This window comes from Bos javanicus, chromosome 7, assembly GCF_032452875.1.
Source record: "Bos javanicus breed banteng chromosome 7, ARS-OSU_banteng_1.0, whole genome shotgun sequence".
Lineage (NCBI taxonomy): Eukaryota > Metazoa > Chordata > Mammalia > Artiodactyla > Bovidae > Bos > Bos javanicus.
In genome coordinates this window covers 74,752,337-74,824,425 of record NC_083874.1, presented here as the reverse complement: position 1 = coordinate 74,824,425, position 72,089 = coordinate 74,752,337, and the positions used below count along the sequence as shown (strand labels likewise).

The 72,089-nt window shown below is 39.5% G+C and overlaps 2 protein-coding genes across 4 annotated transcripts in view; both read right to left on the bottom strand.

Moving 5' to 3' along the window:
- Window positions 1-28,691: 28,691 nt before the first annotated feature.
- On the bottom strand, window positions 28,692-46,833 carry MAT2B (methionine adenosyltransferase 2 non-catalytic beta subunit). 2 transcript variants are annotated; one of them, XM_061424268.1, is made up of 7 exons: window positions 46,462-46,833; window positions 38,889-39,083; window positions 36,169-36,283; window positions 35,816-35,968; window positions 32,781-32,974; window positions 31,812-31,925; window positions 28,692-29,643 (listed from the first exon to the last, which is right to left on the bottom strand). In XM_061424268.1, the coding sequence occupies exons 1-7, from the start codon at window positions 46,489-46,491 to the stop codon at window positions 29,473-29,475; spliced, it is 972 nt and encodes a 323-aa protein (XP_061280252.1). In that variant the 5' UTR covers window positions 46,492-46,833; the 3' UTR covers window positions 28,692-29,472. The 2 variants fall into 2 exon arrangements, with proteins under 2 accessions (XP_061280252.1, XP_061280251.1); XM_061424267.1 differs by lacking the exon at window positions 46,462-46,833 and adding an exon at window positions 43,854-44,032.
- Window positions 46,834-61,194: 14,361 nt separating this feature from the next.
- LOC133251605 (hyaluronan mediated motility receptor-like) overlaps window positions 61,195-72,089 on the bottom strand; it is a 33,432-nt gene continuing 22,537 nt past the window's right edge. For both annotated transcript variants that reach the window (XM_061424259.1, XM_061424258.1), the window contains exons 13-18: window positions 67,980-68,126; window positions 67,568-67,720; window positions 67,381-67,480; window positions 66,377-66,553; window positions 63,068-63,230; window positions 61,195-62,127 (exon numbers count right to left, since the gene is read on the bottom strand). In XM_061424259.1, the coding sequence (XP_061280243.1) occupies window positions 62,108-62,127; window positions 63,068-63,230; window positions 66,377-66,553; window positions 67,381-67,480; window positions 67,568-67,720; window positions 67,980-68,126 (760 nt within the window). In that variant the 3' untranslated portion in view covers window positions 61,195-62,107. The remainder of the gene's footprint in view (window positions 62,128-63,067; window positions 63,231-66,376; window positions 66,554-67,380; window positions 67,481-67,567; window positions 67,721-67,979; window positions 68,127-72,089) is intronic.

Sequence of the window (72,089 nt, the reverse complement as noted above, 5' to 3'; positions counted from 1 at the left end):
GCTGGAGAAGACTCTTGAGAATTCCTTGGACTGCAAGGAAGTCCGACCAGTCCATGCTAAAGGAGATCAGTCCTGGGTGTTCACTCAAAGGACTGATGCTGAGGCTGAAACTCCAATACTTTGGCCACCTCATGCTAAGAGTTGACTCATTGGAAAAGACCCTGATGCTGGGAGGGATTGGGGGCAGGAGGAGAAGGGGACGAAAGAGGATGAGATGGCTGGATGGCATCACCGACCCAATGGACATGAGTTTGAGTAGACTCCAGGAGTTGGTGATGGACAGGGAGGCCTGGCGTGCTGCGATTCATGGGGTCGCAAAGAGTTGGACATGACTGAGTGACTAAACTGAACTGAACTGAATGAAATAGCCAGTGAAGTCACCTTACAGTGAAGCTCACAGTTGACAACCTCTATTCTCACTGCAGCTATTGGAGCCCTCTTCTTAAAAGTGATCAGACTTGTATGACTTCAATTATATGACGTTCTGGAAAAGACAAAAACCATAGAGAGAGTGAAAAAAAGAATTTGTGGTTGCCAGGGGTTGGACAGCAGGGAGGAAATGAAGAGGCAGAGCACAGAGGATTTCTAGAGCAGTGAAAGTACTCTTGTGATACTGCAATGATAACAGTCTATACATCTGCTCAAACCCATAGAATATACAACACCAAGAGGGAACTCCAAATAAGCCGTGATATTGGGTGACTATGTAGGTTCATCAATTGTAACAAGTGCACCTCTCTGGTGAGAGACGCTGACAGAGGAAGCTGTAACGTGAGGGGATGGGATATATGGGAACTCCGTATCTTCCCTTCAATTTTGCTGTGAACCTTAAACATCTCAAAAAAAATTTATTTTTGGTAAATAAAGTTTTATTAGATCACAGCTGCAGTCACCAGTTAGTTATTGGTGGTTTTCATGCTACAGTGACAGAGTTGAGTACTTACAACAGAAACCATTCAGCATGAAAAGCTTAAAATACTTACTGTATTTACTACCTTTTAGGAAAACAGTCACCCCACTCCAGTACTCTTGCCTGGAAAATCCCATGGACGGAGGAGCCTGGTAGGCCGCAGTTCATGGGGTCACTAAGAGTCGGACAAGACTGAGCGACTTCACTTTCACTTTTCACTTTCATGCATTGGAGAAGGAAATGGCAACCCACTCCAGTGTTCTTGCCTGGAGAATCCCAGGGATGGCGGAGCCTGGTGGGCTGCCGTCTATTGGGTCACACAGAGTCGGACACGACTGAAGCAACTTAGCAGGAAAACAGTTTGTCAACTTCTGACATAGGCTTGGAAATCATACACCATTACTTCTATGGTATCTTGGTATTATTCTTACAAGTATTTTGAAAGTTTATAATTTCATCGAAATAAAAAGTTACCCATCTCATAGCCCCCCTCAAAAAAAGATGTATATGAAATGGATGAAAGGGGTCAGGAGATAGAAGGTGTGGTGGAATAATAGGACTGAAAATTCTGAGATGTGCTTTCAAGTTTTCAGAGTTGTTTGAAAGCCTCTTTCCCCTTTCTGGAAATACTCATATTCAAAGTTGGCTTGCTTTGCTTATTACCCCACATAAGAAAATTTCCAAATAGCAAAAACAACAACAACAACAACAACAACAACAAAATCGCCCCAAACCCATTATGAATCCCCAAGTCTCAGAAAACAGACATTTTGGTAGAACACACAAGTGTACAGAAAATAACATCAAAAAGGGGGAGCAATAGCATAAAAAGCCAACAGCAGGGAAGTGATTAAATATACTGTTACATTCACAGCTTACAATAGTATGACATAGATATATTTAAAGATTGCTTGTTGTCATGGTTAAATGTTTATGATAGCACGCTGAACAAGACAAGGTATGGAGAAACACACACAGAGAAATCCATGCAAAGGAGTGTGTGGATGGGGGAGCAGCCCTCTTGTATGTGACATAATGGTTTCTAAGAATTTGGGATAATAAGATCTATCTGTTAAAGAATGCAAAATATTTAGCATATGGCAAATGTTCTGTCAATATTATTAAACACACACACACACACACAACTGGATGAAAACAAGCCAAAACAATTGACAACGACAATTTCTGTGTGGTAAGAGTGTGAGCTATCTTATTTGTATGTGTGGCTTGCTTACCTCTCCCCCCTCCCCCGTTTTCTATAATGAACATCCATGATATCTCTGTTTTTTTCAGTCAGGAAAAAAAACTTGTCTTCTGCCAGCCATGCTAATTTCACCTGGAAATTAAAGGACCCATAACTGACCAGGCATAATGTTCGATTGCAGGCAGCCAGAGACAGTCCTGTAATTGAACAAACAGACCTGCTTTCACTGGCAGCAAGAGTATTTATGTCCAAAGAGAGCACAGTGGTTCCCTTATGAAGGCTGAGAGCTTGACATACATAGAGTGAAACAGGTTTTTAAAAAGTGTGCACACTGGCCCAAGTTTCTCAAAAAGCCTAAGGGAGACCACATATTCCTTGACAAAAGTTATTATTAGATACACATTAAATCCAGAGTCCTGAAGTATGTGTTTAGCTTGGTATTAACACTGAAAGAAAAGGAGGCTTGATTATTAATAAACATATTTCTTACTTCATCTGCTGAGGGATGCTTTGGGAAACTAAAGCATTACACTACCCTGTGGACATTCTCCAGGCTTGAGGGTGGGTGCCTTACGTACGTAAGGTGAAAAGCATCAACAAGTTCCTAACAAGGGCCCCGTGATGGCTAGGTCTGAGGTTCTGTCACCGCTTCTGAAAGGTCTCATTTCACATTATCATTCCCCTCCCTACCCTTTTCAATGATAGAACTTACAAGGGTTTTCTTGTAAGTTCTTGAGAAGACTTCTTTCAGAAAGATCCCACACAAAGTCCCTTGGAATGGATCCATCTGTATGGACTGAATTGTAGTCCCCCCAATTCATCTGTTGAAGCTTTGACCCATGATATGACTATTTTAGAAGATACGGCTTTTAAGAAGATAATTAAACAAAGTCACAAGTGTGGGGCCCTAATTTTATGACTGGTGTCTTTCTAAGAGGAGGAAGAGATATCAGAGCACGATCTCTGTGCACAGAAAGGAAAGGCCACTTAAGCACACAGTTAAGAAAGCACCCACTGTCTGCCAGCCAGGAAGAGATCTCACCAAAAACCCACCCTAATGTATGGAGAGAGTAACACGGAAACACTACCATATGGAAAATAGATAGCCAATAGGAATTTGCTGTATGACTCAGGGAACTCAAACCGAGGCTCTGTGACAACCTACAGGGGTGAGATGGGCAGGGAGGTGGGAGGGAGGTTCAAGAGGAGGGGACATAGGCTGATTCATGATGATGTTTGGCAAAAACCAACACAATACTGTAAAGCAATGATCCTTCAATTAAAAATAACTAAATTTAAAAAAAAAAAGAAAGAAATCCACCCTAACAGCACCTTGATGTGGACTGCCCAGCATCCGGAAGTTTCTTTAAGCCACGGAGTCTGTGATATCTTGTTATGGTGGCCTGAGTCAATTAACTCATCATTCTTCTTTTTTTTTTTCAGGAAAAAGTTTTATTACACATATGAAGTAAATCATGTGTCCATTATTAATTTTTTTTTTCTTGGTTGCAAATAAGTGGTAATCTTTTTGCCTTTGCTCATGCTCAGCTGTGTCTAACTCTTTGTGACCCCATGAAATATAGCCAGGCAGGCTCCTCTGTCCATGGGATTTTTCAGGCAAGAATACTGGAGTGGGTTGCCATTCTCTTCTGGGGATCTTCCCAAACCAGGGATCAAACCTATCCTGTGTCTCCTGTGTCACCTGCATTGCAAGTGGATTCTTTACCTGCTGAGCCATCACGGAAGCCCAATAAGCAGTAGGTATGCACCAAACACCATATGACATGAGTTGAAGGTTTACAACCACACAACATGATAACCTATGTCTGTGTAACCAATTAATAAGAGTATCTTGAGTATAAACATTTTAAAATGTAAGGTTTTAAAATGAAAAATATGACTTAGGGAAAAATTCTTAAAATAATTTCAAACTATTATTTAGTATTTACATGGACTAATAAATATGAATGTGACTATTTCCTTTTCCTTTTCATTAGTAATTATTTCTATTTCTTTCCAGGCTAGTAGTATATCTGAATATCTTTAATCCACAGCTTACACAAAAATTTAACCACTCCACATTCAAGAATCTAAGGAAACAGATTCTACAATGGTTAGATTGACCAAGTTTTAAACTCCTCCATTTTAATTCCCTTTTCATAAAGATCAGGCTAAAGGGGTATTTGCCTCTTATATGGATCTATTCCTATTACTTGATGGTTCACTTTATTCTGGCTTGACTATTTGTCTGAAGAACTAGATACATAAGAATCAAAATAGCTTCCTCTGATTACCAAATAAATGAATAATGAAAAATATGCAAAAGCCATCTGGGTCTACACAAGCCAATCCTAGATATCATGATTGTTTCCTTTAAGGCTGCTGAGATTTGAATTATAGAAAACTGATGGGAAAATTCTTTTGAGTTGTTCAGCTAAGTTACTGAGAAGCACAGAAGGGATCATGGAGATTTTATCTTTGACATTAACTGAAAGGAAGTTCCATGGAAAGCAAAATGCATTTATGCTTCAATGCTCTCCAAAATGACCAGCAAGTCACTCTAAAATTTACTTCTGAAAAGGAGTCAGCTTTGTATTGACTTTATGGGAGCCAGATTTTGTTAATTGGAAGCTCATCTATGAACAGACATCTAAAAGTTCAATGAAGAACCGTAACACGCTTTTAGAACAGGTTTCTCTTCATCTGTTGTCTAACAGAGCAGTCAGTACTGGGACCTGTCCCTTTTTCTTAAGATATAAAAGTCCAGTTATTGCCGCAACATACGTTCGGTGAGCTGGTGACTTCTGGAGGGCAGGGTTTGGGTGGCTTCTTTTATTGATTTGCTTGACCTCAGAAATACACAGTAAATAGCATTCTGGTCAAATTGAAAAGAGAAACTAGACTCCCAACACTGCCCATACCAATCTCAACCCTTCATTGATTTAAAAAAAAGAAAAAGGAAAGGCAACAACAAAAGAAAAAACACCCACAAAAACAACAGGCACCAAGCCACAGCAAGCCCATTATAAATAAAGTGATCTGCTTTAGCAAAGAGGCCTGGTGTTCTCCAGCTAATTTAAAAATTACCATGCATTAAGCTAAAAAATCAGAGTCTCTTTATATGGTAGACAAAAGGGGGAACCAGGAAGACCATCTGTGATTGAGCAAGAATTGTGTTATGTTAGAGGAAGGGATCCTTGTTATGTTAGAGGAGGTGTCCTAGGCCTACCACGACTTCATCCTAACTTTTCTGACAATAGTGTCTGTAATACAACAGAAGACCTTCCAATGAAGAGTAATAAATCCAGACCTATTTAGTGATTCTTCTCACTACCTGGTATTAAAGTACACATTTATTTTCACTTGTATATTGCCCTTGAGCACCACCAGAATCAAACCCATAAAGGCAGTCACCTCCATTTCCTCAATATTCAATGAATAAATGAATTGATGGATGAAACATAATGGACTGAGATTGTTGCATTTGCTTTCAGCATGCTCCTGAAGATGAAATTCAAGTGATTTGGAGGGAGGGAAATGGAACTATTAATACTATAACCAGAACATTATCCCTTGATTGTTAGGCAAAAACTGGGAAAAGTCACCTGATATAAAATAGAGAAATCATGGTCCATTGGTTAAGATCCCCAGTGCAGGGGGCTCAGGTTCCACCCTTTTTCAGGGCACTAGATTCTGCATGCTGTAACTAAGACCCAGTGCAGCCAAATTAAGAAAAAAAAAGAGAGAGAGAAATCTTATTGGGAACTATCAAAGAATACTACATCCTACCATCAATGACGACATATAAAAACCATAATATAAGTACAATGCAAAACTATACAGTCATTTAAAAAAAATCAAATCACAGAATATATTTCAAGGGGAAAATGTGACTGCATGTATATTAGGCGAAAATGGCAGGTAGCAAAGGCATCTACTTAATAATTTAATCCCACACCACTAGATACTCAGTAATCATCATTAGATTAATTCAGTGTAAGATTTCCTTTGCACTTATTGCTGCTTTTTGGAGGTGTCTGTATAGACATGTATTCATATATAATTAGAAACGGTTCCATGGAGTTCAGAAAGACTTTGCTTCAGCCTGAAGCTCACAACTGGATCATAGGACTACAATTACTTCCCTCATATTCATATCATCTACCCTTTGGAGACAGTATGGGTGAATGAAAGCAATTATCTTTAAAGAAATAGGACTCTTGGAACTTTTCCTAGTGGTCCAGTGGTCCAGACTTTGCCTTCCAATGCAGGGGGTGGAGGTTCGATTCCTGGTCGGGAAGCTGAGATCCCACATGCCTCAAGGCCAAAAAACCAAAACATAAAACAAAAGCAGTATTGTAACAAGTTCAATAAAGACTTGAAAAATGGTCCACATCAAAATGATCTTAAAAATTGGGGTAAGAATGGATACATGTATTAATATATGTATGGCTAAGTCCCTTTGCTGCTCACCTGAAACTATCACAACATTGTTAATCAGCTATGCTGCTAAGTAGCTTCAGTCGTGTCCAACTCTGTGCAACCCCACAGATGGCAGCCCACTAGGCTCCGCCGTCCCTGGGATTCTCCAGGCAAGAACACTGGAGTGGGTTGCCATTTCCTTCTCCAATGCATGAAAGTGAAAAGTGAAAGTGAAGTCGCTCAGTTGTCTCCAACTCTTCGAAACCCCATGGACTGCAGCCTACCAGGCTCCTCCGTCCATGGGAGTTTCCAGGCAACAGTACTGGAGTGGGGTGCCAGGGCCTTCTACCCCAATTCAAAATAAAAAGTTTTTTTAAAATCTTTAAGGAAAAGAAATAGCTTGAAGAAAACAAACAAAAACAAATCTGCCTCTTAACCTGGTCTGTCAAGCTCTCTGGACCCAACCAGTATCAACGTGGCTTCTCTGACTATCCTCAGAACCTGATCCTTTCCTCTCCCTTTAGATATCTTTCTTAATGTATAGATTAGAGTCTTGCCTCCCTTGCCTTTTGTCCATCACAGATCTCTTGCAAGGAGGCGGCTCCTGTTACAGGCAGGATCAAGTGCCCTCTAGGATGTAATATTAACCCACAAACTGTCTCAAACTGAAACAAAATCTCCTTACAGCTGCAGGTTTACTTAATGCCTACCACATAGGGTCATTTCAAGAACATGTGGTAATCCCAAAGTTAGATTCCCAGGGTGGGGTTGGGGAGAAGTTTCTGGAGCATGTCCTCTCAAAGTAAACAAATATATACGAGATTCACCGGAGGAGCTAGCTAAATGAGATGTTTCCATGACCTCTCTTCCAAGATTCCCTTTTAATAGGTCATTTTTATTGTGTATGTTGAATAGATTTCTAAGGCAATTCTGCAGCAGATAACCCACAGATCACACCTAGAAACAGTGCTTCCAGACTTTAATGACACAGGGAAGACAGTGAGGCGAATGGAAGTGCCTCAAAATTTTACCCCAACTCTGAGTGCAAGTCAAAAGATTTGCCTCTAGCTAGCTATAAAAAAAAAAAAAAACTGAAGTAATAAAAAAGATTTTCAGAGCATTTGACATTTATATCTCAATTCCTTCCTTTAGGAATGTGATGGCATTCTTACCTGGGAACTTTAGGCAATACTGTTTTGCATTTATAGTTTATTTTGCTCAGTAATTATTTGCAAAACGTTTTGCAGGGTATATTTGGTCTCCCCAGATTGACCATAAACTCCTGGGGTAGTTTGAAGGCTTTAAAAAAAACTTTTTAAATGACATGTTAAGAAAGAAAATGTGCTTGGCTCAGCTCTGTTGATGCAAGTGATGAGAGGTCACGAGGTGTGTATTTTATACTGCCTCTCATTTAGCTCTAGGTCTGGAGTCAGATCCCTTTTAAACTAGAGATAAATATTAGGTGGAGATACTAACGTTTTAAATTAAAGAAAGCTTTTATTTTGTAATGAGGGCAAGTTTCATTTTAATGCAACAGTCCTCAAAATGCAGTCCACAACCAGCCAAATTAAAATGACCTTATTAAAAATGCATGTTCTCAGGCCCCTCCCAGACCCCTTGAATCAGAACTCAGGCAGTGCACCCAGATATCTGGTTTCAATGAGTTCTCCAGGGACTGCTTCTGTCTTAGCCCAGGCCGCTACAACAAAATACCAAGACTAGTGGGGGCAGGAGGGAGGATCTAAACAGCAAACTTCCGTTGCTCACAGTTTTGGAGGCTGGGAAGTCCCAAGATCAAGGTGCTGGGAAATTCAGTCCTCAGTGAGAGCCTTCTTCCTGGTTTGTAGATGGCCGCCTTGGATCTCCATTAGGGCGTGCAGGCTCCTCCTCCTGGGGCCTGGGGGGTCTCTAGTTGCAAAGCACAGAACTTCTCTACCTGTGGAGCACGAGCTCTCAAGCATACAGACTCAGTAGCTGCCATGCTCAGGCTTCTCTGCTGCTGCTAAGTCACTTCAGTCATGTCCAACTCTGTGTGACCCCATAGACGGCAGCCTACCAGGCTCCCCCGTCTCTCGGATTCTCCAGGCAAGAACACTGGAGTGGGTTGCCATTTCCTTCTCCAATGCATGAAAGTGAAAAGTGAAAGGGAAGTCGCTCAGCTGTGTCCGACTCTTAGCGACCCCATGGACTGCAGCCTACCAGGCTCCTCCGTCCATGGGATTTTCCAGGCAAGAGTACTGGAGTGGGGTGCCATTGCCTTCTCCGCAGGCTTCTCTAGTTGGGCTTAATTGCCTGGGAGGCAAGTGGGATCTTAGTTCCAGACCAGGGATAGAACCTTCAGCCCCTGCATTGCAAGACAGATGCTTAACCACCGGATCGCCAGGGAAGTCCCAGCTGCCTTCCTGATGTATACTGACATGGCCTTTCCTAGATGCGCTCTCTTCCTCTTAAAATGGCCTTAGATTCCATTATTGAAGGCCCTACCCTCAAGACATAGTTTAAATTGAATTACCTCCCAAAGCCTTGCCTCCAAATATCATCACACTAAGGGGCTAGGGTTTCAACATGTGGATCTGAGGACACATTTTATCTGTAACGTGTTCAAATGCACACTTAATTTTAAGACTGGGGTTGAAAGGGATGGTGGAATCTGTTTTATTATTTAAAACAAACAAAAAAACTTGAAGTCAATAAAATAGTAAAGCTAGCATGTAATCAAAGTGTACAATCTGCTTGATAGAAAACACTATTCATAAAGTATTAGATGTGCATGGAAAGATTCCTCCATATACACATATAAAATAAATGCACAGAAACAAACGGGAATATTTCTGTTGCATTTTACAAACTACTTTGTCTCACTCGATCTCAGTGGACTCTCCTAACTTCCCTGAGATGAAAATTAAGTCCTATTACTTCCCTATTTAACAGGCAAAGGTACGAAGCTCAGAGATGACCTGGGACGAGTCACGTGGTCCCCAAGCCGCCTAAATTCTGTATTCACTTCCCTCCACCAAACTGCATTTCCTTATTATAACAAATGAATTCCCGTCTTTCACCTTGTTTCTCAAGGATTGGGGTAAATGTTATCTTCTGAAGCTCCTTGCTCGTTGGTTTGTTGTCTGCAGACCTTTTCTTCATTCACAAATTAACAGCTTGTCCTCCTATTAGCCAGATGGATGGCTGCACCTGGTTAATTGGAGTTGTAAGATGGATAAGTGGATTAAAGAGCACAGCAGCTGGAGTGCTCACTGCTGGCCAGACATAATTAAGAAAGGAGGAGTGAGCAAGTTCTACTGGGGCTTTGGTGAGGAAAGGGCTCAGTGGACTGATTTCCTGGAACTGCTTCAGTTGCTAAATTATGAGAGGCACTCGCTGCCGCATTGGGAGAACACTGCAATTCTGCTGCTGAGAGGGCACAAAATTCTGCTCTCTCCCTAAGATGTTCAGCATTTAAATCAATGTTTCTCAGAGTTTGTCTATCGACCGTCTATCTCAGAATCATCTGGATGTTTATTAAAAATACAGATTTCTTGACCTCATCCAAGGCCCACTAATTTAGGGGGTGGGGGTTCGTGGTAGGGACCACGATAATAAAAGGGGAAAAGTGCATTGATAATAAAAGGGGAAAAGTGAAAGTGTTAGTCGACAGTCGTATTTGACTCTACGATCCCATGGACTGTAGCCTGCCAGGCTCCTCTGTCCATAGAATTCTCCAGGCAACAATGCTGGAGTAGGTAGCCATTTCCTTCTCCAGGGGATGTTCCCAACCCAGGGATCGATCCCATGTCTTCTGCAATGCTGGCAGGCTCTTTACCATCTGAGCCACCAGGGAGGTCCATCTTCCTCTAAAGATGGGAACCACTGACCCAGCACATCCTCAAACATGTAGAATTCTAGAATCACCTAAAAAAGACTTCACAACCAACACTTTGGGAAAAATAACTCTGGTAGAGCCCTTGGCTACCAAAACCTATAGCAACAGAATATCCAAATCCCCAAAGTCCTTGACCAATCAGAGTCTATTGTCAGAATACAAGAAGGTTTTGGATGTCTCAGAAGCCTCCTGAGACATCCGTTAGAAACACACTTTCTCAGCCTCAGCCCAGAAGTTGTGAATCAGGAAGTCTGGGGATGAGGTACCCTCAGGACGAGTCTGGGGTATGCTGAAACTGGAGGACCATTGCTCTAGACCCATACTGCTCACCCTTCAGTGCATGTATGAATTACCTGGAGATCTTGTTAAAACGCAGATTGTTTCAGTAGGTTTGGGAGTGAAAAATCTCCCAAGTGATGTTGATGCTGCTGGCTCATAGACTCTGAGTAGCAAAACTCCAGGCTATTTTTTAATCTAATGGCGTTAAGAGAAAATTCATGTTTAAAAAAAAAAAAAAAGAGCAGGTCCCCAGGCCTAGGTTGAAATGGTTGGTTAATCAGCACATTCCAAGCAAAGAAAGTAAAGCTGCTCACTGCTATGCACAAACCAACAGAACACTGTAAATCAACTATACCCCAAGAAAAATTAAAAACAAAAAAGAAGTGATGCTGCTAAAATACCATCAGTTGGCTTTGAGCTCTGATACTAGGGATGCATTTGCACTGACTGTCCCACAGGCCATCCTCTGAAACTGTGATAACTGTTAATAAGATCACAGGTTTTTACGTGGCTAGGAAAGGAAGCTAAAAATGGCTTTCCAAGGATCAGACTCTGACCCAATTTATAAACATTGTCATCAATCAGCTAATAAGCTCTGACAAATTATCCCAGTTCTCTCTACGGTGACACTGTGTCATGTAAACAGCTCCAGTCAGGGGCGTGGGGACTCCTAGTGCTCACTCATGTCACTTTACTGGGCCCTCACACATGGAGAGATGTTTTAGGGTGTTTGTTTCCCAGGTGGCTCAATGGTAAAGAATTCTCCTGCCAATGCAGGAGATGCAGATTCAATCCCTGGATCAGAAAGATTCCTTGGAGGAGGAAATGGCAATCCACACTAGTATTCTTGCAGGGAGAATCCCTTGGACAGAGGAGCCTGGCAGGTCGCAGTCCATGGGGCCAGAGAGTCAGACATAATTTACCGACTGAGCATACACACACACTACCCTTGAAAGTCTGTATTCTCTGACCCCTTCAGCCCAATTATTATACTTGCTGTATTGCTTCTGCAGCTGCACACTACCGCTGCCTACCCTTTTGCACCTGAGTTCAGTGAAAGCAGTTTGGTTTCCCTGAGTCAGCCTCTATTGCTGGTTCAGGGATCACAAACTTGAGCAACACGTGGAGGATTCAGACGCTCTGTACTTCTTGTGCTTGTACTTTTCACCTTTACCTTGGTACATTTTCAATTATTCAGCCTTGACATTCCATCACACTCAAATTCCTAATCTGGAATATCGTCACATACAAGATTAGTTTGCCTAGCTGACAGCGGTTAACCAAGTAGCCCGCGTCCTCTGAGATGAGGTATATATAAATTAGAGTGAGAATCTGCTTCTAATAGGGACCTTCCAGAATAATTTGCTCAATAAAGACTTTGAATAGCTAGTAGGTTTATGGAATTTCTCTAGTGTAATTAGGAGAGGCATTGTTGTGTAATGAAGAAAATTAATTAGAACTGTTTAGGGATTGTCTGGTTAGGTAACCAAAGGCATATTTGCAGCCTAATTGTTTTTTGGCAGCTGGAGGCATTTTATACCCTTTCAGAGTGTTTAGTTAATGGATATTTTAACATGCCCCACTGTTTGCTTTTCCTTAAACTACTCCCATATTTTAAAAAAATAACAAAAAAACAGTTCATCAAAGGTTTGAATCAAGTATTTATCCCAATGGACAAATGCCTCAGTTATCTGATTTATTTGATCATACTGTCTGCCAAATGCAAATTATTTTCAAAGGAAGTCCATTTTGAGACTAATTTGCATGCCCTCCTGCACCATATAAATTACAGAGTTCTGCTGTGTGCTTACAAAACACAAACACCAAAACATTTTCTAATATCTTTCCAATATTTCTTCTAATCTGCCCCCAAGTCACAAGCATTCTGTCTCAAGTCTCCTCTGGAACAAGACAGAGTTTTGAAAACAGTCTGTTTTAAAATAAGATGGATTACTTATTCAGTTGGTTGATTAGTTTTCTCATATGCATAAGATTTTGAGGTCAAGCAGACACAGATTCAAATGCTGGCTCTGTCACTAACTATGTGATCTTCAGAAAATTATTTAAACTTCCTAAGGCTTAGTTTCATGATCTGCAAATGAAGATAATAAGCCTGGCATTACAGGGTTGAAGTGAAAATCAGACAAAAATAAATATATTTTATTAAGATATTTTTGGTTTCAGATGAGAGAAAACTGACATAAAATAACTTCAAATGACAACAAAGAGGAGAATGCTAAGTGCTAATTATTTTCAGAGGAAGTCCATATTGAGACTAATTCTAAATAACATTTATCTAGAATAATTTTATATTTCCAAATGAAATTACAAAAATATTAGTTTCCATATATTCTTCAGCCAGCTTCACCAAATATAAAATTAGCTGTCATAAAATTATCAAAACCAGAAAATTAGTATTGACAAAAATATACCTTAGTTTACAAACCTGATTCAAATTTTGGTAATCATCTCTTCTGGTTCAGGATCTCTCATTGTATTTAAGCTTCAAATCTTCTTGGTCTCCACCATCTGGGAAAACTCCTCAACTTTATTCTCTTAACCTTGACAAGCTTGAAGAATATTAACCAATTATTATGTAGAGGCCTGCTTTTATTTTGTTTTATTGCTAAATTTGCCCCAGACGTGGCCATTGGGTGATCCTTCAAGTTGATTCCTGTGTCATTTTCACATACCTCTGTTATTTTGGGGGGCCCTTCCTTGCTTTCTGACATATCTGTGCATCTCATTATTTCAGCCCTGGAATGAGTCATTTCTCCACAGAAACTTAATGGAAAGTTCAAGGCAATGAAGCTGGCTCCAAGCACAGCCAAATCAAAGGGTTCAAGGAATTTCATAAGGTATTCAAATCTGTTGTTCAAACTTTTGGCTCTGTTTTTCTCAGTTTCATTCTTAGGTTATATTAACACAACTTAGGTCATATGTCCATCTCTGATCCAATCTCTTTGGCCAGGTATGTATCATATGACCACAGGCAGGGAGGAGTTCAGCACAATAATAAGTGCACTAGAAAAATTTTAAATAAAATATAGGTATAAATAAAGGCAATATATGTGTGTGCTCAGTTGAGTCTGCCTCTTTGCAACCCCATCAGGCTCCTGTCCATGGGATTCTCCAAGCAAGAATACTGGAATGCGTTGCCATTTCCTTCTCCAGGGAATCTTTCCCGACCCAGGGATCGAACCTGCATCTCTTGTGTCTCCTGCACTGGCAGGGAGTTTCTGTAGAACAAAACAAACATCTGCTTTCTTCTGACAGTCACAGTGCAAGTCCCATGGAGAAGGCATATTAGCACAACTTAGGTCATACAAGGCACTTCAGAATGTCCAAAACATTGAGCATCAGCTACTGTTGTATTAAAAATATTAAAGTTACAGTTAACAAAATTTGCTGAGCATCTCTTTTTTTGTTGCCTTAAAACAAGCAAACAAAAAAACAAGACCAGAAACTAGAGTGAGGAAAATGAAACGAGAATGGAAAGCCAGAGTGAAAAGGCAATCCACAGAATGGTAGAAAATATTTGTAGAAAATATTTCTACCATAGAAAATAATGGTAGAAAAGCTCGATGAGTTAAGAAGACATACGAATGGCTAACAGGTATATGAAAAGATGTTCAATGTCACTAATTATCAGGGAAATGCAAATCAAAACCACCATGAGACCATCTCACACCTGTTACAATGTCCATTAGCAGAAAAGTAGAAGATAACAAGTGGTGAGGATGTGCAAAAATTAAAACACTGTTGATAGGAATGTAAAAGGGTATAATTACTATGGAAAACAGTACGGAGGTTTCTCAAAAAATTAAAAATATAATTATTGTATGATCCAGTAATCCCACTTTGGGGTATTTAGCAAAAAAAAAAAAAAATAGAAATCAGAATCTCAAAAAAAATCTGCACTCCTATGTTCATTGAATCATTATTCACAACAGCCAAGACATGGAAACAACCCAAATATCCATCAACAGGTAATGGATAAAGAAAATGAGGTATATCATACAATGGAATATTATTCGGTCTTTAAAAAGAAGGGAATCCTGGGGCTTCCCTGGCGGTCCAGTGGTTAAGATTTCGACTTCCAATGCAGGGGGTGCAGAGTTGATCCCTGATCAGGGAACTAAGATCCCACATGCCTTGTGGCCGAAAAACCAAAACATAAAACAGAAGCAATATTGTAACAAATTCAATAAACTTTAAAAATAGTGCACATTAAAAAAAAAAATCTTAAAAAAAAAGAAGGAAATCCTGCAGTATGATACAGAAGAATCTTAAGAATAGCTAGGTTAAAATATGCCAGTCATAGGACAACTACTGCACAGTTTCACTTAAATGAGGTTAACTAAAATAGTCGAGCTCATGCGAGCAGAGAGTATTAATAGAATGGTAGTGGCCAGGGGTTAAGGAGAGAGGGAAATGGGGAACTGTTAATCAATGCACACAAAGTCTCAGTTGTACAAGATGAGTAAGTTGCAGAGATCTGCTGTAGAGTAATTAATGTGACCATATTGTATAGTTCAAAATCTACTAAGAGAGTAGCTGCCATCCTAAGCATTCTTTCCAAAAAAAATAAATAAATAAAAACCACACACACACACAAACAAGAAAACCTAAAATGAGAAAGCCAAAGCCTCAGTTTCAAATGTGGGAAGAGAAGTGGGGTGGGAATTGATTATATCCATTATTGGGGCCATGACAAATGAGGGTACCACTTTATTAAATGTAACAGTCTCTCCGTATTCAGAAGACCTTTAATACTTTCTTAGCATTTGTTTGTTATGTTTATATGATGGTGATTTAATGAGAGGCTGCTTTTTTAAACAAGCCAGAATACAAATTCAAGTAAGTATGTCATCCCCTTCAAGAGTCTTGAGAAATAATCTAAGACATTTGTTTCAGCGATGTTCCAAACTGCTGTCTAAAGTACTCCCCCCAAGAGAATATTTTCAAAAATCAATTAAAATTCATTTAAATTCAAGATTAAGGAGAGTGATCAAGTTTGATGTACCTATTTGGCATTAAAACAGTAAGGCGATTATAGAAAATCACTGGTTTCCATTTAATGGAACCCTATGAAGCTCTTAAAAATAATGGAGTACATATATATGTACAGCTATGAAATGACCTACAAAACACACCATCCAGGGGAAACAAGCAAGGAATGTACCAGTAGGTATGTGCTCACTCAGTCGTGGCCAATTCTTTGGGATCCCATGGACTGGAACCCACCAGGTTCCTCTGTCCATTTGATTTTACAGGCAACAACAGTGGAGTGGGTTGCCATTTTCTCCTCCAGGGGATTTTTGTGATCTGAGGACTGAACAACAAATAGCATGCTTTTAACTGTTTGTTACTTGTAAGAAAGGAGTACATGTATGACTATATGCTCAATCTAGGCACAGCCTATCTCTGGAAGGATATCTGAATAATTGGTAGTTTTCGAGTAGCTGTTCTAAAAATTTTAATATGTTTGTGGCATTTTCACGTTTGTTTCTTAGCTCTTACTAGGTTTCACGATCCCTTAGGACAAGGCTCATGCTCTGTTCTCCCTTATATTCCCATGTGCACAGGAAGTTACACTTACAAGACACTCAATAAAAGGCTGTGTGTTAACATGCTCAGATTTACATCTGGTGAAGCTAAGTTAAGATGGAGGACAGAGGCAAAGATTCATCAAAAGGAAGATGAAAGTAATGTGAGGGCTTCTTTGAGGAGGTACTCAAATACAATACAATCAAGTTTTCATATTCTTATCTCGTATAAATAACTAAAACTTGGTAAGAGCTGTGCATTCTACTGACTATAGTTATCCATGTAATAGAAAAGATAACTTTCCATTTCATCCCCAGAAACTGGGATAAGCTTATCCTGCTTATCCTGGTTGCTTATCCTGCAACCCAGTCTTGCACACAGACATCTGCAGTTCTGTTTGTCATTATAAAATTAATAGCCCGTGTGGTTCCCAGGAAAGGAACTTGGAAAGGGAACTTCCCACCACACAGTGTGTGGTTAGAAACAGCTGGCCCTGTGGCCAGGGAATATGCTGATGGCCACTGAAGCATTTTCCATGGGTCATTGCCATTCTTGGAGCACCGGACCAGCCCACCAGCTCTTCATGAAATGATACAAACACACAAGCAGGTGGTTGCTGCTCCACTTCATTTCTTCATTCAAAACATTGCCTGAAGATCACAGCCATGAGTACATGTAAAGTGAAATATAAAAGTTCCAGATTGAGAGCAAGTACATCTGAGACTATGTGACTTGATACAAGTTCAGAGAAGACTTAGTCCATGCTTACGTGGATTGAAGTGTTGAAAAGTCTGCCAATCTGAAAAGTCACAATGCTTGACATTACTTCAAGAGGCAATGTGATAAACCACTTTGCCGATGAAAGGTTGTTGTTGAATCACGCAAAGACGCTGGGATTCTTGGCCCCCGGAGGAGAAGAATTCAATCTGGGGCCAGAGACGAGGCTTGATCACTCAGAGTTTTGTGTAATAAAGTTTTATTAAAGTATAAAGGAGATAGAGAAAGCTTCTGACATAGGCATCAGAAGGAGGCAGAAAGAGTACCTCCCTGCTAGTCTTCAGCTGGATGTTATACAGTCATTAGCAGTCTGTTAATGAAAGAAAGGAATGTCTTAAAACTCAGAATGGCACCAGGCCCCTCACCCGTAAGATGCATTTTGGGATAATCTTGGCACCAAATGGTTCATCCTGGGCCATAAAAAGATTAACTTGAATCTTGAAGAAGGGCAGATCACCATACAAATAGTTTCGTTTACAAAGAGTAGGGGAACAATATCTGAATATAACATACTGGTTTGTCAAGTAGGTTCTGAGCCAAGAGGCAGAACCAATTTGAAGACAGAGTTTGGAGTAAATGCATAGTACATTAGCATGGCTTAAGACAAACATTTCCATAAGAGAAATGCATTGGTTATCTCTAGGTTTGAGAATAGTTAACTTCAGGGAAACCAGGTGTCATTATGGCAACACAGTATTTTAAGAGAAACCTCCTTTTAAATTTGTATAGAGAAGGAAAAAATATCGACAGTTTCTTTCTTCCTGCCACTTAAGAGAGATAAAAATGTCTGACACTTGCAGGCTATTTTCTCCCTTTGGAGACCCCTGGCCTTCCTGTCTGTTACCCTCTCACCCATCAACGTCAGAAATCAGCTGATTTCATCTGCAAATTACAGCATTAAGAAGAGAACATTAAGGAAGACAAAAGGGTTAGCTAACACTTTAAATTTCTCCAAGGACCTACCAGAGCTATGAACGTTTATAGGAGTTATTTCTGTTTCCTTTACACAAATATCCCTATTTTACTGCTGTGGAAACTAAAGTTCAGAGAAGTTAGTTAACTTGTGCCAGATGAAACAGCCATTGCAATGTCAGACTCTACATTCAGGAACTGACCTAAAGTGACAATTAGCTTCCCGAAATCTGATGGCCAATCAAAAGTAAAGATGAACAGCATGATCTCTGGGACCAGATCACTTGGACATGAATCCTGATGCCGTCACTCACCATCTGTGAGACTTAACATGCCTATCACTTAGTTTTCATTCCAATCCTAAAGAGGGGCAATGCCAAAGAATGTTCAAACTACCGCACAACTGCACTCATTTCACACGCAAGCCAAGTAATGCTCAAAATCCTTCAAGCTAGGCTTTAACAGTATGTGAACCAAGAATTTCCAGATATACAAGTTAGATTTACAAAAGGCAGAGGAACCAGAGATCAAAATGCCAACATCTGTTAGATCACAGAAAAAGCTAGAGAATTCCAGAAAAACATCTGGTTCATTGACTACACTAAAGACTTTGACTGTGTGGATCACAACAAACTGTGGAATATTCTTAAAGAGATGGAAATACCAGATCATCTTACCCACCTCCTGAGAAGCCTTTATGCAGGTCAAGAAGCAACAGTGAGAACTGGACATGGAACAAAGGACTGATTCAAAATTGGGAAAGGAGTATGTCAAGGTTGTATATTGTCACCCTGCTTATTTAACTTATATGCAGAGTACATCATATGAAATGCCAGGCTGGATGAATCACAAGCTGGAATCAAGACTGTGGGGAGAAATATCAATATCTTCACATATGCAGAAGACATCACACTTAAGGGAGAAAGTGAAAAGGAATTATTAGCCTCTTGATGAAAGAGAAGAGTGAAAAAGTTGGCTTAAAACTCAACATTCAAAAGACGAAGATCAAGACATCCAGTCCCATCACTTCATGGCAAATAGATGGGGAAACAATGGAAAAAGTGACAGACTTTATTTTGGGGGCTCCAAAATCACTGAAGATGGTAACTGCAGCCATGAAATTAAAAGACATTTGCTCCTTGGAAGAAAAGCGATGACCAACCTAGACAGCATATTAAAAAGCAGAGTCACTACTTTGCCTACAAAGGTTTGTATAGTCAAAACTATGGTTTTTCCAGTAGTCACATAAAGATGTGAGAGCTGGACAATAAAAAAAAAGATGAGCACCAAAGAATTAATGCCTTCAAACTGTGGTGCTGGAGAAGACTCTTGAGAGTCCCTTGGACTACAAGGAAATCAAACTAGTCAATCCTAAAGGAAATCAGTCCTGAATATTCATTGGAAGGACTGATGCTGAAGCTGAAACTCCAATACTTTGGCCACCTGATGTGAAGAACTGACTCATTAGAAAAGACCCTGATGCTGGGAAAGATTGAAGGCAGGAGGAGAAGGTGATGACAGAGGACAAGATGGTTGGATGGCATCATCCACTCAATGGACATGAGTTTCTGCAAACTCCTGGATATGGTACAGGACAGGGAAGCCTGAAGTGTTGCAGTCCAAGGGGTCTCAAAGAGTCAGACATGACTGAGCGACTGAACAACACTTATCTTCACTGTCTCCCTTACCTCCATTTGTAAAATGTGCACAGGAATAGTAACTACCCATGAGGGTCATTTTGAGGGTAGGTGGATTTATGTAAGTAAAACACTTAGAAAATGTACTTTGTGTATTTATTATGTTAGCTTCTGACTTGAGAGAATCAGGACAAACATACTTTAATGGGAAATAGAAAGGAGTATGATAAAGCTATAAATCAGAGGAGGGTAGATCAAGGCAAGACAAATAGTGCAGAGATCTCAGTTATGACCTGCAACTGTATCTGAGGGTGAGAGTGGGGAGCAGCTCACCAAGAGCGAACATGGATGGATGACAATGGATAGAACGAACATTAATGAAGACGAACTGGGAAATCAGACTTGTCCTGTGGATAGGAATATTCTGCAGTTTTTCATCGGCTTTGCTCTTATTATTTTCTAGTCTTTCAACAGAAAAAGCATCACTTTGTTGAACTATCTCAAAAGCAATCGTGTAAAACAGTCAACTCTATATAATTTGCACTCCTGTGAGAGGTTTAGTCTACCTTCCTCAGCTCAGGCAAAGCCTTCTGGAAACAAAGCACCAACTTGGATTTCTAAATGAGCTTCAGTCCCCATGGTTCAGCTACGCAAAGCTTCCAGCAGCACAGAACCTAATAGTTCATGCTCCACAGCTGGGTTCTGAGCCTGGGGCTTCCAATGACTTTTTGCAGAGCTTCATGATTGGTTTGCTTCCATGGGATTTGGATCAAGAAGATGAAAAATGAGCCCAAGATTATTTGGAAACAGCTCATATTTAAGAAATCTTCAAATGCTTTTGCAAATAAAAGTGGTCTATGAATATTGTATAACAACCCTCTAATAACTTCCCACTTGCTAATGTTTATCACAGAAGGAAAATTAGCAGTGGGTACACCCATACTTCAAAAGTTAGGGAAGGGGAGATAAAATCCAAGTAGTCTGGAAGAAAAGCACTTTACTCAGTGGGGAAGAGCAGTTCATGAGGGAAGGAAATTGTATTTGAATTTCCCAGCATTGTGATAATAAAGTGTTCTATCTGGATGATTCCTATTTTTGACAGAGTATCCCCAGCCTCCAGGACCCAACCTACCAACCTCTGTCCCCACCAACTCATGATGAGCCATCCCAGGAGCATGTACTATTCTGTAGCCACAGGGATGGGGTTATGCAGATTGAAGATCACCTATCTTTAATGCATAAAGTTGAAACCAAATACAATAATCTCATGAACAGTCAAACAAATCAATGTCTTGAGTCAACATCCACCCCCATTCTCTTGCGGCATCGATGCTGACCCTCACACTTCATTCTGGAGCCGAGCCTCAAGGGCCCGCACCACATTAGTGAGTCCAATTGGCCATTTTTTTGTCGCAGAGCTGCTGGTTTAAAAATCAGCATTTATAAAGCAGCTTATTGATGGAGTAAAAAGCCAGGACAAAGATGTAATAAATAATGTTTTGAATTACAGTCTGGACATTTAAAAATGCTCTGGGCTCATTTTCATGAGGTATTTGCATTTTTAATAGGAAAAACAAAACAAAACAAAACAAAACATCTCTGAGCTTCCAGTCTCAGGTTAACAGCCTCATTCAAGTTGTAAATTTTCTGTAGGAGCAATTACAAACTGTACAAAGATTCATTATTTCTCGAGTACTTTATCAGGACATTTCCCCATACATCTAATTTGTCCTGTCTGAAATGTAACTTGACATAAGGGATTTTCTTAATTGCTTTTGAAGCCCTTCCAAGATAATCACCAGCTTTTTGGAGGATGATAAAAGACAGTAGGCAGTATTGCCAGTCTGCCTAAGGATTGCACACTGAAGTTTATGTGTAAGAGATAGCAAAGAAAGGCAACAATTGCCTCTTACGCTATTCAGTATCTCTATTTTAACTTGGTTTCCATTTAAACAGCAATGTCTAAGAATAGTAGGAAGAAGATGCCCCATTTTTATCTGCTCCATTCCAATGTCTTGTCACCTTGGGGGTGGGGGTAGATGTAGTCCTTATTTACAAATGGACCAAAGTATAGTCTTTTTTTTTTTTTTTTTAAGAGATTCTGAAAGAACTTTATTAACCAATATTAAACGATCCAAACAATACAAATACACTGAAATTTAGTATATTTGCTTCAACTCTGTATCTTACTCTTCTCGTAAGTCACCATATATATGTGTGGGTGTATACATATATATAAATAAAGGTTATTAATGACTTTGAAAACTCAAAATTTTAAATAATTTTTTGGAAATTAGTAAAACATTCCTTGGTTTTATAAAATTAGTTTACAAGTTTTAGAACAAGACAATTTAAGAAAATCTGAGAATTTACCCCAATAGGAAAATTGTCTTCCTTATAGTAATACATGAAGACAACAACAAAAGCTGCTGCTGCTGCTAAGTTGCTTCAGTCATGTCCGACTCTGTGCGACCCCATAGACGGCAACCCACCAGGCTCCCCAGTCCCTGGGATTCTCCACGCAAGAATACTGGAGTGGGTTGCCATTTCCTTCTCCAAAGCATGAAAGTGAAAAGTGAAACAAGTCGCTCAGTCATGTCCGACTCCTACCGACTCCATGGACTGCAGCCTACCAGGCCCCTCTGTCCATAGGATTTTCCAGGCAAGTGTACTGGAGTGGGGTGCCATTGCCTTCTCCAATTCTGAAGAATCCTAAGTAAAGATTAAATAAAATATAACCAAATTTGGGGAGGAGAAGAAACTGTGTCAAAAGCTGGTTGTGTTTCTGCAAACCATCACTTAATAATTAAAGCAAATGATGGAACACTCTTTTAGAACCATTTTACCTTGAGTTTTCAAGCTGCCAATTCTAAATAATTCCATTTTTTAGTTACAGAACTATTATCTAATATACATTTGGCAGATTATGGTTCCTAAAGATGTCCACACCTTGACAGCTGGAACCTTATAAGGCATTATAGACTTTGTAGATGTGATGAAGGCTACTGACCTTGAGATGGGGAGATTGTATATGGATCACTGAGAGATACCTCATCTACTCAGATGCATCCTTAAAACTGGAGAACTTTTCCCAACTGTGGTTCAAGAGATGAGACAGAAGGGTTAGAAAGATTTGACCTGAGGACTCAACCCACTGCTGCTGGCTTTGAAGACAGAAGGAGGGGGCAGGAGCCAAGGAAAGTGGTGGCCTCTGTAAGTTGGAAACAGCCTTCAGTTCATAACTAGCAACAAAATGGGGACTTCATTCCCACAGATGCCAGAAACTGAATTTACAAGCAACCCAAATGAGCAGGAAAACTTATTCACGGAGCCTCTGGAAAGGAATGAAGTCTGGAGACATTTTGATTTCAACCCAGTAAGACCTGTGTCAGAGTTAACTATACAATTATGAAATAATACATTTGAGTTGTTTAAGGCACTATATTGGTAGTCATTTGTTAAAAGCACCCAGAAAAACAATATGCTGTCTAAAGCACGGTACTCTATTTTGGTAACCAGATCATTTTTGTAACATGAGATTAATATGATTTGTATTATCGTATTATCATTTAGTGAGTACCACCCTGTGCAATGGAAATACCGCTGGCTTAGGTAAAATTAAATTATATCTCACAAATGGAAAATATAAAAGACTCTAGTGTCCTTTAAGAAAGCTGACATTACTAACTTAAGAACATCAGGGTATTGGATAAAAATATTAGCTTTGTTTTAGATCAACAATGTTAATATACCGTGCTGACCCTTTATCATCTCTCAAGAACTGCACTTGGCAGGAATCACAGAATTGATTGTTCTCAATTTTAAAGCTTAGCCTTGGCAGTCTATAATATAAGAAGTTCACAGGAGCTCAAGGAATATTTAAATCTTTTCAAATAAAAGATACTCCAAAAAAATAAAAGATACTCCAAAATGATAGGAAAATAAAAATTACTTTTTCCAGGTGAGTGCAGGCAATATTAATAGCCAAAATTAAAAGGTTACTTTGGTGCTTTCACTTGTATTAACCAATGGATGTCCTTTTCTAAGACAGTATGTTCCAGTGTATTAACTTTCCCAAAGAAATAAAAGAACAGCAATTCACATGAGCCAAAAGATCACAAGAACTGTTATGGAAGGCACAGAATTAAAGAAAACCAGGAGCCTTCAGCTCATAAAGATGGTCAGGAGGAGATTCACCATCTAAGTCTACAAAATCAACAAAAGTAGGATGTTCCATTTTAAAATGGTAGATAGAATACAGGTATGAAATTTTGTTTCCTCCCAAAACCCTAGTTAAATATATAAAGACACAAAATAACAAGGACAGGAAGAACCAAAATGAAACAAAAGTAACAAAATTTTGGAAGCTGGAAACCAAGGAAACTATGATAAAGGATTCAACCAACCCCACTCCCACCCCCACCACCCCCCAGAGCTGAAATGTAGCCAATAGTTGCAAGAGCTGAGAACCAAAGCAATTTATTCTGAAAACCCTCCAAAGACTCAGAACCGGAGTTCCCAATCTTGGGTGAAAGGCACGGAAGACGGTAGAGAAAAATGCAAAACTAGATTCCCAGATCCCCTTCCCAACACCTCGATTTCAGCACGTCTGTCCTCTGGATAGTCTTAACACAGGTGACTTCTGGAGTGGAGTACTGGAGGTGAGATGGGAGGGGTGAAGAGGGAGGCACCCACCTTAAGTCCAAAGTGAATATAATGAAAGCGGAATGCTAACTTCAGGACTTTGAGCTGTGTGGAAACTCTAACATAATCTAGCAAGGAGTTCAACATCTTGGGTCTAGGTCTCTACTGGATGAACTGCACACTGTTAAGAAAGACTGTTACATAAAAGGCAAACTTGGCTCTAACAGCAGTTCTCTATGCTACTAATTATGGAATCTCTAAGCTGTATTAAATCCAGCAGGAAGAGGATGGTATGGGAATCCCTGGATGCGGTGGGTACCACCCGCCCCAGACAGATCACCTTCTGACCCTTTCTATCTTCAGCATCTCAAGGGAGGTTAAAGGCATCACAGTGATGTATGTCAGGAAGCATTTAACAGAATCTGTTAAATCCTGTGTGCTGTTTTGGATCTGTCAGGAATTCTCTGTTCCTTATTAATTCCTGAATACTCAGGAATTAAGAGGAGAGGCAAGCCTCTCCCGGGGGCTGAGGAATCCAGGCATTTCCTTCATTAGTGTTTCTATATGGTGGTAAGTACCCTCTTCCTTCTTGTGAACCATACAGTAAAAGTGATTGTTTACAACTCTCTAATATGGATCGCCTATGTTTTGTAAGTCTGGAATTTTAATCTTTACCTCTGCTGAAAATAACTACTTTGTAAGACAGTATATATGCCCACACCATGTTGATTAAAACACCTTTGCTCTATCAGAGCTCTGGTCCCCGTGTCTTTCTCTCTCCCTCTCTCTTTTTCAGGCTGATCCCCTGGAGTGCAGAGGCTCTCTGAGTTCACTTTCCTGCCCGGGTTTCTAAGACCCTCTCGAGAAGGTGCTCTGCACCTTCACCCCATGGAGAGGGTGCCTGAGGCCTTCGTGAACAGAGCAAGCCTGGTGCCAGGGGCTTTACTGGCTTTCTTCGTAAACCAAGGAATACAGCCTCTCTCTCTCCTTTACTTTCTAGTCGGTCGACTCTGGACCACCAGGTTCCCGTCCATTAAAGGACCTCAACAGATGTGTGTAGTGCTCTGCTCCTTCTGGCAACATATGTTTTGTGATGAAACTTTCACTTTGATACACTCCCCCTGAAATGGTTTAATAGTACAGATCTCAGGCTTCTCTCTTACTAGTCACCAGACCACTGGCAGCCAGGCCTTCGCCCTCCAAGTAGGGGACTGAAAGACCCTTTTCTGAGGAATTTGACCTGCCCAAGAGAAAAAACTTGAAAATAATGACAATGGGAGCCACACCCCCACCCCCATCTACCAGTGGAAGCACTCACATGGCCCTAGAATAGTTGTTCTCCTTTGGGATGACCTTGCTCCCAAAGAATACCCGGTGATGTCTGGAAGCATTTTTGATCACACCTGTGTGGCTGGTGTCTAGTGAGTAGAGGTCAAAGGTACTATCAATCATCCTACAATGCACATGACAGTCCTCCTACACAGATATTCAGCAGTTCCAATTGTCCTTTCAGTGTCTCACTCTCAATCATGATCAGACAGCTTAACAAAGCTAAGCTTCTCTAATAGAGAAGAAAACAGATCGAGCACATGACTATCCCTCATGCTGCTGAGAGACATGTAAATACATCAGATAGACAAAGGTGCCATCTCATGCAGTCTTAGCTCATACAGCAGTTTTTTTTCTCCAATCATCCATCCTTGCCCACGGGATTCCTTGATAGCTCAGTTGGTAAAGAATTTGCCTGCAATGCAAAAGACCCCGGTTCAATTCCTGGGTCAGGAAGATCTGCTGGAGAAGGGACAGTCTACCCACTCCAGTATTCTTGGGCTTCCCTTGTGGCTCAGCGGGTAAAGAATCTGCCTGCAATGTGGAAGACCTGGGTTTGATCCCTGGGTTGGGAAGATCCCCTAGAGAAGGGAAAGGCTATCCATTCCAGTATTCTGACTCAGAGAATTCCAAGGACTGTATAGTCCATGGGGGTCACAAAGAGTCGGACACAACTGAGCGACTTGCACTATCCTATCCTCTTGTTTCAACGAAAATTATAACTACAGAAGATGAGTTCTGCAGTCAATAACCCTCATTATTCGTTCCAACTATCCAACAATTTACTACATACTCAGCACGTAAAGTCTGGGGCTGATACAGTATAAGAAGAAAAAGAAACTACTTCCTGCTCTTCAACAAGTCCAAATCTTCCTAGATAAGTTTTAGCATCTCATATTAAATTTGAAGCCTCCAAGTCCAGTTTACATTTCAAAAGGTAATGTTTTGTGAGTTCTGTAACAAACTAGGGAACTGGAATTGTAGGCACTGGGCTCATGAAAGCCTGCTATAACGTTCCATACAAACAACTAAGTCACCCTGCTGTGCAGCAGAGACTGACACAACACTGTAAATCAAACACATTTCAATTAAAAAAAAAAAAAAGGGCAGAAGACTATAAAGTCCCCACACACTCAAAAGCACATCAGTAAGAAACTGATTAAATAAACTGATTCAGTCACTGATAAAAGGGAATAAATGCAGCCATAAAAGACTACCTGGCTCCTTCTTTGGTAGTCTGGTACACACTGAATTGTGGGGGGCTGCTGATAGTGCCTCTTGGGCTGGGATGAGGTCCTTGACCAGGTGCAGTGGCCCACATGGTCACTGGCATCAAGGTCATGGCCCAGGGGTCAGGGATACTCAACCGGCTCACAGAGATCTGTGTGGTGAGGGGAACAGGAGGGGACTCGGTGTGATCCAAGAATGGCTCTTATAAATGACTTGAGCGAATGTTGAAACTAATGGGAGCTATGTTTCTCATTGTCAAAAAAGTACCTATGAGAAGACAGAAGCTAAATAAACCCTGTGGAGCAACACTAGAACTGGAGGCACTGATGTGAGTCATTGATTTCTTTATGTAGAGATGTCAAAAATGTCAAGTCTTTATGAACAGGAAAAAAGACTAAGGAACTATTCCAGACTAAAGCTAAAGCAAGTAAGAAATGCCACATGTAATCCTAGATTGGATAGACTTAGAAAGGACATCACTAGGACAACTGATGAAATGTGAATAGGGTCTATGGATTAGAGGAGATCATCGTACTGATGTTATCTTCTTGACTTCGATGCTTCTATTATAGTTATGTGGACATGTATTCTTATCTTTAAAAAACACACTTAAGTTTAGATCCTAAGTAGGTGATTAGGCACCATGACTCCAACTTACTCTTAAATGGCCCAGGAAAAAGACATATACATCATGTGTGCATGTGTTAAAAAAAAAAAAAAAAGAAAGAATAAATGACAGGAAAAATATGGCTAAATGCTGAGAGTTGGGGAATATAGGAAGGGAACTGCAGGCATTCTGTGTGGCATTATGGCAACTTTTCTGAGACTGAAATTTCAAACTGAATAGGGGAAAAAAAGGATTCTTTGTAACTATATAAATCCCAAGGCATTTTAAATGAAAAAAGCAACACACAAAAAAACTTAGTAAAATATGTATTTTGCTATCTAAATAAAAAAGGGATGCTGAGAGTATGAACATATATAGAGAGTAACATGCCAGATCTGAACTACGTTGATTTCTTCCACTGATAAAAAATTTGGGGTTTAAAGGGTATCAGGTCCAGCTAGAGAAGAAAACTTTTTTTTAATGTGAAAATCTGAATTGATTACTATGTGAAGTGAAGTGTAACTAAGGAAAAAAAAACAAACCCAGAGTACTTCAGTGGTTGCCAAATACAAGTCCCAGGCTGGTTACTTCAGAAGCACCTGAAGAACATTTATAACTACATCAGCAGGTCATCAGTTTCAGAAACTCTATTTCAGTGGGTACATCATAGCACTCGTTGCAGTAAAATTTCCCTAGTTCCTAATATAACATAACATCGTTTGGGAACTGAGGCTTTAACCAAATCACCCAGACCTGATCCCCTCTAAACCCCAAATTCTAAGTAAATTAGAAATAAATAGTTTTTGTCCAGTGAAATAAGACTATAATCTAGGGAAAGAATACTTCACAAGTGAAATCAGAAAATCTGAAAACTGGATTTGTACTGAACTCTGAATAGAAGCCAAGGCTCACTTGTTATTCTTTCTTTCTGCTTCCTTATTAAGGACTAAAAACACTGTTGAGGTCAAAGTAACCTGACTATTACCTGGTACAGAAAACACATTCACATACTCTGCATTCTTCAAAAGGAACACTCTTTGTAAATATATTACAAGAGTATAGTTATTTACTTTTCATTATGAAAAATCAGTGGGTACAAGTAAATACAGTGTCTGTAACATTTAGATTTCACGTGGTAGATTCACCAGGGCTCATTTTATTACTGTGCTTTGTATTTTAATGTACATTAACTATATTCTGCATCAGATAAGGTAATTTTACATGATAAGAAGGAAATTTTAAAAATTACAGCAACAAAACAGTTTAGATATCTGGTCCCCACATTTCAAAAACGAGAAATAAATACGAGAAAATTAAGCATTACCATGCCAGCAGTACATATTTATTATTATTCATGAATGTCAAAAGACTTACAAGGCCCATTACTATTAGTATAACTGCACATATGAAATATCACTTAGTGACATGGAGTGAAAAGGACAGTTTCATATATATTTAAAAAATACATTCACATACACACCTTCTCTCTCTCTCAAACATTCACTGTTCACTGCTACAAAAGCAGGAGGTATCAAGCTGCAGGAGTTTCAATATACATAACATGTTGAAATATCTCAAGCATAAAAACTACACTTAGGTTGCAAAAATAAAGTTTCTTTCTTCAAACATTTTGATCTGAACTCAAGCAAAGCAAACAATGAACACCAATGATTTGTATGCCATTTAACACAATTTAAAACATTAAAGGATCAACAGTTGTAAAAGTCCTGAAAATGTAGAGGTTATTTATAGGAATGAACAATGCATTTCTTCCCCCTGCCCCCCCAAAAAAAGTCTACAGCAGATGTGTTTCATCCTGGCTCTCAAATACTTGAAAATCATAATTTACTATATTCACACAGCAAATTGAGGCAGAACAAAATGAGAAAATCATTACTTCAAACGAGGCATTATTGCCCTTAAATTTCCCTAGACAATTTCACTTGTGCAAGAGCATCATTTACCTGAAAGATAATGAGTCACAATCGAAGAGCACTCATACAAAACTATTTCCTTTTTTCTTTAAAAAGTGCCATGACTTCTTGACTTCTCGTTTTAAAAAACACTACCACCACCCCCACCACCACACATACACTAATGAAAGACCGTCTGTCTCCATCTCTTGTCAATCAGGAAAGGCCAGAGTGACTCTTTGATTCCAATTCGAAATGGTGTTCGCTGGCCAATGCCCAAGGTCTCCAATCTAGAGCAATCAAGCTGAGCATTTCTCGGACGTTGTGCTCCTACGACAGGACTGTCAGTTATCTTTAAAATAAACACACAAAATAAAAAATAAATGAGAAGCTCATTGATGAGGTTTTACATTCTCTATTTCCCTTTGCCCTCAGTGCAAGGAATATGATTTGATCCCTAGAAAAATAAATAAAGCATCTGCCACAATCAAGAAAGCACTTTTTCTATAAACTTCACCAATACACATGGGCTCCTTTACACATGGCAATTTAGAGAAATTTAACAATGGAAGCTGCCAACATACAAGCAAAGTTCACTTTGATTAGATTTCATGCAAAGATGGGCTCGATAAAGGACAGAGATGGTATGGACCTAATAGAAGCAGAAGATATTAAGAAGAGGTGGCAAGAATACACAGAAGAACTGTACAAAAAAGATCTTCACGACTCAGATACTCATGATGGTGTGATCACTCACTTAGAGCCAGACATCCTGGAATGTGAAGTTAAGTGGGCCTTAGAAAGCATCATTACGAACAAAGCTAGTGGAGGTGATGGAATTCCAGTTGAGCTATTTCAGATCCTGAAAGATGATGCTGTGAAAGTGCTGCACTCAATATGCCAGCACATTTGGAAAATTCAGCAGTGGCCACAGGACTGGAAAAGGTCAGTTTTCACTCCAATCCCAAAGAAAGGCAATGCCAAAGAATGCTCAAACTACCGCACAATTGCACTCATCTTACACGCTAGTAAAGTAATGCTCAAAATTCTCCAAGCCAGGCTTCAGCAGTACGTGAACCGTAAACTTCCAGATGTTCAAGCTGGTTTTAGAAAAGGCAGAGGAACCAGAGATCAAATTGCCAACATCCGCTGGCTCATCCAAAAAGCCAGCGAGTTCCAGAAAAACATCTATTTCTGCTTTATTGACTCTGCCAAAGCCTTTGACTGTGTGGGTGACAATAAACTGTGGAAAATTCTTCAAGAGATGGGAATACCAGACCATCTGACCTGCCTCTTGAGAAACCTATATGCAGGTCAGGAAGCAACAGTTAGAACGGGAAATGGAACAACAGACTGGTTCCAAATAGGAAAAGGAGTATGTCAAGGCTGTATATTGTCACCCTGCTTATTTAACTTCTATGCAGAGTACATCATGAGAAACGCTGGGCTGGAAGAAGCACAAGCTGGAATCAAGATTGCGGGGAGAAATATCAATAACCTCAGATATGCAGATGACACCACCCTTATGGCAAAAAGTGAAGAGGAACTAAAAAGCCTCTTGATCAAAGTGAAAGAGGAGAGTGAAAAAGTTGGCTTAAAGCTCAACATTCAGTAAACGAAGATCATGGCATCTGGTCCCATCACTTCATGGCAAATAGACGGGGAAACAGTGGAAACAGTGTCAGACTTTATTTTGGGGGGCTCCAAAACCACTGCAGATGGTGACTGCAGCCATGAAATTAAAAGACACTTACTCCTTGGAAGGAAAGTTATGACCAACCTAGATAGCATATTCAAAAGCTTTACTTTACACATTACTTTGCCAAGAAAGGTCCGTCTAGTCAAGGCTATGGTTTTTCCAGTGGTCATGTATGGATGTGAGAGTTGGCCTGTGAAGAAAGCTGAGTGCCGAAAAATTGATGCTTTTGAACTGTGGTGTTGGAGAAGACTCTTGAGAGTCCCTTGGACTGCAAGGAGATCCAACCAGTCCATTCTGAAGGAGATCAGCCCTGGGATTTCTTTGAAAGGAATGATGCTAAAGCTGAAACTCCAGTACTTTGGCCACCTCATGTGAAGAGTTGACTCATTGGAAAAGACTTTGATGCTGGGAGGGATTGGGGGCAGGAGGAGAAGGGGACGAAAGAGGATGAGATGGCTGGATGGCATCACCGACTCAATGGACATGAGTTTGACTGAACTGCAGAAGTTGGTGATGGACAGGGAGGCCTGGCCTGCTGCGATTCATGGGGTCGCAAAGAGTCGGACACAACAGAGAACTGAACTGAACTGAATACTTTTAAACAACAAGAAAAATGTTATCCATAGAACACAACAGTGATGGACCTGGACTTCCAAGAAGTAAGAAGGTTACCTGTTTGTTTGTTTCGGCTGAGTACCGCTTGAGGGATCTTAGTTACCTGGCCGAGGATTGAATCTGGGCCTCAGCAGTGAAAGTGCCAAGTCTCAACCACTGGACTGCCAGGGAATTCCCAAGTAAGGTTCTAAATGCCATGTACTTACCGGTCTTAAGTGGCTGCTGGGGAGGTTGAAGGCATCTGCAATTGCACACGCCATTTCATACTTAGTCATCTGTTCGTTGCCAGACCAGTGAAAGGTTCCCTTAATTGATGGATCCTGACAAGGACACAAATAGTTCAAACTGGTTTCAAACTTTCTGAGTTGAGTGGAATAGCAACTGTGACAAGACAACTAACTTAAACAGGTCCAGGAAATATAATGTATCGTACCTTTCTGGAATGCTCTACATAAGATATCTAAAATCAAATTCCTATAAATCTCCCCAGTTAAAAATGGAAATCCATTTTAGAATTTAGCCTTAAGAATTGTTTTAAAATAAATTGTTAGTGGCTCTGATTTAGTGGAAGTCCTAAAATGATTACAGATTTTTATGAAACACAGACCAATTCAACTAGCATTTTCAATTATCCTAAGAAGCTAACACCAAAACTTAACAGAACCATTTTTCAAGATGAGTTAATTAGTCATAACATCCTTATTGTCATGGTACATATTTTTTAAAAATACACAAATTTTGATGCATTAAAAAAAAGTCACGCTACTATAAATATTCTAAAATAACTCAGTCTCTAACTTTCCTTTCTGTAGTATTCTATTTAGCTCTAACTTTTACAAATACTTAAAATGAGCTATTTTTCAAATATCTAAAAGAATAATTATAAATTATTCTTACAGTGGCTGAAACAATTAAGGTTCTTCTGTGCCACTACCTAGATCTTAAATAGACATTACTCGGTACTTAGAACAGGCTTCTTATAAGACATCAGGCAAAGAAAAATACAAGTTTTCAGTTATCTTGCAGTGAGAGAATGACAAATGGAGTCTATAGTATTTGAGAAAAAAAATCAAATATAATAGCATAAAATTTTTATTATTCATAAATATAGCTACTATCCAAGTACTTTTGCTTGGTGTCCTTCTAAATGTTTAAAAAAGCACTTCGATTCTCACCAGCATCCTCTTCTCTGCTAACTGACGACACACGGTGGCCACATCTTTGACGTGCGTGGGGAACCGTTGCTGCCAGTGGTCCATGTTTGCGGACTTGTTGCTGAACTGCACTTTATCAAACATAATAGTCACAGCACTTTCCTCAAGCCTTTCAACTTCTCCATACAGAACAGGAATTCTCAAAACAGCAGCTCCTAGAGAGTAATAAAAGCAGATAATATTTCAAAGCTCACTGGTTCTTAAATCTTGCTATAAGATCAGAGTGTGTAGATTTAAAATACATTATCACAGAAAACATGCAATATACCAGAATGACCCAGCTCACCTATTTAAACAAATGTGATCTAGAATATTTTTAAATGTCTCTGTCATGTAGGATATTTTTATAATTATATAATTTCATTACTGTGGCCATTAAAAATAAAACTGATCATGACAATTTCAACAAGTGATCCCTGATTATTCCTAAATTAAAAAAATAAATGCAATAAAGGACATTTTGGGCACAATATTCCTACATAGATTGTGTATTGCATTAATGCTAAATTTCCTAAGTGTAATAACTGCATTGTAATTATGTGAAGAACATCCTTCTTGAAGATACATGGTGAAGTACTTTGGGGTGAAATTCAACTAATTCTCTATGAGTTCAGGAAAAAAAACAGTGTACGTGTAAAACATATGGCAAAACATTAACAATTGGTGAAATCTGTATAAAGTGTATATGAGTGTTCACCACATAGTCCTTGAAATCACTGACTAAGGAATTATAAGGTATTTTATGTGGGTCAATACTAAGGAGTTATAATAGACTAGATAATTTACACTAATTGAAATTCAATGAAAACTATTTTAAATTAACTTACTAAAGAGCTGGGCAGATGACTTATGAATAACACAGGTTTGAACAGTGTGGTTCCATTTATATGCAACTTTTTTTCATGCAAAATATCATGGATAAGATGTACTGAAGTGGATACCCTATCCTTACATAGGCATAAGGTGAGTGATGGTTAACATAAGGTTAATGTGTTTTCTTAATGTTTCATAACTTCATTTTCAAAGAGTTACATTACCATACAGTATGCCTCATCTCTCTTGTAACTAGAAAAACTCTTTATCAGTCTATCATCACAGGTAAGTGGTTTTAAAAAAAAAAAATTAACAGTATTTAGCTGTATGATGAATGACTGTAATACCTATGCCAATAGTTTTATAATGATTCATTCACTAGTGTATGGCCAAGGCTACCATGAAGCAATCGTTACTGATTACACTAGGCTACCATTTACTGCTTCTTCCTTACTAATTCCTGAATCATACCTGTAAATAAATATGAATTTCTTCTTAGATTATCTGCATTTTTGATGTGTGGTCTTATAATACATGACACGTATAGTGTTTTGTACCATCTAAAACAACATTAGTGTAGTTACTGACGGACGATTCATCTTGTAAACAAATGAGGTAAACTTACAGTGTTGATACAATACTGTATTTTCTCTTATGATTTTTTAATGTTTTATTCTCTCAAGATTACTTTAGGAATAGTATATAATACATATAACACACAAAATATGTGTAAATTGACTCTCTGTTTTAGTAAGGCTTGGGTCAAGAGCTGCTGTTTAGCTGCTAAGTTGTGTCTGACTTTTTGCGACCCCATGGACGGCAGCCCACCAGGTTCCTCCATCCACAGGATTTCCCAGGCAAGAATACTGGAATGGGTTGACAGTTCCTACTCCCAGGGAACTTCCTGACCCAGGGATCAAACCTGCATCTCCTGTTTTGGCAGGAGGGTTCTTCACCACTGAGCCACCAGGGAAGACCCTCTGTCAAGAGTAGGCTGTGAGCAATTAAGTTTCTGGAATCTAAAGTTACACATGGATTTCCAAATACGCATGGGTTGGAAACACTAATCCCCAAGCTGTACAAGGGTCAGCTGTATACTAATATATATTCAAAGATGATTTCCAAAGGATAATTTATATTAATAATAATAAAAAACCTAGTCTGTATATGGTATGTATAGTAGGGGATGTTTCTCAAGGATGTAGTACAGTCTAAGGCAATAGTTTCAGTGCAAAGGATCATTAAATCAGGTATTATGCAGCCACTGATATGAAAAAGATATCCTAGAGATGGCTCCATAAGAACTGAAATGCATGTATGTGGGGGGAGAAAAATCAGTTTATAAAACAATATGCACAGATGTTTAGAAATCCACAAAAAACACTTCCATAACCACATTTAGTGCTTCTCTGAGGAAGCACTCTAAGAGAACTCTACAGTTTTAGATTAAAAAAAAAAAAATTTAAGGAGGTTATTTCTTTTATAATTAACACATTAATGTGTGTGTGTGTATATATACAAACCTTTTCATTATAGGGGACTGGAATGCAAAAGTAGGAAGTCAAGAAACACCTGGGGTAACAGGCAAACACACAGGAAAAAAGAAAAACCATACAAATGACTGTGGATATACAAACACAGGAAAAAAATTAACCATCCAAATGACAGAATACTGCAAGCTAAGAAAAATGATACTGATCTTTTTTTTTTTTTTTTGGAAGATTACAAAAATCTGATTTACTTTCTATCTATAATGGTATTCATGTACACACTGATACTGGAAATGGTCTGAAAGGATTCATAAACTCTCCAGGATTTCAAAAATTCTTGTTTTTCTTGTTAACTACATTCCCTAGTTTTTCTCCAATGGATCTATGCTCCTTGACTAAAACAAAACAAAAAAAAAACAACAACAGGAACTTCTTCCCTGGTGGTCCAGTGGTTAAGAATCCGCCTTCCAATGCAGGAGATGTGGGTTCAATCCCAGGTCCAGGAAGTAAGATCCCACATGCCACAGAGCAACTAAGTCCATACATCACAACTAAGACCCGGCACAGCCAAGTAAAGAAAAACCACTAAATAAGTATTTAAAAAATTAAGATACAGACGCGCATACACACAAATCTTAAACAAAAAGGAATCCTCAAAAAGAGTCAGGAACTAACTAAAGAGATGTGTCTTACCTAAATTGTTCTCCAGGACGGCCTTTTCTCCTTCTAATTTTGTTTTGCCATATAGATTTAGGGGATTTGGTATGTCTTCCTCTCTATAAGGTGGGTTTGTTCCATCAAAAACATAATCAGAGCTAATGTAGATTAGAAATGCTCCAATTGCAGCTACCAAAAAAAAAAAAAAGAGAGAGAGAGAGAGAAAATAATCTATTAAATTACTATACAACCTGATGCTTTACTGGAATTTGTAACAGCTTATTCATCAAAAGTATAACAAATTTCTTATAAGCCATCTACAAAATTTTAATATTTGCACACTCAGCGATCACTTAATTTTTATGAAGATTTTATAAAGTCTTCATTACCTGCTTCCTTTGCTAAATTCCCAGAAGCATCCACATTAAGTTGAGAAGCAGCATCTGGGTGATTTTCTACAACATCTGGCCTTCTCTCTGCTGCACAGTGTACGATGACATGGGGCTAGAAGTTAAGCATTGATGTGTTTTTAGCCCAAAAAGGAATAAAAACAGAAGAACTATAGCCTTCCAACAGTAAGTTAATTCGTAGAAACATGTTTATTAAAACATTCCTTCAACTAAAGAATCTAATTTTTAATGTGGTTTTGTCACACTTCCCTTTTTCAACGTTCAAACTTCCTTAAAAATATACATAGGCCCTGAGAAGGAAAGAGCAATCGAGCAATCCCTAGGCAAAATCAGACAAAACTCTGGGGCAACAACCAGGCTTCTAAATCAAAATAAGCTTCATCCCCTCATCTGAGCGGGAGAAAAGGGCAATCATTTATGTAATTCATATGACCTAAATATTTAGTTAAGTCTGTGGGAAAGGGAGAGGAATAGCAATTGCAAATTAAATTCATAAATTCTAATCTCTTAACTTCATCATTTAAAGAAAATTAAGCATCCATAAAAACTTATATTGCCAGTTAAGTATGCTAAGCAGTGTGTGAGGATCAAGGATTTCACAATCTAATGGAAAAAATGGGTATGTAAAGAGACCGTTTCAATACTGTATAACATGAAGGTCCTTGGTAGAGACCGGGCATCTACTTCCCAGAGGAGCTGAGTCAGAGTTAAGTTTTGGGAAGACCAGTAATCAAAAGGGCTCATGTGCCCAAACACGAAACTTCCTTCTCCTCAGAAACTGCTTGAAGAAGCATGATCTGAAAGTTGCTTTCAAACTTACATGTGCATAAACTAGGATGGTTCTTAAAATGTGCAGTCCTAGGCTCTACCATAGGCTTACTGAATGAAAATTTTTGGGAGTGAGATATAAGAACAAGTTTTCCAAGTGATTCTGATGCAATGTTCTTTGGGTCGTATTTTTAGAAAGAACTTGAATTTCCGATTTCACCTCAAGAGCTGTAACAAAACCTAATTCTTTCTATAACTTTTCTGCGACCATGGCCAACGAGTTGTTTAACTTCTCTGAGCCTTTGTGATTTCTAAAATGGAAATGAGTCCCTTGGACTGCAAGGGGATCAAACCAGTCAATCCTAAAGGAAATCAACCTTGAATATAGAGTAGAAAGACTGATGCTGAAGCTGAAGCTCCACTATTCTGGCCACCTAATGCAAACAGCGGACTCACTGGAAAAGACCCTGATTCTGGGAAAGATTGAGGGCAGGAGGAAAAGGGGGCAAGAGAGCATGAGATGGTTGGATAGCATCACCGACTCAATGGACATGAGTCTGAGCCAATTCTGGGAGATAGTGAAGGACAGGGAAGCCTGTCCTTCAGATGTGCTGCAGGCAATGGGGGTCACTAAGTCGGCAACTAAACAACAAAAACAGATATGAGAACAACTATTTTGCAGTGTTGTAAGGTTAACAGATACTATTTTCAAAAGGATTTGTAGTGGAAGGAGAGGGTGGGACAAAATTGAGAGAGTAGCAATGACAGATATACCACCATGTATAAAATAGCTAACTAATGGGAAGCTGCTATATTTAACATAGGGAGCACCGCTCTGTGACAACCTTAAGAAGTAGAAATGGGGCGGGTGGCTCAAGAGGGAGGGGATAAACACATACATACACACACATACACACACACACGGCTCATCTGTGTAGTTTTACCGCAGAAACCAACACAACATTGTAAAGCAATTATCCTCCAGTTAAAAATAAAAAATACAGAAGCAAATATTTTTACCCTCAAAACAAGAAAAGGATTTGCACAGAAAGTGGTACTTAGAAGAGTAATTCTCAAACAGAAGCTTTTTACAAAATGCTTAATTTTCTGCCTTTTGTTAACCTATATCTCAACCTAATTTTTCTAAGGATGACATACTTTTCCACCCCCTCAAAAAAAGAAAAAATGTGCACTGTATACTATTGTTGCTTAATAGGTTAGAGCTTAAGTACTATAACTTCCTTGAGAACAACAATTTTTATATCACCCAGACAGAATCACTGCAGATAGTGACTGCAGCCATGAAATTAAAAGACGCTTGCTCCTTGGAAGAAATGCTATGAAGAACCTAGACAGCACACTGAAGAGTATAGACATTGCTTTGCCAACAAAGGTCCATCTAGTCAAGGCTATGGTTTTTCCAGTGGTCATGTATGGATGTGAGAGTTGGACTATCAAGAAAGCTGAGCACCGAAGAATTAATGCTTCTGAACTGTGGTGATGGAGAAGACTCTTGAGAGTCCCTTGGACTATAAGATTAAACCAGTCAATTCTAAAGGAAATCAGTCCTGAACGTTCATTGGAAGGACTGATGCTGAAGCTGAAACTCCAATACTTTGGCCACCTGACGCGAAGAACCAACTCACTGGAAAAGACTCTGATGCTGGGAAAGATTGATGGCAGGAGGAGAAGGAGATGACAGAGGATGAGATGTTTGGATGGCATCACCAACTCAATGCACGTGAGTCTGAGTAGGCTCTGGGAGTTGCTGATGGACAGCGAAGCCTGGCATGCTGCAGTCCACGGGGTCGCAAAGAGTTGGACATGACTGAGTGACTGAACTGAGACAATTCTTAATAGTTTCTTCCTTACCAGCTGAGCTACCAGGAAAGCCCCTTAATAGTTTACTTATGCTTTAAAATAAACCATACCTGAAAATCATAAATGATGTGATGAACTGCATTAGAATCCAAGAGATTGACCTGCTCAAATTTTGGTCTTGCTCTTCTAAAACCACAGCCAACGGCATGCCAATTATTCTGCTGAAATTCTTTGTACACAGCTCTGCCAAGAAGCCCAGTGGCACCAGTAATGAGAACCCGCCTGTTGGGGATGTTAACTTCCTCCTAAAATGTGAAAGAGAAGAAAAGAAGTAATTAATTTGAAAATAGCCTCTCAACAAAATTAGCCACCATCTTCATTCAACTAAATATTTCAAGTCTGAGTTGTCTGCTTCACGTCCCATATGTATAACTCTTAAGTTAGAACGAAGATCAAACTGCATCAGTAAGTATGTCACTTAAGAGAAAGTTTTAATAATCCTTCCCAAGAAAAGGAACCTAAGATGATACTGCAAGGAATCACCTAGTCAAACAGATTTAGATTTCCTAACAGTAATAATGGAAAAACTTAATTTTTAGGATCAATGATGTCCAAAGTAGTAATAACCATCAACTTTATGTTCTTCTATTTATAAAAATGCAGTTTAAAGCTTACTTATTTCTGCCCTGATTAAATATTAGGGTTATTCTGCGAACATGTTTCCAAACCGACAGTTTTGCTCTTCAATTTTTAATCTCAAGTTTTCTTTTAAACCTCATTATTGGGATATGTCCAAATTAGAGAATTTCATATTTCATAGAAATTTATGTGGAAGAAAAATAAATTTGGTCCTTATAGAACTAACATTCTAACTAAACTTGTAAATATTCCTACACTGACTCTAAATTTACCTATATAGACCAGTTAAAACTAATAAAACATAAGTAGAGGATAAAAAAAAAATAAATATTTTAAACTGATCTATGTTACTATTGTGAAAAAGGAAAAATTCCTCACACACTGAGATAAAAAAAAAAAACTACTATTTAGGAAACAATTCCAATTATCTATACATAGAAATTTCCCTTCTTCCCAAGACAGGTTAACGCCAAATATCCTCACAGACATTTGAATTAAGAAAACACTATTCAAAACAAAAAACAGTTTTTATTAGCGTATCAACTTGAAGCCTTTTAAATTTGAAATGTTGGTTTAGTCACTTAATTCTGAGCTGTCAAAAACCTTAAGTATACACACAATACCCAAAGATCTTTTTCCCCAGCCCTCAAGACAGCTAATTTAACAGACTATACTTGAAAAAGAAAAAGAAGAAAAAAAAAAAAGGCCACCTAAATCAAGTATGTCTATCAAAGGAAAAACCAGAAATGAAAGGGCTGAAACAGAAACCAGAAACAGAATGAAGGCTAAGTTTTTAAAGATATTTCTTCCTTAGTTCACCACATTTCAAGATGTTTTAGAAGCTGAAGAAAAATTCATCTAGGCTCTCTCTTGCAAAACTTGGCTCTAAGTCAAACAATCTATGCAAACAAAGATTTAAGCCAGCAAAATATTTTCTTTGAATTTTTGGCAAGAAAACAGCCCTGCAAAGACTGCAATTGTTAAAGAGGTTAAAACAGGCCAGGTTTAGTAGAGACACAATCAGAAAACAATTTGCACAGGATAAATACCATAAAGATCCCTGGGAAAATATTATAAAGGCCTATGAGTTGGTTTCTTCTGAGTTTCTCATGTCACTCTAAAGAAGGAAAGGAATAGACAGTGGTTCTTGGATCAGTGGTTCACAGGCAAACGCCTAGGACAGGAATCAACTGGAAGGCTTTCAGATCCAGTAGATTTGGAATGAGGCCTGATAATCGGCATTTCTAACAAGTTTCCAGGTGGTGCTGATGCTGGTGATTTGGAAACTGAACTTGAGAATTCCAGGAACATCCAAGACCTTCCTAAAGATAGCTCTGACTCAAACAAATAAAAACAAACTGCCATTTACCCTTCCAGAAGCAACAACCTCGTTACCCTTTTCCCCTTAAAAAGGAAAACTAGAAAAAGAAGTCAAAGACCAAACATCATGCTTGTAGTAACCACAAAATTACTGAACAGTAAAATAAGATCTCTGTGTACTTCACTGGTGAGTGAAGCACATTTTTTCTTCATTTATCATCTGTTAAATGAAGGAAATAAAGATGCATCTTACAAATGTGTTTGGCAGTCTTTTTGCCTTTTCAGTGCATCTTAAGAGTCCAGATAATCTCACAATTGAGTGCATCTTAGATTTGATGAAATATAGTATTAAGTTACAAACACAGCGAGGGTCTTTAAGGCATATAAGATTCTTCACTTTAAAATAGTATGGGTGGTTGCATGGAGAAGATACAAACTCTGTACAGCCTGGGATAATTTGTAAGCTCCCTGGAAGAAAATAGTTCAATAGTTACCTAGTGGTAAGATGTCAGTGTGCAATAATTTTCTATATTAAAAGAGCAGAGAACTGAAGTGCAAGCATTTTCTGAAACAAAGAGATTCTGCACAATCCTCTTCTTGCAAATTCTCATGTGAGAGTTTTCCAAAGCGAGGAACCTTAAATCTAAAGATGTCACAGGTTTTGCCCACAGTAAAAGGAAAAAGGTTGGAAACACAACTGGTGTCCTTTTGCTTCTATCTATCGTCTAGTCAAATGCATGCTGAGTTTTGTCTCAATCCTTTGAACTTATACTTGGTTTCTTGATGACTCAATTTTATCTTCTCTGCCACAAATTGTGGCATTAAGAAGTTACTCCAACTCTACTAATGTAACTTGCTGGTAAAAGTATGCATTTGGACAGATGATTAAGGCTCTTACAGCTTTACAATCCTATAATTCTAACATTTTCCATATTACCCTTCCCATAGAAGATATCCGAATAAACTGAAAGAAGTCTTGTTTAAAGTAACTTTTCTTCTTTTCATACAGTTCTCTTTGGAGACTCAATCAGCATGTTCTGTCACAGTACAGAAGCCAAAACAAGAAGTTTTCATTCAGATTACAAGTTTTTTGGTGGTTGGCAAATAAAATACACATCACTCTGAAATTAACAGAAGTCAAAACAAAATATCTCTATTTTTGAGTCTCTATAACAGAACTCCACCTGAAGCATCTTAAAGCACAGTCTTGATTCTTTTAAAACCAGGGAAATATTCCTCTGAAAATAATTTCGGCTCATTACTCTATAAATTACTTTACTTCTGCCAAACACAGGAATGTCCAACACCTCGAGGAACTCTAAATGAGGAACAAAAAGCTGCGTAGTTAACAAGCATAATTAAGACCTGAAGATATTCTGTCTTCCTGAAAAGTCTATTTTTCAGTTTTTATTCTTATTAGTCAAGTATATTAAACATGACTTTAATTTGCATCTGCCTCTTCTCCCACCAACTCACAGATTTACAGAATTCAGTAACACCAGGTGACCAGATTTATACATACACACACACACAAAACAAAATGTTTGAAAAAGTAAGTACATATAAATAAATGAAGAGTCATAGCTCTTATTATGCCATCAAATCAAATAATAGCCAATTCTAAGGTACAGGACAATAAAAGGCTCTTCCAAAATGATCCAAAACAGTACTCTGGGACAGTGGTTTCTACTTTAGCACACTTGGATTAACTTCTACTAAAAATGTCCTAGAGAAAGTCAAGAGTGAAATATCACAAATATCTAAAGTAGGATCTTCTTAAGTTTTAGTGATAATTATACTTTGCTATTTTCAGAACCTCTTCAATTTGGCAAAGTTTCACATTGATTTATTTGATTCTCACAACATTCCCCTAGAGATAGATCTTTGAGTAGACACTCCTGGACTTTGAGAAGCTTTTTAAAATACCTAGGTGACACTGGTCTAAACTCCCACTGTCACTCTATTGTACCCCACAGCCAGTAATATGAACAGGAACCACCACAGTTTATTCCTGTGACATAAACTATAGAACAGTCCCACTACTACAGGTTCTGAGAGAAGCAAATACGTGTTAAGCCTTTGGTTGTGTAATTTGAATGAAGGAAAACGCATTTTCATTTGTCTACTGAACTCACTGTTAAAACTGATTAACCTTTATATACACACACATGCATGCCCAGTGCACATACACACATACATAAACAAGCAATATGCAACTTTAGGGACTCAGCATTGTGAGGGGGTACACAGGAGCGAAACAGAAGATCAAACAGCCCATCCATTCTAACTTTACTCCCCAAATCCCAAAATGACTTGAAAACACTAAATATGCTATATTTTGAAGGTGTAAAAATTTTGCATTCTCAACAACAGCCATCACTTACACCTTCTCTTAAATCCTTAAGATATACTGATTTTGGCGTGAACATTCTTCTTATTCCCAGGGCTAAATATCCTATGGACTGATGAATACTGAGGGGCCTGGGATGAAATAGAGATTGGGGTTTATGGAGATTTATGCAATCTCTGCAGTGGTTCAAAGCTTGAGACAGTCAAAGAGATTGTACTTGAATCCCAGCTGCAATCTTACTGAATGAACTTGGACCAAAGACCTGCTCTCTTAGTCTCAAATATCTGTAAAATGGAACAAAACAAATAATGCATATAAAGTGCACAACAGTGCCATGCATAAACTAAGAGTTCAGGTCTTATCTCCAATCCTGTTACTACTTCTGAAAAGCCACATGGCTCCTTTTTTTCCTCAGAGATACGAACAGTTAAGATCAAAAGATATGAACAAAGGATAAAAACGAAATTTAGAAAAAGTCAAAACAGCTCGGAAAACCCCTCTTCATTCCTGAGAGGAGAGACGGGAGGCTAGAAAGTGAAACCCGACCTAACCATTTCCTGTCGCAGTGGCTGAGAAACAAAACACAGAGGAGTGTGCACCGAGGTAAACAAACTCGGCGGCGCCGCCCTAGTCTCCTGGGGCCTCCGACTCTGGGAGGATGCGTCTGGAAAACCACTCGAGCCCCCGCCACCAGACTTCCCGCTCAGCGCACTTGGTTACCACGAGACGTCTCCCCACCCCGCAAGACCCGGGGCGACTCCCTCACCTCCACCAACCGGCAGTCCCCGGGAACAAAGTGGATAGAGAGCTCTTTCTCCCGGCCCACCATGCCCGCCGTCTTTGCGCTGTCGTCGCCGCCGCCGCCGCAGCGACCGCCACTTCCTTCAGCCCGGGATCGCGGCGGGCCGCAGCTCCAACCCCTTCGGCCCGCCTACCCTAGGTCCGGGCCAGCCCCCTTTCACCGCTTCCGGCTTCCGCCGCCAAGACCGCGCTTCCTGATTGGCCACGCTCCGCCGACGCCCCTGAAAGGAGGCGGGCGCGTTCGGGAGGCTCCCAGCCCACGCGCCAACTCTTAAAGGGATACACAAAACAAAGGCCCTGGTCTTAAACTGGGAATACGAGTTTTGTTTAGAGGCCGGCAGGGGACGGGAGGGGGACACGGGGGGCGGGGGTCAAGAATATTTTGTGTGTTCTTCCTTCTCGACTAGGTAAGGAGTGAATTGGATTGCTCAGACTGCGGTGTCTAAGAATCAACTGGGCACGTGATACATAAAGCGGGATGGAGGTGGTGGTGTAGTCGCTAAGTCGTGTTCGACTCTTGCGATTCCACGGACAGAAGAGCCTGGCAGTCTACAGTCCATGGGATTCTCCAGGCAAGAACACTGGAGTGGGTTGCCCTTTCCTTCTCCAGGGGATCTTCCCAACCCAGGGATCGAACCCGGATCTCCTGCATTGTGGGCGGATTCTTTACCAACTGAACTACAAGGGAAGCCCCATAAAACGGGATGAAACACTTCAAAGTCTTGGTGGGAAGAGTGAAGCGGGGAGAGGAGGCGGCACAACGCGTCTGTATCTCTAGAGCATTAAGTTTTTCTTGAGAGATTGAAAGACTGAAATAAAAATAATAAGTATTGATATCTGCGTCATTAACACTTAAAGAACCCATTTGTCTTTCTGGCATGCCAGAAAGTTGTACGCGTGAAATTCCGAACGTGTCAAACTCTTAACTAGTTAAAAATAAAAACACGTAGGGGGCTGGGGGACGAATTATTTGGTTGCCCCTTCAAAGCAAGGATTCTCGGACTTTTATCAGTAATTGCTGAATGAGTTATTGTAGGAGCCTGGCGGGCTACAGTCCATGGGGTCGCAGAGTCAGACACAACTTTGCGACTAAACAATGATTGGGACCCTACATTTAGTGAACTTTAACCGGAGTCAAGATCAGCCTTTGAGAAGCACCGCCTTACAGGTTGCAGCGTCAAGCTACGCGAGGCGAACCTCCACTACCAAGAAAAGTAAAAGAACTAGTAGAGAGTCATGCTGAACCGTCTACCACCTGGATTACGCTTTTTTCAAGTGACAGATCAAAAACGGCCCTATTAGGCAACTGCAACTGATTTCCAGTTCAAACCCGAAAAGCCGGGATGCCTGTGAAATTTACTCGCAAAAAACCCGAGCATGGATCTCATAGGTTTTGTCAAATTTGAACGTAAATCTGTACTGTTCTTGTCCAGACACGCAGGATACCAAAACCTTAAAAGTCGCCCACAAACGTGATTACTGCTTGGGTCTTTCTAAAACATATTTTCATACACCTTTTTTGGTTTAATCTTAGAGCTCAACATTAAGCAGCCTTTAAAAAATTTTTTTCCACGTCTGAGTCCGGTGACTTTCTTTCCTACTCAACCCTCCAAAAGAACTCATTTCCTAATTACTGTAAGAATAAAGTTTCTTTTGAACTGAAACAAGAGAGACTGAGCCTTCACACTTTTCTATTTTTGTTTTACTCCAGGCTGTTAATCAATTTAGCATTATTTAGAGTCCTTGAGAGAAAAGCTCCAACGCGAAACCATGCATAATTTGCAAACAACAAAGAAATGGTGTGGGTGTTGGGGGAGCAGATTCAAGATCCTCTTGATCGTTTTTTAAAAGTAATTTTTGTGAAGTTTCTAGTTGCAACGGTAATGCAATCTAATCTTTCCAGAAAAAAAAAATTCTGTCCTACTCGAAGACGATTTAAGGACTTGCATATGCAATTAGCATTTTGATTCTCAGAGCAGCCTTATCTGGAGTGAGGAACAAAAAGAGTTTACTTGCCTACATTTGAGGATCTGGTTTAATATTTGCCAGATAAAACTTGGGTATGGTTCTAGGGGCACATCTTCGTACATGGGTTTTAATCATCCTTTTTAAAAATGGAAGTTTCTACATGAATAAAAACGCCATTGTTATACAGACAATATCCAAGTTCGTGTGGTGGCTAAGTCTATAAATTTAAATAGAGCAATCTAGAGATAAAAGTTAGGTTAGCAGGTTCATTTCTTGCCAAGACAAAGAAAGCCTGGAGCACCCAACTATAGATAAAAGCGTTATTTCTATAGAACCTTCACCTACATGAATGCATTTTAATCTGGTTAAGTGAAACTGCTGTTTTGGGTTATTTTTGTCGATTGAGACTTAGCTGAGCTCTCCATACAGGGTCAATAATTAAAGCTGTTTAATTATTCCAAGTCCCAAAGTTATAAGTCTTAAATGAAAGACTTTTTTTTAAAAAACACCCTTTTCGGCTTTTACGTTCCCAGACGTTCACTGGGATTCTTGTAAAGAAACTCTATAAAACTCCAGACTGCTTTTCTTGAATAGCTCACTCTTACCTGTTCCATGTTCTCTGGCATTTCAGGCATGATTCCAAAATTATCTGAGGAAAAAGATTTGAGATGGGTTTCAGCCTCTGCCTCCTCGGACCGGGTCTTTGTTCTGCCTGCAGAGAGCGTAGGCACGCGAAAACGTGAGCCACAGCTTCACTCGACCTTTGAAATTAGCATTTTGAGTCGGATCCCAGAATCTCGTGCAGCATTCCACATTGCAGTAAACTGGCAGCTGATTCCCCGTGGCAGTCTTGAAAATACCCAATGAGAAGTTTCATGTTGTGCTGCCAGCCAAATAAGGTCCATTATCAAAACCATTAGGAGAACCAACTTAGAAAGAAATATAGATACAACCACAAAAAGCTTCCTGTGAAGACTTGTTGCAATTTTCTCTTGTGAAAGAAAAGCAAGAGCCAGCAGTTGGAAAGCACGCAGGCCATGCAATTGATTCCTATTCTGAAATAGTTTATTGAGTTATGTCTGATTACAACAGAATCCGTTTGGTAAAGTTCTCCAGTGGTTTCTAATTAATTATTTCAAAGGACCGGTAAAAGGCACTTGTGGTAACAATACGCAGATGTTAAAAACCAACAGGTTATTTCCATTAATATGTCCTGTCCCGTTTGAGGAAATGGTGGGTGGAGTAATTTAAATTTGGCTGAGCTTTAAGGACTCCTGTTTCCGTGATTCCCAGACCTACCAGCACCGAAAAATCTATGAAACAAAATCAAGTGAAGCCTGGCAATCCTATTTTTAAAGTTTAAAGGGTATTGAATATACTCTGTTAAATTTTGAACCACTATTCTGGATTAAGGCCTTTTAACAGTTTAACAACAACCAACAAAAAGAATTGCCATTCAGGTACTTCCTGGGTGATCCACCAGTGGTTAAGACTTCCGATTTCCAACGGAGGGGTTGAGAGTTCTTAGCTACACTTTAGCATGTAGCTAAGATCCTACATGCCTCTCTGGTCAAAAGACCAAAACATAAAAACCAGAAGCAATATTGTAAAAATTCATTAAAAGCTTTTTTAAAAATTGCCATTCATGTAGAGCTTTAGAAAAACATGACTTTTTATATTCCACTCCTATAAAGCACCTGGTAAACGGTATGAGGCATGTAGACGGTTTGTAAGTGATGAAGAATATACAATTTTTAAAAAGTGATGAATTAAAGTTCATCCAATACTTCGGCCACCTGATGCAAAGAGCTGACTCATTTGAAAAGACCCTGATGCTGGGAAAGATTGAGGGCAGGAGGAGAAGGGTACAACAGAGGATGAGATGGTTGGATGGCATCACCTTTTCAATGGTAGGCTCCGGGAGTTGGTGATGGACAGGGAGGCCTGGTGTGCTGCAGTTCATGGGGTTGCAAAGAGTTGGACATGACTGAGCGACTGAACTGAACTGAAAGTTCATCAAAATTTAAAACTTCTGTTAATCAGAAGACAAAATTAAGAAAACAAGTAAAACAGACTGGGGAAAATGATCTTGATACATTTATCTAAAAGTACTTACATTCAGAATACTTAAACTCCAACTCAAAGTATTTTAAAAATCATTTTTTAAATGGACATAAGTTTCGAACAGATGCTTTACAAACTACAGATAACATTTGTAGAAAGTTTTACTTTCCTTTTAGGTTCCAAGGATTCACTAATAAAAGAAACCACTCATTACACACACAATAAACAATCTTATTATTTAATAGATTATCTGACTTAATTTCAATGAGAAGTGAAAGAAGCGCTCAGTCATATCTGACTCTTTGGACTGTAGCCCACCAAGCTTCTCTGTCCATGGAATTTTCCAGGTAAGAATACTGCAATTAGTAGCCATTCCTTTCTCCCGGGGGATCATCCGAACCCAGGGATCGAACCTGGGTCTCCTTCATTGCAGGCAGAATCTTTACTTTCTGCGCCACCAGGGAAGCACAGTATTCAGCTATAATACAGTCAGTATACAATCCAATATACATAATTTCAATAAATAGTTATTAAAAGAAGAGAAATAGAAACAATAGAAGTAACAGCTTACATATCACCAAATTGGGAAGACAACGTATATTCAGACTTGAACAGCACCAGGAAGTCCCCAAATAACAGCAATCTGGAGTTCCAGTTGGGAAAAGGGTCCTGGGTGGTGTGTGCACCCTGTGGGTGAGACTTCAAATTGCAGCTTCTGCGTGCTCTCCCTAATAATCCCAGGCTGTAAACTATCATCAGTTTATATGCAAAAATGCAGCTCTTTTTTTATAACTTTTACAATGGTATTTGTTTCACCTTGTGAGTCATAAGACTTCTTGTGGGGGGTGGGGAGGGGCCTTTGGCCAAGCTCTCAGGGGCTTAAGAAATTTCAATATCTATTCCCTTTCTTATCTAAATTGCCCCTAGACTAGCTGGTAACAATTGGTGTACTCACAGGCCAACTGGAATCCAGACAGAGGTCAGGCAAGGTCAGAAATTGGTCAGAGGCCTGCTCCCTGACTTCTGAAGCCTGAACAAAAGTAATTCCGTTTTAATTTCCCTAACATTATACTTTAACAAGCATTTTGAGCAATTGGAACTTTCATTCATTCCTGGTGGGATATCAGTTCAGTTCAGTTCAGTTCAGTCGCTCAGTCGTGTCCGACTCTGCGACCCAATGAATTGAGCATGCCAGGCCTCCCTGTCCATCACCAACTCCCGGAGTTCACTCAAACTCACATCCATTGAGTCAGTGATGCCATCCAGCCATCTCATCCTCTGTCATCCCCTTCTCCTCCTGCCCCCAATCCCTCCCAGCATCAGAGTGTTTTCCAATGAGTCAACTCTTCCCATGAGGTGGCCAAAGTACTGGAGTTTCACCTTTAGCATCATTCCTTCCAGAAAACACCCAGGGCCCATCTTTAGAATGGACTGGTTGGACCTCCTTGAAGTCCAAGGGACTCTCAAGAGTCTTCTCCAACACCACAGTTCAAAAGCATCAATTCTTCCGCGCTCAGCTTTCTTCACTGTCTAACTCTCACATCCATACATGACCACAGGAAAAACCATAGCCTTGACTAGACAGACCTTTGTTGGCAAAGTAATGTTTCTCCTTTTGAATATGCTATCTGGGATGGTCATACCTTTCCTTCCAAGGAGTAAGCGTCTTTTAATTTCATGGCTGCAGTCACCATCTAGAGTGATTTTGGAGCCCCCCAAAATAAAGTCTGACACTATTTCCACTGTTTCCCCATCTGTTTGCCATGAAGCGATGGGACCAGATGCCATGATCTTCGTTTTCTGAATGTTGAGCTTTAAGCCAACTTTTTCAATTTCCTCTTTCACTTTCATCAAGAGGCTTTTTAGTTCCTCTTCACTTTTTGCCATAAGGGTGGTGTCATCTGCATATCTGAGGTTATTGATATTTCTCCCTGCAATCTTGATTCAAGATTGTGCTTCTTCCAGCCCAGCGTTTCTCATGATGTACTCTGCATAGAAGTTAAATAAACAGGGTGACAATATACAGCCTTGACGTACTCCTTTTCCTATTTGGAACCAGTCTGTTGTTCCATGTCCAGTTCTAACTGTTGCTTCCTGACCTGCATATAGGTTTCTCAAGAGGCAGGTCAGGTGGTCTGGTATTCCCATCTCTTGAAGAATTTTCCACAGTTTATTGTGAGCCACACAGTCAAAGGCTTTGGCATAGTCAATAAAGCAGAAATGGATGTTTTTCTGGAACTCCCTGGCTTTTTGGATGAGCCAGCGGATGTTGGCAATTTGATCTCTGGTTCCTCTGCCTTTTCTAAAACCAGCTTGAACATCAGGAAGTTCACGGTTCACGTATTGCTGAAGCCTGGCTTGGAGAATTTTGAGCATTACTTTACTAGCATGTGAGATGAGTGCAATTGTGTGGTAGTTTGAGCATTCTTTGGCATTGCCTTTCTTTGGGATTGGAATGAAAACTGACCTTTTCCAGTCCTGTGGCCACTGCTGAGTTTTCCAAATGTGCTGGCATATTGAGTGCAGCACTTTCACAGCATCATCTTTCAGGATTTGAAAGAGCTCAACTGGAATTCCATCACCTCCACTAGCTTTGTTCGTAGTGATGCTTTCTAAGACCCAGTTAACTTCACATTCCAGGATGTCTGGCTCTAGGTGAGTGATCACACCATCGTGATTATCTGGGTCATGAAACTCTTTTTTGTACAGTTCTTCTGTGTATTCTTGCCACCTCTTCTTAACATCTTCTGCTTCTGTTAGGTCCATGCCATTTCTATCTTTTATTGAGCCCATTTTTGCATGAAATGTTCCCTTGGTATCTCTAATTTTCTTGCCGAGATCTCTAGTCCTTCCCATTCTGTTGTTTTCCTCTTATTTCTTTGCATTGATCACCGAGGAAGGCTTTCTTATCTCTCCTTGCTATTCTTTGGAACTCTGCATTCAGATGCTTATATCTTTCCTTTTCTCTTTTGCTTTTTGCTTCTCTTCTTTTCACAGCTATTTGTAAGGCCTCCCAAGACAGCCATTTTGCTTTTTTTGCATTTCTTCTCCACGCGATGGTTTTGATCTCTGTCTCCTGTACAATGTCACGAACCTCCGTTCATAGTTCATCAGGCACTCTGTCTATCAGATCTAGTCCCTTCAATCTATTTCTCACTTCCACTGTATAATCATAAGGGATTTGATTTAGGTCATACCTGAATGGTCTAGTGATTTTCCCACTTTCTTCAATTTAAGTCTGAATTTGGCAATAAGGAGTTCATGATCTGAGCCACAGTCAGCTCCTGGTCTTGTTCTTGCTGACTGTATAGAGCTTCTCCATCTTGGCTGCAACGAATATAATCAATCTGATTTCGGTGTTGACCATCTGGTGATGTCCATATGTAGAGTTTTCCCTTGTGTTGTTGGAAGAGGGTGTTTGTTATGACCAGTGCATTCTCTTGGCAAAACCCTTAGCCTTTTCCCTGCTTCATTCAGTATATCAAGGCCAAATTTGCCTGTTACTCCAGGTGTTTCTTGACTTTCTACTTTTGCATTCCAGTCCCCTATAATGAAAAGGACATATTTTTTGGGTGTTAGTTCTAAAAGGTCTTGTAGATCTTCATAGAACCGTTCAACTTCAGCTTCTTCAGCATTACTTGTTGGGGCATAGGCTTGGATTACCGTGATATTGAAAGGTTTGCCTTGTAAACGAACAGAGATCATTCTGTCATTTTTGAGATTGCATCCAAGTACTGCATTTCGGACTCTTTTGTTGACCATGATGGCCACTCCATTTCTTCTGAGGGATTCCTGCCCGCAGTAGTAGATATAATGGTCATCTGAGTTAAATTCACCCATTCCAGTCCATTTCAGGTCGCTGATTCCTAGAATGTCGACATTCACTCTTGCCATCTCTTGTTTGACCACTTCCAATTTGTCTTGATTCATGGACCTGACATTCCAGGTTCCTATACAATTCTGGTCTTTACAGCATCAGACCTTGCTTCTATCACCAGTCACATCCACAGCTGGGTATTGTTTTTGCTTTAGCTGCATCCCTTCATTCTTTCTGGAGTTACTTCTCCACTGATCTGCAGCAGCATAGTGGGCACCTACTGACCCGGGGAGTTCCCCTTTCAGTATCCTATGATTTTGCCTTTTCATACTGTACATGGGGTTCTCAAGGCAAGAAAACTGAAGTGGTTTGCCATTCCCTTCTCCAGTGGACCACATTCTGTCAGACCTCTCCACCATGACCCTCCCATCTTGGGTGGCCTCATATGGCATGGCTTAGTTTCATTGAGTTAGACAAGGCTGTGGTCCATGTGATCAGATTGGCTAGTTTTCTGTGATTATGGTGAGCTACTAAAGGAAGAGTGAAGTCACTCAATTGTGTCTGACTCAGTGACCCCATGGACTGCAGCCTCCCAGGCTCCTCTGTCCATGGGATTTTCCAGGTAAGAGTACTAGAGTGGGTTACCATTTCCTTCTCCAGATCTTCCCGACTCAGGGATCGAACCTAAGTCTCCCACATTGCAGGCAGAAGCTTTACCCTCTAAGCCACCAGGGAAGCCCTAAGGGCTGTTACAGAGATATAAGGCCTGAGTGGAGGAGACAGGGCCCAAGCTTCTCAGCACTTGGATTTTTACCTGTAGTCCTCAGCACTCACAGACTCAGCCCTGTAAGTTCCCTGGGAGGCCAAAGTTTGGTAAAACCTTGGTAAAAACCTTGAGGCAAAAGCTTAGAGGCTTAAGGAATAGGCCAAAGTATAGTCCATTCTAAAGGAGATCAGCTCTGGGTGTTCTTTGGAAGGAATGATGCTAAAGCTCAAACTCCAATACTTTGGCCACCTCATGCGAAGAGTTGACTCATTGGAAAAGACTCTGATGCTGGGAGGGATTGGGGGCAGGAGGAGAAGGGGACGACAGAGGATGAGATGGCTGGATGGCATCACTGACTCGATGGACATGAGTTTGAGTGAACTCCGGGAGTTGGTGATGGACAGGGAGGCCTGGCATGTTGCAGTTCATGGGGTGGCAAAGAGTCGGACACAACTGAGTGCCTGAACTGAACTGAAGTGATAGGCCATTCCTTCTAAAGAGACCCTATCCACACCTCCAACACACTCTAGCCTGGTACTCCCTGGGTATGCAAACCAATCATCAGTTCAGTTCAGTTCAGTCGCTCAGTCATGTCAGACTCTTTGCGACCCCATGAATCGCAGCACGCCAGGCCTCGCTGTCCATCACCAATTCCCAGAGTTCACTCAGACTCACAGCCATCAAGTCAGTGATGCCATCCAGCCATCTCATCCTCTGTCGTCCCCTTCTCCTCCTGACCCCAATCCCTCCCAGAATCAGAGTCTTTTCCAATGAGCCAACTCTTCCCATGAGGTGGCCAAAGTACTGGAGTTTCAGCTTTAGCATCATTCCTTCCAAAGAAATCCCAGGGCTGATCTCCTTCAGAATGGACTGGTTGGATCTCCTTGCAGTCCAAGGGCCTCTCAAGAGTCTTCTCCAACACCACAGTTCAAAGGCATCAATTCGTTGGCGCTCAGCCTTCTTCACAGTCCAAGTCTCACATCCATACATGACCACAGGAAAAACCATAGCCTTGACTAGACAGACCTTTGTTGGCAAAGTAATGTCTCTGCTTTTGAATATGCTATCTAGGTTGGTCATAACTTTCCTTCCAAGGAGTAAGTGTCTTTTAATTTCATGGCTGCAGTCACCATCTGCAGTGATTTTGGAGCCCCCCAAAATAAAGTCTGACACTGTTTCCACTGTTTCCCCATCTATTTGCCCTGCAGTGATGAGACCAGATGCCATGATCTTCGTTTTCTGAATGTTGAGCTTTAAGCCAACTTTTTCACTCTCCACTTTGACTTTCACGAAGAGGCTTTTGAGTTCCTCTTCACTTTCTGCCATAATGGTGGTGTCATCTGTGTATCTGAGGCTATAGATATTTCTCCTGGCAATCTTGATTCCAGCTTGTGTTTCTTCCAGTCCAGCATTTCTCATGATGTACTCTGCATAGAAGTTAAATAAGCAGGGTGACAATATACAGCCTTGACATACTCCTTTTCCTATTTGGAACCAGTCTGTTGTTCCATGTCCAGTTCTAACTGTTGCTTCCTGACCTGCATATAGGTTTCTCAAGAGGCAGGTCAGGTGGTCTGAAAATTCCCATCTCTTTCAGAATTTTCCACAGTTTATTGTGATCCACAGTCAAAGGCTTTGGCATAGTCAATAAAGCAGAAATAGATGTTTTTCTGGAACTCTCTTGCTTTTTCCATGATCCAGCAGATGTTGGCAATTTGATCTCTGGTTCCTCTGCCTTTTCTAAAACCAGCTTGAACATCAGGAAGTTCACGGTTCACGTATTACTGAAGCCTGGCTTGGAGAATTTTGAGCATTACTTTTCTAGCATGTGAGATGAGTGCCATTGTGCGGTAGTTTGAGCATTCTTTGGCATTGCCTTTCTTTGGGATTGGAATGAAAACTGACCTTTTCCAGTCTTGTGGCCACTGCTGAGTTTTCCAAATGTGCTGGCATATTGAGTGCAGCACTTTCACAGCATCATCTTTCAGGATTTGAAAGAGCTCAACTGGAATTCCATCACCTCCACTAGCTTTGTTCGTAGTGATGCTTTCTAAGACCCAGTTAACTTCACATTCCAGGATGTCTGGCTCTAGATGAGTGATTATCTGGGTCGTGAAGATCTTTTTGTATAGTTCTTCTGCGTATTCTTGCCACCTCTTCTTACCACAGCTGAATTCTAAAAGGCCTAAAAATTTCCCCTTAGATAGTCTTTGTTTGCAGAAAGCCAGGACTACTACTACGGCTGCTGCTGCTGCTAAGTCGCTTCAGTCGTGTCCGACTCTGTATGACCCCATAGATGGCAGCCCACTAGGCTCCTCTGTCACTGGGATTCTCCAGGCAAGAACACTGGAATGGGTTGCCATTTCCTTCTCCAATGCATAAAAGTGAAAAGTGAAAGTGAAGTTGGTCAGTCATGCCTGACTCTTAGTAACGCCATGGCCTACAGCCCACCAGGCTCCTCCACCCATGAGATTTTCCAGTGGGTTGCCATTGCCTTCTCCACTACTACGGCTACTACTGTTATTATTATTGTTCTTATAATTAACAACTTTATGGAACACCTCATTGGCCACTCACCCATGTAGTTGGTGTAACTCCTGCTGTTCTTTACTATATTCTGTACCTCTGTTTATCCTTATACTATTTAAGCAGTGTTCCTTTTTCTTCAGAGTAGTTAAATCAGTTTGTAATTTTACATTTATGCTTGACTGTCTTTCTTGCTATACTGTAACTTTGAAGTTAGGCATTGTCTTGGTTATTTCTATAGCCTCTAGCAGATTTAAGAAACCCTGATAGGACTTCCCTGATGGTCCAGTGGTTAAGAACTAGCCTGGAAATGTGAGGACAGAGGTTTGATGCCTGGTCAGGGAAGATTCCACATGCCTCAGGGCAAGTGGGCCCAGGCACCACAACTACTGAGCCTGTGTGCCACAACTACCGAAGCTCTCTCGCCTGAGACCGTGCTTCACAAGAGAAGCCACAGCAATCAGAAGCCTGTGCACTGCAACTGGAGAAAACCCCCTCAGCAACAAAGATCCAGCACAGCCAAAAGACAAAAGAAAAAAAAGTTACCTCTCAGAAATTATAGGCCCTCTGCAGTGGTGTTAGCAACACCCTCGGAATACACTTTGAAGCTGATCCAAGTATCAGTTAGAACTGCTAATAAATGGAATTTTATATTTTATACAGTGAGATAAAGGTGATGTTAATTATTTCATACTTGAAGGATTGTATAATGCTGGAATTGGGATGGGGTTAGGTGTTGGGACTTGATGTTCTCAGTCTAAAACCATCATACAAGTGGTAGCATGCTGCTGCTACTGCTAAGTCACTTCAGTCATGTCCGACTCTGTGCAACCCCATAGAGGGCAGCCCACCTGGCTCCCCCATCCTGGGGATTCTCCAGGCAAGAACACCAGAGTGGGTTGCCATTTCCTTCTCCAGTGCATGAAAGTGAAAAGTGAAAGTGAAGTCGTTCAGTTGTGTCCAACTCTTAGCAACCCCATGGACTACAGCCCACCAGGCTCCTCCGTCCATGGGATTTTCCAGGCAAGAGTATTGGAGTGGGGTGCCATTGCCTTCTCCGAAGTGGTAGCATAGATTCCTCCTAATAACTGTCCCATTGTCCTCATATTTTTGAAAGGGAAGAAATCATTAGCATCTACAAAATGTTTAATGGGCATATTTTTTTCCCTTAAGGGATTTTCTTCCATTAATGATTAAAAAACAAACACATTCTGAACCTCCCAATTCCCCCCAATAAAGTTCCAGATTTTCAAAGGTTGAAAACTAGTTTTCTTTGAACAAATGTAAACTAAAAATAATGCATGTAAAAATAAATAGGTCTTACATCAATAAAAGATAAAACTAAAAAAAATCCCCAAAGACCCTCCAAAAAAGGTCTTCAGGTAAATAAATAAAGCCACTTAAAATCAGTAGCCCAGTTTGATAAAGGAAAACAAAACAAAACAAAACAGTAGCCCAATATTGAGAAAATAATCTCAATATTAAAACTTGTTTCAAAATGAACTACTTTCAAAAACTAATTTATTGACTTTGGCTGTGCTGGGTCTTCGTTACTGCGAGAGCAACAAGGATATGTACAATATATACCGATAAAATCATCACCATAATCAAGATAGTGAATGTATCCATCACCCACAAAAGTAATATTGTCACCTTTCTTACTGCTTATACTGGTAGTTTATGTATTTTTATATTCTTGATTAGCTAGAGGTTTATCACTTTTATTGGTTTTCAATTAAATATTTTTCATTGATCTTTACTTTTGTTTTGTAGCTTACCGATTTCTCCTCTGACCTTTATTCTTCTTTTCCCCCTACTTATTTTGGTTTTAAATTGCTCTTTTACTTATTTCTACAGTAAGAGTTCATTGATCTGAAACCTTTCTTTTTTGGAAATAAAGGCCACCAGTGAGGTAATTTTGCTCTAAATCTGCTTTAGCAGCATTCTACAAGCTTTGATATATTGTGTCTTCATTTTCAATCTATTCAAAATAGTTTCTATTTTCCTTTCAGATTTATTCTTTGACCAATATCTCATTTAGTAGTGTGATAATTGATTTCCAACTATTTATGGATTTTCCAGAGACTTATGTTATTGACTTCTAATTCAATTCCATTGTCAATGGACAACAGCCTTGGTATGCCTGGAATCCATTTAAATTTAGAGACTGTTTTCATGACCCAGTGTATAAATAGTCAATCTTGGCAAATTCTTGTGCTCACTTACAAAATATTCTGCTCGTGTTAGGGGATTTCTGTAAACACCAATTTGATCAAGTTGGTTCAGAATATTTTTTAAATCTTCTATATTCTTTCCAGTTTTCTATTTGTTCTACAATTTGAGGGAGGTTATTGATATATCTATGTAATTAGATTTTTCTATTTCTCATTGTAAATCTCTCAATTTTTTGATTCATGTATTTTCAGACTATCATTGGCTACATAAATGTTTATTTTGGCCTCCTGATGAACTGATTCATTTATCATTATCACATGAAACATATTCTTGGTAATATTCTTTGCTAAGAAATCTATTTTGTCTGATATTAATACAGCCACTCTAGTTTCTGTTTTCAATCTGTTAGCATAATCGTGGCACATCATCTTGTGTGTGTGTGTGTGTGTGTGTGGTAAGAACATTTAACAAATTTACCCTCTAGAAAATTTTAAAGTGTAAAATACAGTATTTTAATTATAGGTATGATGTTGTAGAGCAGATCTCTAGAACTTACCTTACACAACTGAGACTTTATGCCTGTTAATTAGCAACTCATTTCCTCATTTCCATGATGGATGGTTGGATGGCATCATTGACTCAATGGACATGAGTGAGCAAGCTTGGGGAGATGGTGAAGGACAGGGAAGCCTGGCATGTTGCAGTCCATGAGGCTGCAAAGAGTCGGACACGACTGAGTGACGGAACAGCAACATTTCCTCTGCCACCCAGGCCCTAACCACCACTGTACTCTTTGCTTCAGTGATTCTGAATATTTTAGATACCTCATGTTAAGTGGAATCATGCAGTTTCTGTCCTCTGGTGTTTGGTTAAGTTTACTTGGCATAATCTTCTCAAGGTTCATCCATTTTTTGCATGTGGCAGGATTTCTTTCTTTCTAAAGCCTTTATAATATTCCACTACAGGTATATTACCACATTTTGTTCATCCATTCCCACATCTTAGCTATTGTGAATAACAATGCAATAAACATGGAGGTGTAAGTATCTCTTTGAGATTCCAATTTCAATTATTTGGGATAAATATACATAAGTGAGATTGCTGGACATTGGCTTCCCTGGTGGCTCAGTCGGTAAAGTCTGCCTGCAATGCAGGAGACTTGGGTTTGATCCCTCGGTCGGGAAGATACAACCCACTGCAGTAGAGGAGCCTGGTGGGCTACTGTCCATTGGGTCACAAAGAGTCGGGCACAACTGAGTGACTTTCATGGTAGTTCCATTTTTAATTTTTTTTGAGAAAGTTCCATCATACTTTCCATAGTGTTGCACCATTTTAAATTTCCAACAGTGTGTAACACTTCCTTGCCCACACTTGTTAGGCAGAAACTTTTTTAGTTGGATGCAGTCCTACTTGTCCATTTTTGTTTTTCTTGACTGACCTTTGGAATCACAACCAAGAAATCGCGGCTAAGACCAATGTCATAAAAGCGTTTTCCATGGTTTGTTACGGTAGTTTTAGTTTAAGGTTTTACGTTTAAGCCTTTAAGCCTTTTTGAGTTGATTTTTGTGTATAGTGTAAGGTAAGGTTCCAATTTCATTCTTTTGCATTTGGATATACAATTTCCCCAACGTTATTTGTTGGAGAGACTATTGTTTCCCCATTTCCAAAGGGAATCTGTCTCCGTACTGTTGTTGAATTAGGGTGTTTGTCAGGGGAAGGAGGGACTAGGTCTTCCTATCCCTTTAGCTTGGTGTATCTTTTAACATCCTTGTATTTTTCACCTTATTTCTGTCATTATACATGAAGTGCATTTTTGTAGGCAGCATATAGTCATCTTGCTTTGTAATCGAATTTGATCATTTCTGCATTTTAATTGAAGTAAAGACCATTTACATTAATATGACTGTCAATATGATTAAATTTAATTATATTAATTTCTTTTTGACTCATCTGTTGTTTTCCTTTTTTTCTGCCTTTTGAATTGACTCTGTATATGTTGACTTATTGACAAGTGCTTTATTTTAGTGATTGTATTAGGGTTTATAGTATGTATTATTAAGTTACCACAGTCTGTCTTCAAGTAACATTATTCTACTTTACATATAGTATAAAGAACTTGCAATCATATTCTTCCATTTTTCTCCTCCTAGGCTTTGAGCTATTGCTGTCATTATGTAATTTTAAATATGTCTAAACTACAGACCATACTCTTGCTGTTCTTTTTAACAGTCAATTATATTTTAAAGAGACTAATAAGTTTTTTTTATGTCTGAAAATAATTTTTCATCCTTGCTTCTGAAAACTATTTTTGTTGAGATAGTTTTAGGTGGACAATTTTTCTTTATCACTGCTTTTCAGCAGTTGTGATGTTTCATATTTATTGTTCCTAGGGTTCTAGTTTCCCTATTTGGAAACGTTTCCACCATTACTTCTTCAGAAGTGATTTTTCTGTCCCCTCCTTCCCTCCTCTGGGAACTCTGATTACATATATGTTAGGCTGCTTGAAGTTGTCCCAGAGTACATTGGTGTTCTGCTCGTTTTTTGAACCTCATTTCTGTGTTTCATTTTGGATAGTGCCTATTGCTATGTTTTCAAGTTCACTAATCTTTCCTTTTGCAATGCCTTCTCTCTGTACTCCCATTGAGGGTTTTTTTTTTTTTTCTTATATACTGTAGTTCTTATCTCTACAAGTTCAATTTGGATTCTTTTTTAATGTTAAATATCTTCACTAAGTTTTGATATATGTGGCATATATAAAATAGCCATTGTGATGTTCTCTGATAATTCAGTTCTGGGTTGATTGAATCTTCTCTTCAGGAGATGATGTTTCCTGCCTCTCTGCATGTCTAGTGATCTTTTGATTGGATGTTAAGAAACTGTAAAACTTACATTCTTGGGTGCTTGACATTTTTATAAACCTATGCAGTTTCTTGAGCTTTGTTCCAAAATTGTAATAATTTTCTTAGAAAGGATCGATCCTCTTGGGTTTTCCTTTTTTAAGATTTGTTAAGTGGTACCAGAGTGCTCACTTTAGGACTAATTATTCCCCAGTACTGAACCCTTCTGCATATCCTAGTCAGTTCCCTATAAATCATGAGGTTTTCAAGTTAGGCTGGTGGGAACAGGCAGTATTTCTAGCCTGTGTGAGCTTTGAGCACTGTTAAATTTTGGGGGATGGTTCTTCCCCAGGCTTCAGGCAGTTTCCTCATATGCCTACCTAGTCAGTATGCAGGTGATTCCTTGAGGGACCCTTTGTGTATCTCCACAATTCTCTCCTGCAATTTTGTCCTTTCAGTACTCTGTCCTGCAGTCTCCAGTATCTTTGGTCTCCCCAGCAGATCTCACTTCGGGCTTTTCAACTCGGTTAGTTGGCTGGGCTTTGCCTGGGTTTCCCTTTTATGTATGTTTGCAAACTCTCTCAAGGCTGTAAACATGGATGAATTGTAGGATTCACCTTGATTTTCCCCATGTCTTAGGGATTTTTTTTTTTTTAATGTTTAACATCATGAAAATCATTCTTTTATATATTTTGTCTTTCTTGGAGAGTTTTAGGGTGCACGTGCATGCATGTGTGTGTGTGTGTGTGTGTAGGGTGGGAGGAGCAATAAATCTGATCCATGTTACTTCATCTTGGCTAAAGCAGAAATCTTGAATGATTCCATTTTATTTGACAGTTTTTCTAATTTCTACATTTCCTTTGAACTTAACTATGTATTAAGATCTAATAAAATAATTTATTAAGAAAAGTTATCCTAATTAAAATAGTCGCTGTTGGTCCATCAATGGGGAAACATGACAAAAAGGTGGCTTATAATATACCAACTGTGTAGATCAGGTATTTTAGGTGGAGAATGACCACTTTCTAAGTAGTATACTATTAATACCATTAGTGGTTCTGCAAACAATATGGGGAGAGGAGGGCAGGGACAATAAATGCACCTTAAATAGAAGCATTAAGTGATTTCATATAATACAAGTTGTATAATTGGGTCAGTGACTTAACATGTAATTTTATTTCATGATACATAAATATTAATCAAACACCCAGGAATCAGACAGATGTTAAGCAGCTAGACGAATTCTCTAAGGAGGTTATGAGCAGCGACTTCCCCAGCAGTCCTGTGGTTATGACTCCGTGGTTCCAATGCAGGAAGCATGGGTTCGATCCCCAGTCAGGAACTAAGATTCCACACTTGGTGTGTGGTGTGGCAAAAAAGAGGTTACAAGCTGAGTTTCTTAGAATTAACTGCTGTTTATGAGAAAAAAAATCAGATTTCTAGACCAAAACAGATTGTAATTTAAGAGGACTGGGATGGGGTCTAGAAATCTGCAAATTATTAACCAACTCAGTGGCTTTGGTAAGAGATAACTATGGAAAAAAGCTTGCCTCTATTTCTTATTTGAACTGGATAAACGGATGATGGTTGGGACAGAATGAACATTATTAGGAGAATTAAAGTAGAGGCAAGAACAAGCCAAGGTATTTTAGCCTAGCATAAGAGATTCAGACTAGAAAAGGTCTTCAGCATCAAATTAAAAAAAACCTAAGGTTTCAGAATAGGGAAATGATAGTATGAGAATGATTTTTAAAAGACTACTGATTTGATGGGATGAGTGAGCAAAGCTGGAAAGCATCAGAACATTAAGAATGAGATAATAAGGGTGAGCATCAAGGAGGAAGTACTGACTATTGTAACTAGAATGTCAGAGAACACTGGTAAAAACGGTCAAACTTCCTTTCACCTATGTAAGGACAGGAAGTTAGTATTAAATAAGAGTATTAAAAATATTATAAACACAATAGTAAGCAAAATAATAATAATAAAAAATAGTAAGAACAAAATAATCTTCAACAGGTTTTTCAGATGTTTACTTGCATGATTCTTGAAACTCCACTAAGAGCTCAGGAGCAGTTTGTATTGCCTGGAAGGAGTATTAAACAGCAGTGTTAGTTTTCTAAATTAAAACTAATGCATCGGTCATTATGAACAAAAAGCAGTTTACCTTCTCTAAGGAAGATGAAGCAATACTTGCATTTTATTTATATTTCTTCATTTGCTATTTCAGCCAATTTCAGTTTATTGTCAAAGATAGAGAGATTGTAGTCAAGAGAGAGAGAAAAATGGACTTCTCCAGTAGTATAGTGGATAGATATCCACTTGCCAGTGTAGGGGACACGGGTTCAATCTCTGGTCTAGGAAGATTCGATATGCCAAGGAGCAACTAAGCCTGTGTGCCACAACTACTGAGCCTGTGTTCCGCAACAAAAGAAGCCACCGCAATGAGAAACCTTCACACCGCAGTGAAGAGTAGCCTCCACTCACCACAACTAGGGAAAGGCCAAGAGCGGCAACAAAGACCCAGTGCAGCCAAAAATAAAGGGAATAAGTAAAATAAAAGAAAAAAACAAAAATCTACTTCTCCAAAATTACAAATTGGATGTTTAGGTTACAAAATGTCAAGGGTGTGATAGAGGGATTATTTCTGGTAGGGAGTGGGTGTGAGCAAAAATGGCAGACAAGGGGACTTCCCTAGTGGTCTAGTGGCTAAGACTCCACACTCCCTACGCAGGGGCCCTGGGTTCAATCCCTGGTCAGGGAACTAGATCCTACATGCTGCAACTTAAGAGTTTGCATGCCACAACTAAAGATCCTGCGTGTTGCAACTAAGCCACATGGCCAAACAAATAAGTAAATAAATATAAAAAAATAGAGAAAGAAGTACGACAAGTTTTCAAGAAAGATATAAGATATCAGAAACTGTTAACAGATTTTCACAGTTCATAAAGATAGATAACTTGCTCAGTGCTGTGAAAGCAAATCCAAAGGAAGATGACAGTTCTGTATGTTTATTCATTTCTTACCTTCTTTTAATGGAGTTTTGGGAACAAAATTTTCTTTACTTTCATGAAGAAAAGCCTTTGAAGGATCAAAGTGTTTGATACCCAGAACTTTATTCAATTCCTCCTGAAGTTTTGCTTCACTTTGTTTTCTTTTAGTAAGCTGAGCACGGAGTTTTAACACCTCCTATCGTAAGAAAAAATACAGTCCGTAAATAATTATAGATCATGTTGGTGAAATGTGCTACCGACATTACTGACAATTCCACAGTTGCTCTTTTTTCAAACCTTGATGGCAAAAGCCTACTGCATACAGGCTTTCAGACTATAAATTACAAAATGAACAACTATGACAAAGAAGATAACAAGTTATTTAAATCTTCCTGTCCCTCTATAGGTACAAAGTTGTATTTCTGATAAAAGTTCAATACCAAATTAAATGCTGAGATTCACTACTGGAGAGACAGCATGAGAAGCTCTGATGACTTGCTCCCTAGTGACATAAAAAATTACCAAAAAAGCAACTACTTAAAGCCTCTATAAATAGCCTTAAGGTAAAATAGCAAGTGAAGAAACAATTCAAGCAGATCCACAAAAGTGCTTTTTGTTTTTTAAAAAAGGCAATGTCCTGTTGTGTTTGAACCAATCCTGTTCCCTCTCACCCTAGTCCTTGCTTAGCAAAGCAGAGACTCCACATCAGACCTCTGCAGACCGGAGCAGAGGGTTCCTTCCTCTCCCTGCTCCCAGTCAGAGGCTTCTCCTGCCAAGAGGAGCAGGATGTCAGCATCTCTCATCTTGCCCCTAGCCTCTTCCTTGATCTGAACCACAGAAAATGTGGCTGAGAGGTGTGTGTGTAGGTCTTTTCTTTCAAGAAACCAAGGTGCAGAGTGCTGAAAATACCCAGACCCTGATCACCCTTTACCTGGCTCATGAGATGATGGTCAAGCCAACAGAGGCAAAGTGAGAGACCCTCAGATTGCTCATCTCCCTCTCCCCAAGTCTACTAAACATCCAGCTACAGGGACATAGGTGTCACTCAGAGGAAAGCTTGCCATTGTTCCCAAATCCAGATCTGAAGCCTTGTCTCAGAAATTATGACTAGGAGGAGAACACAGAGCTCCTAATTTATTCCCAGAGATAGTGACTTCACTTACAACAGAGCTTAGAGCACTTCAAGCTGAAGGGTGCCCTTAAGAACAGTAGAGGCTGTGTGGTGCAAGGGAATGGGAAGTGATTAAAAACTGGGCTAAACTGTAAGCTGACTAGTTTGTAGAAGAGAAGTGTTGAATAAGACAGGTGGGAGGAGCCCTCCTGTAGCCAGAACAAAGCCAATCACTGACCTAAAACACAGTTCCAACAAAGGAACCAGAATTAGATTGGATTAATCTGTAGAGTTAGAACTGGACATGGAACAACAGGCTGGTTCCAAATAGGAAAAGGAGTACGTCAAGGCTGTATATTGTCACCCTGCTTATTTAACTTCTATGCAGAGTACATCATGAGAAATGCTGGACTGGAAGAAGCACAAGCTGGAATCAAGATTGCCAGGAGAAATATCAATAACCTCAGATATGCAGATGACACCACCCTTATGGCAGAAAGTGAAGAGGAACTAAAAAGCCTCTTGATGAAGGTGAAAGAGGAGAGTGAAAAAGTTGGCTTAAAGCTCAACATTCAGAAAACGAAGATCATGGCATCTGGTCCCATCACTTCATGGCAAATAGATGCGGAAACAGTGGAAACAGTGTCAGACTTTATTTTTGGGGGCTCCAAAATCACTGAAGATGGTGACTGCAGCCATGAAATTAAAAGGCGCTTATTCCTTGGAAGGAAAGTTATGACCAACCTAGATAGCATATTCAAAAGCAGAGACATTACTTTGCCAACAAAGGTTCGTCTAGTCAAGGCTATGGTTTTTCCTGTGGTCATGTATGGATGTGAGAGTTGGCCTGTGAAGAAAGCTGAGCACCAAAGTATTGATGCTTTTGAACTGTGGTGTTGGAGAAGACTCTTGAGAGTCCCTTGGACTGCAAGGAAATCCAACCAGTCCATTCTGAAGGAGATCAGCCCTGGGATTTCTTTGGAAGGAATGATGCTAAAGCTGAAACTCCAGTACTTTGGCCACCTCATGTGAAGAGTTGACTCATTGGAAAAGACTCTGATGCTGGGAGGGATTGGGGGCAGGAGGAGAAGGGGACAACAGAGGATGAGATGGCTGGATGGCATCACTGACTCGATGGATGTGAGTCTGAGTGAACTCTGGGAGTTGGTGATGGACAGGGAGGCCTGGCGTGCCTTGACTCATGGGGTCGCAAAGAGTCGGACACGACTGAGAGACTGAACTGAACTGAATCTGTAGAGGAATTTATGACCTGGGGCAATGTTGAAAATAACAGGGGGATAAGCCAGCAACTATGTGTGATCAGGGAGAGAAGGAGGCAGCCTTACCCAAACCAGCGTCATCTCAGGGTGACTGTGTATACACCCCAAACTGAACCTCCCTCAGAAGCAACATCAGAGGCACAAACTAGTGGGGGATGGGGAGGACGAACAGACTTCACTAAAAAAGAAAATAACAACATACTTGCAAGGGGACGGCAGTACCCAGAGGTGCTACAATATATTGTCTAAAACATCCATTTTCTAACCGAAAAATTACAAAGTACGCAAACAGGAAAGCATGATTTATATACTGGGGAAAAGCAGGCAACAACTGCCCAAGAGAGTAACCCAATATCAAATTTATCCAAAAAAGGGTTTAAAGCCATTATAAACATTTGAAGTGAAGGAACTTAAAAAAAAAAGGGAGTAGACTCAAATTCCTACAAACAGAAATGAAAGAGGGGCCATTGCTACTGATATTATCAAAATAAAAAGGAATGTAAGGGAATATGGCACACAGTTGTGAATCAACACATCAGAAAATGAAATGGACATATTCCTAGAAAGACACAAACTACTGAAAGTGTCTCAAGAAGAAATAGTCAATCCGAGGTAGGACTGTATTGCTATAAACTTCCCTGTAAGAACTGCTTTTGCTGCACCCCATAGGTTTTGAGTTGAAATAGTCAATCTGAATAGACCTGTTATAACAAGTGAAGAGATTAAATTATTGATCAAAAACCATCCACAGAGAAAAGTCCAGGTCCAGATGCCTTCACCACTGAATTCCACTACACATTCAGTAAAGAATTAATATCAATAATTCACGAACTATTCCATAAATAGAAAAGGTGAAACACTTGCCAACTCATTTTATGAAGTCAGTATTACCCTGATCAAAGAAAAACCACCCACCCCAATATCAACAAAAGTAAACGTGACTTTACAAACCGATTTGAGATTGCTATTTTCATCTTTCAATTTCACAACATGCTTGATTTTCTGCTTTAGATTCTGATGACCCAATAATTTGGCATACGAATCTCTTAGATTATTTAGTTGTTCCTGAGCCGCACCATGTTCATTCAACAAAGCCTGTTTCTCTGCTTCAAATGCATCCAGTTGTAGCTGAAAAAGATTATTTTGTAAAGTTAGGACTTAAAACTATTAAATCCTACTTAACTCGTATTAACTACAAGGAAAATAAAATGAAAGAAAGTAAAAAGGCAAGACAGGACTTCCCTGGTGGTCCAGTGGCTAAGACTGCAGAAGACTGCAGGCTCCCAATGCAGGGGAGCCAGGTTTGATCCCTGGTTGGGGAACTAGATCCCACATGCTGCAATTAAGACCCGGTGCAGCCAAATAAGTAAATAAATATTTAAACAAGAAACTCAACAACCACAACAACAAAAAAGGCAAAAAACAAAAATATATTATATTGACTTACTCTTAGGGCTCTCCATAAATTGTCTTTTTTTAAAATAAAAAGTTATTTTTCATTTCAAAGATCAATGAAACAGAAAGAAAGAAAAAATGAAAAGACCTGCTAGCTGGGCTAATCTGTATTACCACAACATATTATAACCAATACTGTCTTCTGACTCTAAGTACCCAGATTTGCATTTATCCTTTAAGCGTTAATTAGAGGAACATTGAGAAAGATCATAAAAAAATAAGTGTCATAAATTTACATAGATTATCAAAAGTTCGTATCAGGAGAGCCTTCTAAGGTATTAACTTTTAAGAACCTCATTAAGGGGTAATATTTAAGCCTATAAAGCCTATATTAAAAATGTATGCATAATAATGTAGTAACATCTATAATAAACCTTCTGTAATAGGAAGTTAAACTGGCAGCAAAATGATCTTTCAGAAGAACCATGTCACTGCCATGACTGTGAAACGGAACAATATGAATTCTCAAATACAAATAAGTTAAGTCCTAATTAACAGACCTGAAAAGGCTTCGTCTTATTATATAATTCTTCATAGAGGAGACGCCACTTATTCATTTCCTCAGTTAATTCTGCTATTGAGTTTTCTTTTCCAGCTTTTCTGTAAGGGAAAATTAAATTAAAAACCACAGTATACTAGAAAAAATAACTTGAGACGCATGGCATTTTAGTTTTCAACCTAGATTACCTTGCTTCTTCCTCTTCCAGTTGTTTCTTAAAGTCTTCGCTTTGTTGCTTGAGTTGGTTCTGCAAATCAGATATTCTTTTAAGAGAAGAAACTGTAATTTCTTTCATTTCTGCTTCTTTAAGTGCTGATTTGGTCTGCAGATCTAGAAGCATCCTTGGGTTTGAGAGAGAAGAGTCCATTAAGAAAGTTATAGCCATTTAAATTACCTTTTTAAAAAAAAGAATCTCAAAGAACTGTTAAGAATTATACTTTTTAAACTGTGTAAATTCATAATTCACCATTGAAGATCACCCAAAGCAAGCCATGGGACTACAGTTTTCTGCATCACTTAGTAGCTGGCTTGCAGCAACATCCAATTGTCCTAATGGTTCTAAGACCACAGGTGTGGGTAGGTTTTATTTCTCCTACATACCTTGCATATTCTTGATTTGAGTTCTCAGTGGCCAATACTTGATCTCGGACATCCTCTGCACTTTGCTCAGCCTTGGCCAGTTTTTCCTTAAGTGATTCGTTCTGCACCTTAAGATCTTTTAGCTCACTTGCTGTTGAGGCTTTATAGCTTATTTTTTAAAAAACAGGTTAAAGGATTTTTCTAACATATGCATGACAAATCTATAGCTGATTGGTTTATATTTTATACACTTTTAGGTAAAACAAACAAAACCTTATGTATTTTCACATTTGCACAGGTAAGAATTCAATGTTTTGAAGTCAAGTTAATACTAAACACGAACTTATATGACATACGCAGTTCCTTTAAAGAAAAGAGTCAAGTGCCTAGTATGGGCGGAATCTATGAACAAAGATAAAAAGAAATCAACTACCAAACATGGAAATTACCTCAAAACAAAAACCCCACACAATCCCTCTACCTACTGTCATACTTTATTATCTTGCGGGTGATAGAAAAAAATGCCTCTTCAGGTTGTTTCAAAATAAAAGGAAAAATAACTACATAATTAACTTTGTTCTAAGTGTTTTAAAGGCAAACTATAGAACATGTTAGCTGATAAAACTGGAGAACCTACATTTTGCTTCATGATTCAAAAAAGGCTTTTCTGAGGAATTTACAATTAAGTTGAGGTGTGAAAGTGAAGAAGAACTAAAAAGCCTCTTGATGAAAGTGAAAGTGGAGAGTGAAAAAGTTGACTTAAAGCTCAACATTCAGAAAACGAAGATCATGGCATCTGGTCCCATCACTTCATGGCAAATAGATGGGGAAACAGTGTCAGACTTTATTTTTCTGGGCTCCAAAATCACTACAGATGGTGACTGCAACCATGAAATTAGAAGACCCTTACTCCTTGGAAGGAAAGTTATGACCAACCTAGATAGCATATTCAAAAGCAGAGACATTACTTTGCCAACAAAGGTCCGTCTAGTCAAGGCTATGGTTTTTCCAGTGGTCATGTATGGATGCGAGAGTTGGACTGTGAAGAAAGCTGAGCGCCAAAGAATTGATGCCTTTGAACTGTGGTGTTGGAGAAGACCCTTGAGAGTCCCTTGGACTGCAAGGAGATCCAACCAGTCCATTCTGAAGGAGATCAGCCCTGGGATTTCTTTGGAAGGAATGATGCTAAAGCTGAAACTCCAGTACTTTGGCCACCTCATGTGAAGAGTTGACTCATTGGAAAAGACTCTGATGCTGGGAGGGATTGGGGGCAGGAGGAGAAGGGGACAACAGAGGATGAGATGGCTGGATGGCATCACTGACTCGATGGACATGAGTGTGAGTGAACTCCGGGAGTTGGTGATGGACAGGGAGGCCTGGTGTGCCTCGATTCATGGGGTCGAAAAGAGTCAGACGTGACTGAGCGACTGAACTGAACTGAACTGAGGTGTGATGGATAAGAAGGATTTAGCGAGCCAATTGGGGAAAGTATTTCAGAGGGCAAAGATGTGTATGTGCTCGGAGGCAGGTAGAACACAGTCCACTAAGAGCTGGGACTGGGGCTTGCCTGGTGGCTCAGTGGTAAAGAATCCGCCTGTCAAGCCAGAGACATGGGTTCAATCCCCAGTCTGAGGAAGACCCCACATGCTGTGGAGCAACTAAGCCTGTGCGCCACAACTACTGAGCCTGTGTTGTTAACTATTGAACTCAAGTGCCCTAGAGCCCACGCTCCTTAACAAGAAAAGCCACCTCATTGATAAGCCCGTGCACCAGAGTTAGAGAGCAGCCCCCACTCACTGCAACTAGAGAAAAGCCCGCAGAGCAATGAAGACCTAGCATAGCCAAATACAAATAAAATACTAAGCATAAGAAAAAAAAGAGCTGTGACAAGAGTCTAACGAACAAGAGAGGCCAAAAAAAAAAAGAACGAGAGAGGCAGGAGCAGAAGCAAGAGGCATGAGTCCTTACTGGTGGGGCACAGTGGGCTTACCTGAATGATAAAGAACATACTTCAAAGGTCTCTTAAGTAAGTGTGTAAATTATTCCAGAGATATGCAGAGAACTGACTGGGGAGGGCCAGGAACGCTGAACTGGAGGATTAACCAGAGGATGATTATTTTTCAGCCCAGATGAGTGCTAAGGGAGGATTGGACCAAGGAATTGGCAAAAGAAAAATGTGAGATCTCTTTTGGAGGCAGAATGGAAAAACTCAAGAAAGAGATTGAATGTTGGGAGAAAGGGAGAGAAGATGATTATGATGACTCAAGACTTACGGAAGGAGAAACTCAGAAGATGGAGATGTCACCGACTGTGATCAACAAGAATGAGAGACGAGAGGGACAAAGGGAGACAAAGATGATCTAGAGTTGTTTTGGTGGGGTTAATACCAGACAACAGTGAGAGATCTACTTGAAGCCAAGTAGGCAGCTGAATATATGAGTAGGGGATGAAGGGAGAGGTCTGGTCTGAAGAAATAAATTTTAATGCTACTCGCATACTAATGGTGACTGACATCACAGAATGCCTCTAAAGGCACTAGTTTTCAAAGTATCAAGAAGGAAAATTTCTTTCCAGAGTTGTGAACAGCACTAAAAATTATATATGTATACAGATATATATAGTTGTTGTTCAGTTGCTCAGTAGTGTCCAACTGTTTGTGACCCCATGGACTGTAGCACACCAGGCTTCCCTGTCCTTCACCATTTCCAGGAGCTTGCTCAAACTCATGTCCATTGAATCAGAGATGCCATCCAATCATCTTGTCCTCTGTTGTCCCCTTCTCCTACCCTCAATCGTTCCCACATCACAGTCTCTTCTAATGAGTTGGCTCTTCATATCAGGTGGCCAAAGTATTGGCGCTTCAGCTTCAGCATCAGTTCTTCCAAAGAATATTCAAGGTTGGTTTCCTTCAGGATTTACTGGATCTTCTTGCAGTCTAAGAGACTCTCAAGAGTCTTTTCCAACACCACAGTTCAAAAGCATCAATTCTTCAGTGCTCAGCCTTCTTTATGATCCAACTCACATATTCATACATGACTACTGGAAAACCACAGCTTTGACTACACAGATCTTTTTTGGCAAAGTAATGTTTCTGCTTTTTAATATGCTGTCTAGGTTTGTCATATGTATATTAATTATATGTATGCTGACATATAAAAATTAAAATATATAGGGACTTCCCCAGTAGGCCAGTGGTTAAGACTCTGTGCTTCCACTGTAGGGGGATTGAGTTTGATCCCTGGTTGGGGAACTAAAATTCCTCATGTCACACAGCATGGCCAAAAATTCAAAAAACAAAACAAAATATATATATATACACACACACATACATGTACATATATACACACACACACACACACACACACACACACACATATACGCTATGTATGTCAAAATATATCAGATGCAGGAACACATCAGAGAGATTAGAAGGTACTAGTTAATGAATGGGTATTAGGCAGTTGATTATCCATATGGAAAAAGAAATATGAATTTTATCCCTTTATCACCACACATACAGAAATCAGTTCTAGGTGGAAAAATGAAAAGTGCAATTTTGAAACTTAGAAAAAAAAAGGTGAATATCTTTAAGTTCTTAGGATAGAAAGAAGTTATTGTATGTAAAAGTGTTCACATAAAACTCTATAAGTTTAACAACACTAAAATCAAGAATTGCCATTCATCACAGGAAACCATAAAGAAAATGAAAAGACAAGCTACACTCTGTAAGATATCTACCTCCCATACTGCTGATAAAAACCCTACAAATCAACCAAGAAAAGATAATGCTCTAGAGAAATGAATAAAAGTCATATATAAGCTTTTTACAGAAAAGGAAAAATGAATTATCCACAAGAAGAGGTCCTTTTACATTTAGTATACTGGCAAAATTTATGAAGTCTAACAAGCTTCAGAGAGGAGGTAGATCAATGGGAACTCATACATCACTAGTGGGAGTGTAGATTTTCACCTCCCCTTTGTAAAATGATTTGGAATTAAATTTTGAAGTTGAACACTCACTTAAATGTGACTTTAGAGTAATTCTTACAGGTATGTAAGAGGAGATCACAGGAATATTCACAGTACTGTTAATAAAATGAAAGAAATGGCAAACAACCCAAAAGCCCAAAG

Bases quoted from the DNA above. Each gene is read 5' to 3' on its own strand.
- MAT2B (XM_061424267.1), bottom strand. From the start codon at position 43,916: ATGGTGGGCCGGGAGAAAGAGCTCTCTATCCACTTTGTTCCCGGGGAC. The intron at 36,284-38,888 runs GTATGGTTTATT...CTTAACTTCTAG, and splicing joins ACATCATTTATGATTTTCAG to CCCCATGTCATCGTACACTG. The intron at 32,975-35,815 runs GTAAGACACATC...ATTACTCTCTAG, and splicing joins CGTCCTGGAGAACAATTTAG to GAGCTGCTGTTTTGAGAATT.